Source organism: Chiloscyllium plagiosum, chromosome 22 (genome assembly GCF_004010195.1).
Source record: "Chiloscyllium plagiosum isolate BGI_BamShark_2017 chromosome 22, ASM401019v2, whole genome shotgun sequence".
Taxonomy (NCBI): Eukaryota; Metazoa; Chordata; class Chondrichthyes; order Orectolobiformes; family Hemiscylliidae; genus Chiloscyllium; species Chiloscyllium plagiosum.
The window spans coordinates 17,514,018-17,585,674 of NC_057731.1; the positions used below are offsets into that span (position 1 = coordinate 17,514,018).

The 71,657-nt window shown below is 39.9% G+C and overlaps 2 protein-coding genes across 3 annotated transcripts in view; one reads left to right on the forward strand and one right to left on the reverse strand.

Moving 5' to 3' along the window:
* The window catches only part of LOC122561384 (coiled-coil and C2 domain-containing protein 2A-like), a 268,528-nt gene extending 249,010 nt beyond the window's left edge, over nt 1–19,518 (forward strand). Inside the window, exons 41-44 of the mRNA XM_043713148.1 lie at nt 1,926–2,048; nt 2,579–2,637; nt 7,855–8,032; nt 19,324–19,518. Coding sequence (XP_043569083.1) covers nt 1,926–2,048; nt 2,579–2,637; nt 7,855–8,032; nt 19,324–19,518 — 555 coding nt within the window. The remainder of the gene's footprint in view (nt 1–1,925; nt 2,049–2,578; nt 2,638–7,854; nt 8,033–19,323) is intronic.
* A 13,175-nt stretch (nt 19,519–32,693) lies between these two features.
* ccnj (cyclin J) lies at nt 32,694–60,647 on the reverse strand. Of its 2 annotated transcripts, none has more exons than XM_043712199.1 (6): nt 60,634–60,647; nt 55,196–55,293; nt 51,955–52,165; nt 40,824–41,123; nt 34,315–34,474; nt 32,694–34,222 (listed from the first exon to the last, which is right to left on the reverse strand). In XM_043712199.1, exons 2-6 carry the CDS (start codon nt 55,262–55,264, stop codon nt 33,841–33,843), a joined length of 1,122 nt encoding a protein of 373 aa, XP_043568134.1. In that variant the 5' UTR covers nt 55,265–55,293; nt 60,634–60,647; the 3' UTR covers nt 32,694–33,840. The 2 variants fall into 2 exon arrangements, with proteins under 2 accessions (XP_043568134.1, XP_043568133.1); XM_043712198.1 differs by lacking the exon at nt 60,634–60,647 and adding an exon at nt 55,437–55,571.
* Nucleotides 60,648–71,657: the final 11,010 nt, after the last annotated feature.

Below are 71,657 nucleotides of genomic sequence, written 5' to 3' on the forward strand. Positions count from 1 at the left end.
GGGGCATGGATAGGGTGAATAGGCAAAGTCTTTTCCCTCGGGTAAAGGAGTCCAGAACTAGAGGGTATAGGTTTAGGGTGAGAGGGGAAAGATATAAAAGAGACTGCGGGGCAACTTTTTCACACAGAGAGTGGTATGTGTATGGAATGAGCTGCCAGAGAAAGTGGTGGAGGCTGGTACAATTGCAACATTTAAAAGGCATTTGGGTGTATATATGAATAGGAAGGGTTTGGAGGTATATGGGCCGGGTGTTGGCGGGTGGGACTAGATTGGGTTGGGATATCTGGTTGGCATGGATGGGTTGGACCGAAGGGTCTGTTTCCATGCTGTACATCTCTTTGACTCTATATATTTTGCCAAGAATTAGTTTCTTATATGTCTTGTCCATATAGGGAATATAGATCATCGGAAATAGTTTCTGCTAAGGTGGTAAAGGCTGCCATTGTTTCTGTAACCACAGGATTACAGTTCCACCTTTGTATTGCAGCTCTTCCTTTAAAGTGTCTCTATCTGAAGTTCCTTGACAACCTTGAGATGTGGTTTTCCATGCTCTCTTGGGACTGAGAAGATTCCACCCAGAAATGTTTTAGATAGTCACAGACTTACATCCTTATTTATATTTGAATTTAGAATCCAAGCCATTTTTAGTTTGCATGTCCTTTTTAATATTTTTTAAATTTAAAAAAAAACTGTCTTACTTAAATAGTTAACGTGTCCATAAATAATTTGGCACTATAATCAGTTATCATGACACTTGTCATAACTGTTTGTTTACTACAGACATCTGCCCACCTTTACAAATATCAGGTTCCAATGTCTCCTTTGATATTGTTTTGGTTTTTGATTCATAGCTAGCTTGGGGACAGAAAAGTGCTTCCTAATCCAGCTCTCCTTTTTTCTGGAAAATCTCTTGTTGTTGGTCCAGAGTGGTAGCTGGAGGCTTGGTCCCAATTGAAACTTGATTATTGTGATTCCACTACAAGCTGCATTGGCAAATATCCTAAAGTAAATTGCTTGTGATTGGTGCTTTCATGCAAAAGAACATTAGACAGTCAGCCATCTAAATGTTCCACACGTTCTCCTGACTTCTTCCTTTCAAGAACTAACACTTATTGGCCCAAAGTGTCCTTGTCCCAAAATGAATCTCTGTGGAAAGAAAACTGTATTCCTCCCCCTTACCCAGAGTATGTTTATGTGTTTTTTGAGTTATTTAAATGAGTAAACATTTATATTTTCATATGACAAAATGAGTAAGTTAACCAGTTTTGCATTATCTTTGAAAATGCTATATTTGGAATAAATAAATTATTTTGTGTGCATTAAAGACTGGTTGACGGATCTTTTTAAGTCTAATACAGAGCAAGTGTATGATTAGCCATTTTGGGAACAGGGATAAATCAATTCGATTCATGTTGTGGACTAGTAGAACTAGAGAAAGACAGTTTACTCCTCTCATCGTTGTCATAATAGTATATTTCGCTGTAAACTGAAGTAGTTCCCAAAAGTAAATATTGCAATAAAATATGGTGTTAATGATCTTTGGAGAAAACATTGTCTGCAATTTGATTTAGAAAAAATATTTCTTTGGAAATTTGAGAGATATTGACAAGATGAAACCTACTGAAAGCTAATCCAAAAGCAAAATACTGTGGATGCTGGAAATTTGATATAGAAACAGAAAATACTGGGAACACTCAGCAGGTCTGACAACATCTGTATAGAAAGGAACAGAGTTAATGGAGAACTGTGAAACAGAATGCCTGATGAAATATCATCACCTAACATTTACCTTTTCTCTTCACAACTGCTGTCAGATCTACCGAGTGTATTATAGTTATTGGTAATTTTTAAGGTATTAAAATTTTAATTTTTGTAGCATAATATTTTTAAAATTATGTACGAACTCTTGAAATATGTTCTCACAGGTCTGGGTTAATATTCAAAAGAACAGTCTCCCAATGAGTGTAAATTTTGATGTCACAAAGGAATATAATTGGCGGCCATTCTTCACCAAGGGTTCTCAGAATTATGTATTATCTTCTGTACAGGTAATTTATTCTAGGTTATCTGAAATATCAATGTCAACATTATGGCTTTTGTCTTTCCTGAGACCAAATGTACACAATTGCTTGTTTTGAAATCATTTTTAATAAAGAATATAGAACCATGAGACATAATCTCAGGGTAAAGGTTAGACCATTTAAGACTAAAAATTTCTTCACTCAAAAGTTAGTGAATCTTTGGAATTCTCTGCCACCGAGGTTTGTAGAAGCTCAATTACCAAATATGTTTCAGACAGAAATCAAAAGATTCCTGGTTTTGAATGACATCAAGGCATATGGGATAGCACAAGGAAGTGGCATTGAGTGAGATGATCAGTCATAAACTATTTGAATGTGAGAGCAGGGCTGAATGGCGTACTCATGCTTCTATATTCCTATATACCTTAAATTAAATAACTTTATCTGTTTGTTGCACATAGAATATTTTAATTTTATTGATTCAATAATATGAAGAAATTACTTTTATTAGATACTTAGATACATCTGTAACATACAATTCCAAAAATATTTTCTAGCCGCAAGAACTAATCTACTACTCTACAGAAAGAAGCCTTGTTGATAAATTACAGAGCAGGTAGAAGCTATATTTATTATTGTATTTGTTGAATACTTATTTCAATGTACAAAACCAGTACATTATCCTAAAAGGTAAAGGTTCTACCTCTGTAAGGCAACCAGATCAACTTAAGGTAGAGAATAAATCTAAAAGCAGAAGCTTACAAAAATGCAAATAAAAGTGAAAATTCAGTAGATTGGGAGAACTGTTAAAAGCAATATTTAGTTAAGGAAACATGGATCCATTAAAGACAAATACAAGTTATAGTGTAAATCAACATGAAATAGTTGGCAAACTTGTTAAACAAATTTGTTGCATTCAATTCATCATCATAGTACACTATGTACTCATTTAAAGTTGTGGCTATATTCCTGATGAATCCAACATTAACTGAATCAACTTTCAGTGAATTTGATTTTCTCATTAAAACAAACATAAAAACTGTAATTCAGAATGGAATTTTCCCAGTCCCGAATGCTGTGGGCAATAGTGAGACGGTTGGGAAAATACAAAGAAAGGAAAAATGAGATTCTCGATGTCAAGTAAAAGAAATATGATTTTTTGCTTAAGTTTTTAATGGCCAGGTGAGAATGTTGCCTGTGAGTGGCTAGGATCTATTTGCATCATTTATGTATGTAGGTTGCTATTTTCTCAGGTAGCAGCAAGATTGTTCAAAACACAAGGTGAGAGTCAGAGACGTTAGCTGGCAGCTGTGGCTTGCCAAGGTCTTCTCCAGTGAGGCTGATGCTTATGTCAATATCAATCTCCATGGATGGAGGTTTCAGGGTGTCAATACCCATGGAGTGTGCCCTGAAATGAAAATGAAAAATGGCTGCCAGCATACTTAATGTCAGTTGATTGTGTTTTTTTTTTGTCTGAGCAAGCAGGCTTCATTGGTAAGCAATATAGTCCCTTCGAGGGGCAAATGTGTTAACCAAGAACTCACATTACGGGTCAAAGACATTTGTCATCACAAATTTCTGCTTGTATATTTTATGCTTGTTGATTACAAATCCAGGACATAGCAGTCTTAATCATGAGATTGATCATTATGACTTAATCAGAATAATCTCTGTGAAGCAGAAGTAATCACAAGTGTCATGATCAAAGTTAAGAATCCTAATATACTATTGACATTTTAACTTGTAATTCCAAATTGTGTATGTTTTTTTAAAAAATAAGGTTGATATAGTCAAAAATGATAGCGATACAAATTAAGCAGCTGTCTGGGGAGAGACCCACGGAATGTACATTTGAGCTGTGAAAGGCACTTCAAACAGCAACCCTTCAAAGTGAGGACAGGACAAGTCAAAATAGACTGGACTACGATCTCTTGTGACTACAAAGATAACAAAGGGTTGACCTACTCCTGCTCAATAGTGAGCCACCCCCTGCCGATTACATCCCAAACTACAGATACATTTTGTGTTTTTCCATTTGAAATGAGCTGCTGGAGCTAAACATTGTTGTATATACCAGGCTGGGTTTGAATATTAAAGTAATGTGAAGGTCACTAATGAAGATCTATCTCCTAGTTACCTCTATATTTCAGGTAAACACTCTCTCCCATTCTGAGTGCTTCAAGTCAGTTAGCTGGCAGTCAAACAAAAATGAAAGTTGGACTACAAAAAGACTTGGTTTCATCAGGAACACTGGAATTCAATCATGGTTGAAAGGAATCAGAACCACAGAACCTCAAGCAATCTGCAAAATTAAAGATTATGAAACCACCAACTGTTCAACTGTCAATGGAATAGTGTCAGGAACTTCCAATGCAATGGCTGTAACTTTCAACTATCTACTATTCATTAACAATTCAGGGACTGATCTGTAAATCTTTTAAAAATAATTTGTTGAATTTGCTCCTGTTTTTCTAATCTATCTGCATGTATTTTGGGTTACTAATTTTTTCATCTTTTTGTAATGAAGAACCTCATTGTTTGTTAACTCAAGAAAGTTTTGTTAAACTTTAAAATATAACTTCATTCAGGTCTGGGGAAAAAGTATCCACAAGGGAAAGAATCTGTTTTTAAATTAATCTTGTTGTGGCCAACTGAGAGGGTAGGTGAGTAAAGAATGGGACCAAATACAACCTCCTTACCCTGGAGCTTAACAGTTTGGGGTACTCATCTGGAACCATAATAAATTTTGAAATCTCTCCTGGGGTCTAGGAATAAGACAGGTGACCTATGAAGCGTCATTTGTGGTTCACATTTATGGGCGGCACGGTGGTACAATGGTTAGCACTGCTGCCTCACAGCGCCTGAGACCCGGGTTCATTTCCCGCCTCAGGCGACTGACTGTGTGGAGTTTGCACGTTCTCCCCGTGTCTGCGTGGGTTTCCTCCGGGTGCTCCGGTTTCCTCCCACAGTCTAAAGATGTGCAGGTTAGGTGAATTGGCCATGCTAAATTGCCCGTAGTGTTAGGTAAGGGGTAAATGTAGGGGTATGGGTGGGTTGCGCTTCGGCGGGTCGGTGTGGACTTGTTGGGCCGAAGGGCCTGTTTCCACGCTGTATTGTAATGTAATCTAATCTAATCCACAAACACATTCCAAGGTCCCTCAGGCTGCACAAGGACCAGGAGTTGCTTCCCTAATACATTGCACTGTAAGTATTGTGTAGCATTCTCTATACACAATGCTGCCTTCCTTAGGTCATGTGCAGGGGCGTGAAGGGCGTAATCAGTTCCACCATATTTATAATCTCTACCTGCATGTGTGTGACATGATTTGTGCAACATTTCTCTGAATGAGATCTACTATGTTAGACTTCTAAGTAAGTTCTACTGTGTAGAGGTACCCATCCCCCTTCTTATTAGAAGTTTTCGTGTCCAAGTGTAAGGAGACCTATGGTAAACTGTCATTTATCTGTCTGCAAAAGCTGACTGATCATATTACTAAGAAGATGTTCAGTTTCTGATATTCCTGACATTGTTTCATTGGAACCATTATCAACTGACCCCACTGAAGCAACTGTTATCATTTCTGGCCATAGTGCAATGAATAGCCACGGAAAGTGATGAGAAACACATGCATCTACAATTCTAGTCTCCAATGCAGAATTTGCAGCAAAACATCACTCAAGATGCAGGGAAAGTACAGATAGCATATGGTCCTTTGTCTTCAATGGAATGTCCTTCAGATAAACAAGACACAGAGCTACCACACAACGAGAATGCCCTAGGACATTGTGGTAGAACTGTGTCATCAGCTAAAGCATTTCAGGTGCAAAGTGCTACATATTTTACACTCAGAACATTGAAAGCACAATATCATAAAACCACTAACTTAATAGGATGGGTTCCTTTTGGTCAATGTCTAATTCATCAGTGACCATTACAACCACATCTTGGAAGTCTGTGACAGGTACCCTGGAAGCTTCGATGATGTCTGTATCCTTGATGATTAGTGAGTTCGTTTCATTCCAAGGGACATACACCTTACAAGAATGGATGCTGGGACAGAGCCACTATGGCTAATCACTCTGTTACAGAATCCCTGAGGCTGAGTGTATAGACATTGCCATGCATTCTTCCACTGGGGCCACCAAGGACCACACAATGGGCTCCTCCAAATGAGGTTCCCATACTTGTCCAGTTCTGGGGGCTCCTTGCAGTATGCTACAGACTAGACAGCATAATCCTTGTCTGCTGTGCTCTGGACAAGTGGAGCAGCCAAACAGGAGTCTGACTGACAATGAGGTGTAAAAGCTGCAGGATTCTTCCAATGAGGAAAACTAGGGCTTTGATCAGGAGAAATATACACCTTCACCATGGCAGAGCGCAAAAGATAGTGTAATAATCCAGGAGGTATTTGACACTCAGTCCCAATGGAACTGAATTGGGTGAAGTTATCATACATTGACAGTAGATGTGTTGCTGCTGTTAAAGCAAGCAGCCAATGCTGAAATAAAATTGCAGCCTTTTTGTTTGCTCTCTCTTGGCTTCTCCTGTTGGCTAAAAACGTTAACTTTACAAACAGTTGTAAGACTTTACAAGATCTAATACTTATTCAAACACGACCAGAATTAATGCTACAATGGGTGTTAGAAAAAGAATAACACTCCTTCAGACAGGTTCTAATATCATGTAGCGCTAAGAAAGTGAAATATCCCTAAATTCATTTTTATCACTGTTGTTGAAAAGGCAGTTGATCAGAAAGATGGTGATGGGAATGAAAATGTATTTACAAATGTAGTTACAAATTTATTTGAACTGTGAAGGGCTATTACTAGCTTGTAGCACTTGAACTGGTGCACAGCTGAGCTTCAAATATGGTGCTAGTGGCATGAACACTGGAAGATGCCCACACCTGTGAGCATTTCTGCCATTTGGAGACAAGATAGTGCACAAACAGCACCACGGAAGACTGCTGTATACTTAATAAGGGGAAGGTGACACTGCGATTCTCCAGTACGGACCTCGAATTCCTGGTAGGGAGATGGTGCAGAGAAGGGCTAGCCTCTTCCTGGAGAAGCAGCGGAGGAGGCCACATCACCATACCCTAACTATCAATATAGCACTTAGTGTTGTGAATGTGGGTGAGTTTATAGATTATTTTGGCTAAATTGATGCTGTATAGATAATCTTTTCTGTTAAATGCTGGCCTTTTCGCTGAACTAAGCCAGAAAAAAGACATTTATCTGTATGGAGAAATCTGATGTTAAATATGTAATTATCACTTAAACAAATTAATTTATAAGTGTGATAACCCATCCTCGTGTTGAACATTTAAATTTTTTCCTGTGAACTTAAGGCTGTTTCCTGAGACCAAATGCCATTTGGAATGAACAGGTTGTCTAATGAATGATAGGTTGGACAGGCTGGACTTGTTTTCACTGGAGTTGAGATGAGCAAGAGATGACTTAATATAGGTTTATAAGATCCTGCATGGTCTTGACAAGGTGGATGTGGAAAGGATATTGACCAGTCCACAACTTGAGAGCAATGTTTTAACATTAGGTGTCACCCTTTTCAAACTGAAATGAGGTAAATTTGTTTCTTTCATAGAATTGTGCAACTTTGGAATCCTTTGTCTCAGAAAATGATTGAAGCTATTGAATACTTGGGGTTAGATGTGAATGTGGATTTTGAAACACAATCAGATCAGCAGAATGGTTATGGCGAATGGTGGAGCAGGCTCCAGGGCCTAAATGGCCTACTTCTGCTCCTATTTCATAAGTTTGTACAGCATGTTTTATCATATGCTTTATTCTTTATTTATTCATTGTGGTTTAGAATTGAATGGGCATTGAAGAACAAAATCATGGAATGGAGAGCTCACCACCCTACACGATGGAACCGTTACTGTACTGGAGTGTTTCAAAATTTTCTTCCACTACTTGAACAAAACCTTGGTCGCTCAGTAAGTGAAGAACAGAGCGCAGGATTAGAGAGTTTATTAAAAGAATTCAAGGTTTGTGTTACCTCTTAGAACATACTAGTTTTTCAATTAAAATCTTCACATCACTGACTTGTGAAATTGTCAATACAACCATTTATTCTTGTGTAGCAGTTTTAACCAAATGAAACATCCCAAGACATTTCATAGGAGCATTAAAAAGCAATGTATTACACCAAGCAGCATGTGGAGACAGCTGTCCAAATGACTTAAAGCTTGTTTAAGAAGGTCAGCAAACACCAGGGCTATAGGGAAATGGGACTTGGTATGAGTTAGGACATGGACAGAGTATTTTGGATGACTTTAAACCTATGAACAGTAGAATGTGGGAGATGTGCATTGGTATAGTCAATACTATAATTGACATAAGCATGAATGAGTGCAGCAGAAGATGAGCTGAGACAGGGGAAAATTTGATCAATATTACTAATATGGATATAGGTGGTGTTAGAAATGTCTTGAATTTAACATTGGACCTTTATCTCAGGATCAAATGAGACATCAAACCTGTGAACAGACTGGCTTGATCTCAAACTGTTGCCAAAGGGAGAGATAAAGTCAGTATTAGGGAATGGATATAGTAATTATATTCTAAATTGTAGAAAATTAACTGTAGGCAAATTGCTTTTGAAAATGAGTATGAATTTTGAGTTAATTAATCTGAAGATTTCTAACATGAGTTTGAAGCTGTTTCCTTTTAGTTACCTGATATTAGCATGATTGTACAAAATGGAATCTCTTTTCTGCTTCTTCAATTCATCTCAGGCTCCAGACTTTTAACAGCAACAACACTGCATCAATATGTTATTTTCCTATTAGTCATTTCCATACTGTAGGGAATCTAATCTAATCTAATCATTCTTCTGGCTTCCAAATGAGACTGTCAAGCAGATTTTAATAAAATTTTGCTGAGATTCATTGCTTACAGATTTTTATTTCAAAAAAATTGAAATGGGTAATTTATAACTATGGCTATGTTAGGAACATTCTTGTATCTGTTCTTTACTCTGCAAACTGTGAGTTGAAATGTCACTTCAGGAACGAGAGCACAACATCTAGGTTCACAAAAGAGCACAGTTATAAAGGTCTGTTCTACAGTTCTTGATGCTGTCTTTCAGATGAGCTGTTATACAAAGGCCCCATTTGCTCTCTCGGGTGGACGGTATGCTAGCTAATGCTTATACAACAATAAAATAACAATATAAAACAACAATATCTGGTTATTATCACACTGCTGTTTTTGGAAGCTTGTTGCATATAAGTTGGCTGCGTAGCTTCTTATATTACAACAGTGATTATACTTTAATATATGATGTAGGGAAATAGATTGAAAAATGTCCATATTACAAAGGAGGAAGTGCTGGATGTCTTGAAACGGGTAAAGTTGGAATAAATCCCCAGGACCTGATCAGGTGTACCCTAGAACTCTGTGTGAAGATAGAGAAGTGATTGCTGGGCCTCTTACATCATCGATAGTCACAGGTGAGGTGCCGGAAGACTGGAAGTTGGCTATCGTGGTGCCACTGTTTAAGAAAAGTGGTAAGGACAAGCCAGGAAACTATAGAACAGTGAGCCTGATGACGGTGGTGGGCAAGTTGTTGGAGGGAATCCTGAGGGACAAGATGTACATGTATTTGGAAAGGCAAGGACTGATTATGGATAGTCAACATAGCTTTGTGCGTGGGAAATCATGTCTCACAAACTCGATTGAGTTTTTTGAGGAAGTAACAAAGAGGTTTGATGAGGGCAGAGCAGCAGATGTGATCTATATGGATTTCAGTAAGGTGTTCAACAAGGTTCCCCATGGGAGACTGGTTAGCAAGGTTGGATCTCATGGAATACAGGGAGAACTAGCCATTTGGATACAGAACTGGCTCAAAGGTAGAAGACAGAGGGTGGAGTTGGAGAGTTTTTGCTCAGATTGGAGGCATGTGACTAGTAGGATCGGTGCTGGGTCCTCTACTTTTTGTCATTTATATCATGCGAGCATAAGAGGTATAGTTAGTAAGTTTGCTGATGACACCAAAATTGAAGGTGTAGTGGACAGCGAAGAAGGTTATCTCAGATTACAACAGGGTCTTGATCAGATGGGCCAATGGGCTGAGAAGTGGCAGCTGGAGTTTGTACAGGACATTGGTTAGGCCACTGTTGGAATATTGTGTGCAATTCTGGTCTCCTTCCTATCAGAAAGATGTGGAACTTGAAAGGGTTCAGAAAAGATTTACAAGGATGTTGCTAAGGTTGGAGGATTTGAGCTATAGGGAGAGGTTGAATAGGCTGGGCTGTTTTTCCTGGAACATTGGAGGCTGAGGAGTGACCTTATAGAGGTTTATAAAATCATGAGGGGAAGGGTTAGGATAAATAGACAAAGTTTTTTCCCTGGGGTGAAGGAGTCCAGAACTAGCGAGCATAGGTTTAGGATGAGAGGGTAGAGATATAAAAGAGACCCAAGAGGCAGCTTTTTCACTCAGAGGGGGTACGTGTATGGAATGAGCTGCCAAAGGAAGTGGTGCTGCCAGAGGAAGTGGTGGAGGCTAGTACAATTGCAACATTTAAAAGGCATCTGGATGGGTATTAAATAGGAAGAGTTTGGAGGGATATGGGCCAGGTGCTGGCAGATAAGACTAGACTGGGTTGGGATATCTGGTTGGCATGGACGATTTTGACCAGAGGGCCTGTTTCCGTGCTGTATATCTCAACGCCTCTATTACTCTATATGCATTTATCTGTAAAATAGTTTGGATGTCCAGATATCACGAAGGGTGTTTTATCTTTAATGTAAGTCTTTCCTTGAATTAATCAAGTCTCCAGAGGTGAAGGTCTGGGATCATTGCAAAATTACACACAAATCTTTTATTTTTTCAGTAAGAATGAAATTAACAATTTAATTGAGGAAGGGTTTTATTGAGTGCTCAGCTTCAAGTCAGCCCAAAAATACTGGACTTCAACAATCCAAACAGTAGTGTCCACCTTAATTTATTTGACAATAGTTCTGGTTACTGATGAGGAGAAGTCTGAGGGAGTGAAGGGTGTACGACAGGATATTGAGGGACTTGAAGAGCAAGGTAGTTAACAAGATAGGCAGTCCCTTTCTGCCAGACTGTATGTGATCAAACAATTCATGAGCAATAACACAAGTAACTTCACCACAGTTCCCGATTCACCACATTTGTATGCTCACTAATTTTCCTTAGTATCCTTTCATTAGCATCCTTTGTCTGAAAATACAAACTCAAAACTACTAGCTAATACCGTAGACTAATAATATAACCACTTTGAATTCTACTGTTCCTACAAGGTGCTTTCCACTAACTTCAGCAAAGGTGATAGAAGGCTCTAGATTGCCTTGATTGTGAACTCAAGCAGGTCTAAGCTGAGAAGCCTAGCTCCAAGTTTCAATTTCCATAGTGAGTACAGTAGGATCATGCTTCCTGGAGTCATTGTAAGTCTGCTACGGCCAATGTCTTAGAAATCCTGCTGATCTGAAGGAGAGCAGAGTGGTAGACTGTTATAGTATCAGAGCATCATAGAATAGTTACAGACTGGAAGCAGGCCATTTGGCCCATTGAGTCCACACTGCTTCTCAAAGAGGATCCCTCACAGAGCCACCCACTTATTTCACATGATTAATCCACCTTTCCTCCAGGTTCCTGGTCAGTATGGGCAATTTAGCATGGCCAATCCACCTAACCTGCAAAGCACGGTGGCACAGTGCTCCCACAGTCCAAAGATGTGCAGGTCAGGTAAATTGGCCATGCTAAATTTAATGTCTTAGAAATCCTGCTGATCTGAAGGAGAGCAGAGTGGTAGACTGTTATAGTATCAGAGCATCATAGAATAGTTACAGACTGGAAGCAGGCCATTAGTGGGCAGCACGGTGGCACAGTGGTTAGCACTGCTGCCTCACAGCGCCAGAGACCTGGGTTCAATTCCCGCCTCAGGCGACTGACTGTGTGGAGTTTGCACGTTCTCCCCGTGTCTGCGTGGGTTTCCTCTGGGTGCTCCGGTTTCCTCCCACCATCCAAAACGATGTGCAGGGTCAGGTGAATTGACCATACTAAATTGCCTGTAGTGTTAGGTAAGGGGTAAATGTAGGGGTATGGGTGGGTTTCGCTTCAGCCGGTCGGTGTGGACTTGTTGGGCCGAAGGGCCTGTTTCCACACTGTAATCTAATCTAAATTGCCCGTAGTGTTAGGTAAGGGGTAAATGTAGGGGTATGGGTGGGTTGTGCTTCGGCGGGTCGGTATGGACTTGTTGGCCTGTTTCCACACTGTAATGTAATCTAATCTAATGTAATCTAATCTAATCTTTGGACTGTGGGGAAAAATTGGAGCACCTGGAGGAAACCCAAGCAGACATGGGGAGAATGTGCAAACTCCACATAGACAGTCCCCCCAGAGTAGAATCAAACCTGGATCCCTCGTACTGTGAGGCAGCAGTGATACCCTGGAAGTCCCTTTGAATGGTAGTGTCCCAACTATGAAGGTGGCTGTTCTTCCATTGTAGCACCTTGTTTGTCTTGGAAATTGTTTGTCTTGCATTGGAAGTTATGGCCTTAACCATTGCAGGAGGTGATGAATGTGGTATGGTATCCTGACTACTGATATTTAGTGGTCAGCCAGTTAGCATGGCTGAGAATGTCTTTCCATCCTACTGCTAGAGGGAGGAGTACGGTTCACTGTAAATCATTGCGTAGTTTTTGAGGGACTTGAGAACTCTGGGCACACATATGTATTTCTGAGGCATTATTGATGTATTTAATTAATTAATTAATTCAACTTGACTGATGATATCTCATGGAGATACAAAGATTTACAGAAGCAGCTGCTCTTGGGAGTGGTGGTGAGCAAGAGGATTTTGTAGGAAATTGCTGAGTGGGGAGAAGCAGTGAGCGGGAGAGTTTGGATTGGTGGTAAGCAAAAGAATTCAGTATGAAAATAGTGTGTTGGGAGAAGTGGCAGTTTTAGCAAGGCAATGAGTTGGAAAGACTATAAATTGGGAAAGGTTGGAGATGTGAAACAATGAGCAAGAGATGAGTTTGTGGGCTGTTAAGAGCACTAAGTTATTAAATGCTAATAGGTTATTAAGAATTATTGCCAAGTCAAAATATATAATCTTTAATTTCAAGCAATGTTTGATTTCCTGCATCAAAACTAGTGAAAAATTATTTCATTTCCTCTGTCACAAAAATGGATATATTTGTTTATGCCTCAAAGGAATAGTTAAGTTTAAGACTCTAAAACACTGTTGAAGATGTTGCACTATATTTGTGAATGTGATCCTCATGATGGCAGGTTCATCTCATCCTACAGCATGGCAGATAATTCGATGACGGCTAACCCAAAGAGCCATGGACTCTATCAATACTGGTGCTTAGACATTTACAGATAGTTGAGACGAGTTATGAAAGCACTCTGCTGCACATAAGCCCTAATATAAGCAGCCGCTGTTGCTTCTCTGGTGGAGAATCATCAGTTTATTCAGTCAGCAATCGAAGCCCTCTGAACCTCTGTTGTTTAGTGCATATGTTTTCAATGACTGTATGTGCTAGACCCATGCCATCTGGTTTTCCCTAGTGATGACCCTTGACCTATATTATCTGCCCTATGCAAGTTAAATCCACTGAGCACATGCTTATGCTCCTATTGTGCCCATCCTTGCCATTATTGCGGCATTCCCCTCTGTGCTCAATCTTCCCACTCTTGGCATCAGCACAGCAATCCCTTTATGCCCACCACATTATCCTTGCAGCATCCCTTTGTGACAAACCCTGCTGCAAGACTATGACCCGCTCTGCGCTTTCCCTTCTCATCAGGACATCAGTACAACACTTCTGACTGCTACTGTTTACCAGGTTCCCCTTCTTGACTTCCTCCCAGCACTTTCTGTGACTGCCTTCCTGTAAGTGTTCAGACAGTTTACCTCAGTACCATCAGCTTTAACTAGGCAAGGATCTGAAAGTGCATGATCCCCGTTTGATTTATGTTAAACTCCCATAAAATTAAATGAGGTCTATTCAAATTCATGGTAAGTCCTTGCTCAGTAATTCAAATTGCAATGCTGCCGTATTATGCTAGTTATTGCCTTGCAATTTTTACAATGCTTATAAAATCCAGAACTGATGTCATCACAATGTCAGCTTTCCAGGTAAGCTCATCCCATCCCTATTTCTCCCCTCCTTGCCTTCCAACCTGTTTGCTGCAGCCATCACAAAATTCAATCCAGTATATCCAAGCCAGTTCTCTACTTACTGGAAAAGTTACAGTTAAAGAGAAATGAACAAAACATGTTAGAATACTAGAAGAATCTAAGAAATGAATGCTTACACAATTTGTGGCTTGTGAGTCAAGAGATTGAGAAAAGTAGGCTGAGAGTAGGGGCATTAGGTAGGCAGACACCCAAATAATTGATTGCACAACTTTAGAACTATCCCAAAGACCAAATGAAATAGGAAGAGGTGTGGACGGTTCATCCCCTTGAGCCTGCTCCATTCAATAGGATCTTGGCTGAACCTATATCCTCATGTCCACTTTCCTGTGTTTTCCCCATGACCGCTGATCTCCCTACTTATCAAGAATCTATCTACCTCAGCCTTAAATATACACAACCCTCTTGGAAAAAAAATCCTCTTCATCCCAGTGTTAAATTTGCACCCTTTTGTTGTGAGACTATGCCACCTGATCCTCGACTCTCCCACGAGGGGAAACATCCTCTCAGCATTTACTTATTAAGTCCTTAAGAATCCTGTTATGTCAATGAGATAGTTTCATTTTTCTAAATTCCAATGAGTAGTATGCCAACCTATTCAGCCTTTGCTCGTAAGATAATTCCTCTATTTTAGGATCATCCCAGTGAACCTTCTCTGAACTGCCGCCAATGGAATGATAGCTTTCTTTAAATAAAGGGACCAAATCTCCACACACTACTCCAGATGTGATCTCATCAGCACCATGTTCAGTTACAGGAAGACTTTTCTATTCTTGTACTCCAATACCCTTGAAATAAGGGATAATATTTCATTAGCCTTCCTGATTACTTGCAATACCTGGGTGGTAGCTTTCTGTGTTTCATACTTAAATATCCCTAAATCCTTATGTATTGCAAATTTCTGCGGTTATTCTCCATTTAAATAACACATTCCCCCTTCAAAACTAAAAATAACTCCACACTTTCACATATTGTACTCTATTTACCAACTATTTGCCCATTTAGAGTCAGAGTCATACAGCCCAGAAACAGACCCTTCAACTCAACTCATCCATACTGACCAGGTTCCCTAAACTGAACTAGTCTCACTTGTCTGCATTTGGCCCATATCCCTCTAAACCATTCCTGTACCTGTCCAAATGTCTTTTAAATGTTGCAATTGTATTCGCCTCCAACATTTCCTCTGGTAGCTTGTTCCATATGCATCACCCTCTGTGTGGAAAAAATATTGCCCCTCAGATCCCTTTGAAATATTTCCCCTCTCACCTTAAACCTATATCCTCTAGTTTTGGACTCCTCTACCCTGGGGAAAAGACCTTGCTATACACCTTATCAATGCCCCTCAAGAATTTATAAATCTCTATAAGGTCACCTCTCAGCCTTCCATGCTCCAGGAAACATATCTCTGCCTAACCTGTCTGTCCTTATAACTCAAACTCTGCAGTCTCAGTAACAACCTTGTAAATCTTTTTTGCATCTTTTTCATTTTGATAACATTTCTCATATAGCAGGGTTACCACAGTCGTATAGAGTACACCAAATGTTGCCTTACAAATGTGTATCAATATTCCTCAGAAACTGTTTATATTCCTCTCGCAACCTCCCTTTCCACCTACTTTTTTTGCGTCATCTGCAAATTTGGCTATAATACATCCATTTCCATCCTCCAAATTATTAATGTCCATTGTAAACATTTGTTGTCCCAGCACTGATCCCTTGGAGCTCCACTGGTTACAGATTGCCAACCTGAAAAAGAACCCCATATTCCTACTTTCTGTTGACTGTCCATTGTCAATGCTCTATCCACATGATATACTACCTCCAATATCATGAGCTTACCTTTTGACTTAACATCTTCTGAGGTACCTTGTTCTTCTGGTTCCTGCTGGTTCCCTTCTATCCACTCTGGTTGAAACTTCCTTGAAAAACTCTTAAATTTTTCAGATACAATTTCTCTTCATGAAGCCATGTGACTCGGCTTGATTAGGTTATGATTTTCCAAAAGTTCTGCTATTACTTCCTTAATCATTGATTCTGACATTTTTCAAACAATACATGCTAGGCTAATTGGCTATAGTTATCTATTCTTTGCCTCTGTCCATTTCTGAATAGGGATTGCCTATTGGCAACTTTCCAATTCTCCAGTACTTCCCCAGATTCCAAAGCGTTTTGGAAAATTACAACCAATACATCCACTATCTCTGTAGTTACTTCTTTTAGGATCCTAAGATGCAAGCCATTGGGACCAAGGGACTTATCTGCCTTTAGCCTCATTAGTTTGTCTAATGCTACTCCTCCAGTGATGGTACTCCTCCCCTGTATCCTTTAGTATTAATAGGATGTTTGAAGTATCTTTCACGATAAAACATCTGTTAACTCTCTGCCATTTCCTTGTTCTCTATTACTATCTTTTAAGATTCATTTTCCAAGAGGCTACTTTACCGCTTTTTATATAGTGTGGGGGTGCCGATGTTGGACTGGGATGGCAAAGTCAAAAATCACACAACACTAGGTTATAGTCTAAAAGGTTTATTTAAAATCACAAGCTTTCAGAGCAACACTCCTTCATCATGTGCATGGTTCCGAAAGATTGTGATTTCAAATAAACCTGTTGGACTATAACCTGATGTCATGTGATTTTTGACTTTCTTTTTATGTATTTAAAGAAGCCCTTACGGTCATTTTTTATATCCCTCTCATTTGCCCTCTCTCTCTTTGTTATCTTTTTAGCCCTTCTTTGCTGGGTTCTGATTTTATCCCAGTCATCAGGGCTAGCACTGGCTTTTGTCTTCTTAAACACTTTTCCTTTTAACTTTATACTCTCCTGACCTTCCTTGGTTAGCCCTAGTTGGTCTATCCTCTCTTACAATCTGGGAGTTATGAATTACCTCCTTAAATGTTTGCCAATACTTGGCTGTCTTTTCTGCTAATCTAACTGCCCAGTCCACTTTAGTCCTTCTTTAGGTTCAATTATTTCTAAATCAAGTTTCTCACACAAAAACTGAAAATGAAATTCTATCATGTTATGATCACTACTTCCTAGTAGATCATTTATTGACTCTGTCTTACCCATTACCAGATCCAGCACAGCCTGCTCCCTGGTTGGCTCCATGATATATTGCTCTAGGAAACTATGGTTAAAATTTTCTTTAGGATCCCGGCCAAAAAGCCATTGTAGTTGCTACTGGTGTGTGGACCAAAGACAGCAAAAGAGTTCCACTCAATCTAAACTGAGTAAGAGAACTCATAGGTCGGGTATCCAGGAGAGTGCACACCCTGGAAACTCCACCCACATCTGGTTTGGAGCAATTAAATTGCTGAACAACATCCAAATCAGAACCAATTCAAAATAAATGTCTGGTTAAATGGAGACCCGGTTATAAGATAGACCAATAAAGGGGGAGGCCATCGCAGAACCAGTTTTTAACAAAATTTTCTCTGGACTCCAACCCTTAGGTTTGTGCAATACCTTGGCCAGACTGAAAACCTACAATGGGGAACCATTACAGATAAAGGGTACGACTTCAATTCTGGTCTCGTATAAAAAGCAGCTGGTTCAGTTTTCACTGATTGTAATAAAAGGCTCAGGCCCAAGCCTGATGGGATAAAACTGGTTGAGTAAGATTCACCTTGATTAGCTCAACATTTTTCAATTAGAAAATGGCTGCCTGAATGAAGTCCTAATTAAATACCCGGAAGTTTTTCAGGAAGGTATAGGGACTATCAAAGGAGCCAAGGCCATCTAGCATGTTTACCAGAAAGCAATTTCACCATTCTGCAGGCCTGCCCAGTGCCATTTGCATTTCAGACAAAAGTAGAGATAGAAATCAAAAGGCTGGAAAGGGAAGGAATCATCAAACCAGCCCAGTTGACAGAATGGGCAGCAATGGTTGTACCAATTGTGAAGCCTGACAGGTTGGTTTGCCTTTGTAGAGATTTTTAACAAATGGTAAAACTCCTTTCTCGCAGCTGGATAAATATCCAATGCTTCACTTGGAGGATTTATACTAAAAATGGGAAGGGAGCTGTCCTTCACGATGCTGGGCATGAACCATGTATAATTACGGTTGCAATTAAATGAGGATTCCCAGAAGTATGCTACAACTAATACTACAATTAAGAGTTTGTACTAATATATGTGACTGCCATTTGGGGTATTGTCAGCTTGTGCAATTTTTGGATGATGGAGAACATTTCATGAGGTCTATCGTATGTCGCCGTTTGTCTAGATGATGTGCCAATATCAGGGAAGACCAATAATGGATACTCTGAGAGCTGGCTCAAAGGAGCTGGATCAGTGTCAAGGACCTTCCATGTGTAAATAAAGGGTGACTTGGTGACAGGATAAATGCCTCTGTGGAGATACTTCAAGAAACTCATAGAAAGACTTTTGGTTACTTTTTATTAGAACAATGAAATGTTAATTAATAAAACTTTTTTAAAATGGGAATGTGATAGCTGTATAGAAATAGATGTTTCCATGTTAGTAAGTAAAGAACAACAGACAGAAGTACAAGAGTAAATTCAATACATTTAGAACCAAGAAAAAGAAAAATATTTTTACAGAATGTTGCAAGACTATGGAATTCACTTCCAGGGTTGAGGACACAAGTAGATCAATAATCAGATTATATCAAATAGATGAATGAAGGAAAACTGGTTGAAGGGATATGACAGCAAGGTGGATAAGTGTGATCACACCTATTTGCTCGCATAATGTAAATATTAACATGAATCATTTTGTAACATACCTGTATTCTACTCACAACTTCAATTAACTACTTCAGTTTTCTTTAAGTACAGAGTGGTGTGACAACATTATATACTAACTTGACTAAATACAGCTTTGCATTATTTTATTCATCCGAGTTTTATAACAAAACTGCTGGGTTTCCATAAGCTAGCTGTACATGATGTGCAAAATATCAACCAATTGTTGCTAAGTCAAATGGTGTGTAGGTCACCCCCATATGAATCTTTCTGCATGTTTAAATTATTAAATTTAATTTATTGGGTAAGAAGAAATATTTTGATTCACAAAGCATCTAATTTAGACATCAACTATGGAAATTCATTATTTTTCTTCTGCTCCTCCACAGGTTTCTGGATTTCCTATGCACATGCGCTATTCAAATTTGCAGGCAATATTTGATAAAGTCTACAGTACTGGTATTCATAATATAGAAATCCCCAATGTGGAATTTGCTGTCGCAGTGTATGTTTATCCATATCCTAACAATGTATTATCAGTGTGGGTCTATGTAGCATCTTTGGTACATTTATCCATGTCCTAACAATGTATTAACAGTGTGGATCTATGAAGCATCTTTGGTACATGACACATAAAAGAAAACTCACTTTGCAATTTAGAAGATAAACTTGTGTTTAACTGTGCTTTCTTTTGCAGTCTTAATATTTTGTCCTGTCTTGTTAATATTTAATCCCTGTTAACTGAATATAGGGAGAAGGAAGGTCATTTGGTCCAACAGTTGCCGTGAGTTTTGATAAATTAAACCTCCATTCTCATGCACTATACTACCTGAATGGAATTTTACACGCTATTGTCTTTCCTTTATCTCCTTTAGCAGATTTACCAAACATTTGTTTACACCAAGTCCTGTGGTCAAAATCCCAGTTAACAAAGCATAGGCAGAATTTCACCTCACCCAATCTGGAGGCGGAGATAATGGAGGCTCATTTAAATGAGCAGGGAGAAGCAGAGTAGAGACATTTCTAATAATATCTGGGGATACAATCCATGTAGATAATTTTTCTGCTTGAAAGCCAGTTGAGTCCCTTATGTGGGCATCCTACTGTCACTGGTATTTTAACTAATGATGGGTGGAGGTCACATCATGTGTGCCACCAGCTCGGAAATGCATGCAGTCTTTATGATTGAGAGTGAGGTGGTCCCCTCCTACCATGAGCAGCTCATGCAAAATGGAGAGATCTGCTGGAGAAATGGACAACCAATGGGTGACCCTTGCCTGACTTAAAGACCAACACAAGTCCCTGAGTCCTTACCAGCTGGCCCCAGTGAGCCCACATTACCTAACCTATTTCTGCATTTCCATCGTCATCCTCTTTTTGTGGTACTGGGAGTGGCTAGTGCTCCAGTAAAAACAAAAGTTGCCATAGTCAGGTTAGAGAGACAAATGGTGATAGTTTAACTTGAAGATCACAATACCACAGTTCAGCTTTTCAGACACCTCACAGTCGACTCTAACCTCTAGCATCTGCAGTCCTCACTTTCACCTTGAGGGAAAGTATGGTCTATTGCTGTTCATATTTCGTATGATGTATGTTTGTATTTGTTGGTTCTTTTTTCAGAAAATATGTCATCACCTATCAAAGTCAACATGTTGGTTTAAAATTTAAACAAAACTTGGCTGACAATCAGTTTTAATGGATGTATTCTCTATGGTTACACCTCCACTGATCAAAATTCATTTGCCAACCAATTAACATTTTCCTCTTATGCAGTATAAATGTTGGTTTTTGCCCTTGATGTGGTATTCTAGGGAGCTAGGAAATAAATTAGAAAGCAGGATCTTGAAGGCTGTAATTCCAGGATTCCTCTCAGTGTCAGTGTCATGTGCTAGCGAGGTCAGGAATAGGTGGATAGATTGAATTAATGCATGGCTATAGGGAATGTGTATGAGGGAAGGATTTAGATTCTTGAGACAGTAATATTGATTCAGGAAAGGTAGTTATATAGATTGTATCCCAGGAGGATAAGGATCAATATCTTTGCCAGGGTTTACTAATATAGTGGGATAATGTTTAAACTAGACTAGTAAGGGGGCAGGAACCAGAGTGGGAGAGAAGAGTAGCATAGATGGAAATGAAAAATAGAAAAGTAGAAAGCAGAATTGAAAGGTAGAGGGCTGGCAGCAAATAGGACTGGAGTTCAAAAAAAAGTACAGAAATGTCAAAAAGTCTAAAGGTATAATGTCAAGGCATTGAACATTTACAATAAGGTAAAAATTAACAATGTTGTAAATTGTTGCATATGGGTACAATGGCTGCAGGATTATAAGGGTATGATGGCACATGGCTGCAGGGTGACCAAGACTGGAAATTGAACATCAAATGGCATTCAATCTTTAGGAAGGAAGGCAAAATGGAAAAGAAGGTGAGGTGATGTTATTATTGAAAAATGAAATTAGTGCAATAGTGAGAAAGGATATTGGCACATGAGACCTAGGTGTGGAATCATTCGAGGTAGAGCTATGAAGCAACAAGAGGCAGAAAACAATTTTAGGAAATACCTAGAGATCTCCAAACAGCAATAGGAAATTAGAGATTCATTCAACAAGGACATTTCTGTAAACATGGGTAATTTTAGTCCACCTTTAGACTTAGCAAACACCCACATATGCAATAATATTGTGGGAAATGAATTCCTGGATGATGTAGAAGATGGTTATTTTGATAAATATGTTGAAGAAACTACTCAAGGCAGGTTAGCCTAGATTTAATTTGTACAATGAAATGGGATTAATTCATAATCTTATTGTGAGAGTTCCTTTCAGAAAATAGACATTAAGAGGGTAGACTTCTTTATTGGGATAGAAAGTGAATTGTCCAATCAAAGCCAGGATTCTACATAAAACAAAGCACACTGCAAAGATATAAGGGGTCGGTTGTTGTGATAGACTAGGTGACTTCATTAAAAGGCATGAAGAGGTGACGGTTAGTATTTAAGAAATGAATGTATGCAATGCACCAATTATACATTCTTTCTAGCCAAAAGAACAAAACAGGAAAAATGGTCCAACCATGATTAATAAAAAGAATTAAGACTAGTAATATATCCAAAAAGGGGTTGGTCAATCAAATAGCAAGGCTGAAGCCTGGGATCAATTTAGAATTCAGCGAAAGAGGACCAAAAGGCTGATTAAGAGGGGAAGTTGAATTAATAAGTAAATAGATGGTAGATACTGTATAATATGTATAAACATAAAGTTGTCCACTTTTCTAGGAAAAAGAAAGTGGCAGAATATTATTTAAATTGTGATAGATTGGGAAAGGGTGATGGGGACCTCAGTTTCCTTGTGCATCAGTCACTGAAAGTAAGCATGCTGGCATAGCAGGCAGTTAAGAAGGCAAATGCAAGAGAGTATAAGAACAAGGAAGCCTTACACCAGATGTAGAAGGCCTTAGTGAGACCACACTTGAAGTAGATTTGACCTCCTTACTCAAGAAAATATATACTTGCCTTGGAGGGAATGCAGTGAAGATTGACCAGACTGATTCTGGATTAGGTTCCATGTCATAATCTGGTTAGCATATTGCAGATAGGATGGCACAGTGGCTTAGTGGTTAGCACTGCTGCCTCACAGGGACCCAGGTCTGATTCCAGCCTTGGGTGACTGTGTGAAGTTTTGCATGTTCTCCCTGAGTCTACGTGGGTTTCCTCCAGGTGCTCCAGTTTTCCCTCCTGCAGTCCAAAAAATGCACAGATTAGGGGAATTGGCAAGGGTAAATTTCCATAATGTCCAAGTATGTGTAGGCCAGATGGTCTCGCCATGGGAAATGTAGGGTTATGGGGATAGGGTGAGGGGGCTGGGAACCCTTTGAGGGTTGGTGTGGATTTGATGGGCCAAATGACCTCTTTTACACTCTAGAGATTCAATGATTCGAAGTGCCTGCAGAGGATGATATGTCAGGTATGGCTATAGATACATATTGGATATGCAGTGACAGGCAACAAACATCTGTTAGAGATGCGAGAATCTAGGCATGACTAAAATTAAAGATGGAGACATTCGGCTATGTTCTGTCTGATGCCTGGCTTCAGCATGTGATATTTGACTGCCTCCATGTAAAGGGCAATGACTGTTTTGGAGAATGAGGTTCAATAATATGTGTAGTGGCAGTTGGATAAGAGCTCAGTTCTTTATTTCATTACTCTAGTCCACACAATAATAACTGAGGTCTTGAGACACTTTGACTGCTCTCTCCAGAATGCCCCTCCTCTTAAAGGAGTCAGGGAAGTGTCATCGCATACTGACAGGGAGGAGGAGCTCCAGCAAAGCATCCCAGTCTTCATTCCAGGTACTCCACTTGTGCCCTGTTATTCCACCTTTCCTCTTTCAGTGACACCATCATGTTTAGCCAATCAAGCTGAAGAGACTTCAACTCTACCTTCCCAGGAAACCCTCAGCAGCCCACAACCCTCTAAGCCTAGAGGATGGACATCAACATCGTCACAGTCAATACGGCTCGATGGTCTTACCTCACCACAGCTATCAAAGTTATGCTGCACTGAGGGGCAGTGGGAGGAAAAGAAAAAAAAGTAGTTCTAGAGGGCATAAAGATGGCACAAATATTTCACTATTATATAGAAAAAACATAATTGCAAATATATGTTTAATTCCATTTTAAGCATATTTGTTACATTTTTGCTAGTTTCTATAGTAGTTGTGTGCATTCAAAGATTTTGGAGTCATCTCCAATCAGTTCTGGAAGATGTGAACCTATAAGGAACCTATAGGTGCAACATTTATGGTGTCACATGTCAGTCTGGTCTCTCTGATTAGTCTGATATTTGCAGAAATGTTAAGGAGTATCTGTGAATGGAGTTGGCAACCCAGCAGTATTCAACCAATTATCATTCCTCTGTTGAACAAATCTGTGGCTGAGTTGTTGCATGTTTTGCTGGTGACAGACACAGCAGGAAAATGTGTGAAATATGAGTGAGACATAAATATATCAGTGCCAAATAACAAGTGTATATCACATCAAATGTTGCAAGCAGATGGTCTTGCTTCAGTCAAGGGAGTGCAGCTATTTTATTTCCAGGTATCTAAGGTAACAGGAATGTGAAGTGTTATTCAGGTACCATATTGGTCCTGGTGGCACAGACATTGAACTGCTGCCTATGTGGAACATTTAATGCAAGTCAGATGTGTATTATTTTAGATTACACAATTACAGTACTAGCAATGTTAAGTTGAAAATATAAAATTTAGTGTAGACATTAGAACAACATAATGAAACAAAAATGTATAGGCCCACGACTCCGGATTAGGTTTTCCAGCCAACAAAGCATAATAAGTCATAGTGCATAGAAATGTTGCAGTGCTTCACTTGGCCTGGAAGCTTATGTTGATGATATTCTGATGGCCTCTCTTAATATCGTATCATGACCTTGGCATCTGCCACTGGAGCTTCACTATTTCCTTTTGCGTTACCAGCATCTTCCTCCTCATCATTAGAGAATACATGTGGCTTCTCCATCTCCCATTTTACAAATTCATTTCTACTTTATGGAGCGGTGTTGTGCAGGACAGCATCTTTCTAAGCTTGTTCTGGAGAATCCAGAAATACTTTGCCTCAACTGCCCTAGCAGTGGAAGCTCATCTTAAGTAGTCCAACAGTCTGCTTTACTGTTGCCCTTGTTGAGGAATGGCCTACATTGGATCTGTCCTCTGTGACACTTTTGTACTGGTACTATTAGCCAGGTCTTCTCTGGGTATTCCCTGTCATCAACGAGCTGTCATGTAGTTGATGGAGTGGAGCAAACAACGAGAAGCTCTCATACTGGTAAAACCTTGGCCTCAACCCATCCATCATGGTGAAGTTCATCCCTCAGGATTTCAGACGAATTCTTGGTTGAGAAATCCAAATGCACGAAGAATGGAGCACTAACCTGGGAAATGGAAGTCAAACCAAAACATTCTCCCTCAACTACTTTTGAGATTTTTTCCATCATCCTAAATACATTCAAGAGACCCTTACCTTGGCCCCAGAGGATTCCACCCTTTTCAGGCATGACAGTCTAATTGGGACCCTTAAAGTTCCACCCCTTATCATCTTTACTCCCTCTATTCACCCTAAGTTTTCAACAGTTATGCTTGAGTTACAAAACCTTGGCTACTTCCAGAACTCTTTAAAGTACGACCTTTGCTCTCCCCATAATCACATAGACTTATTGTAGATGCAAGTTATGGGTATCGTCCAATATTTTCCCATAGGCTACTCTCCTTGAAAGATCATGGAACTGTCAATTCCCTACCTCTATCACTTCCTGCCTAGGTCATCAGCAGATTCCCTTACTGCAGCACCTAACCCTGCTTGGACCTTACTTGACACAAAAGTCAGGGAACAATGTTGCTGTGACCAGACCAATGGTGACCAGAAAGAGAAACCCTGAGCATGATTGTCATCCAGTTGAATCATGATTATTAGGATTCCCTTGATTTGTCCCATTTAACATATCCAGTAACCCCTTCTACCTGAAATGACCCTTCATAGATATTCCAACACTTTCAATCCTCCCCATGTCCATCAACTTTACCCCAGCAGACTTGACTCACCGAATGTTACCATATGACTTTACTGTTACCCTTGAACTTTCTCAATACCCTTGACTTTATAAAACTCACATGCCTTACCTTGTCTGTAGGCCCATATTCAATTAATGTCTGCATGAACATCCTGACTCTTATCCCTCCCATTATTGAACACACCTGTTTTGTAAGATTCAATTAATTCCTCACAAAATCTGACCATGACTTTTCAACTCTCTCCTTTCTGCATTCTAGCCCTCTCTCACTGTCACTGTTCCACTGCCCAGAAGCCACCATTTAACCCCCTTGAGCCTGCTGTTGACAGCACTGACTCTGTCTTTATGACCAGCCCTGCTCAGAAACTCCAACTGCTCTCCCACCAGGAGGTGCACATTCAAGACATGGATACCCTTCCTCCCTTTACACCAGACACACTGTCTCCGTGAAACAGACTTCCTGTCATCATGGTATTCAGCCCACCTTTAAAAGTTCAGAGACTTAATTCTGAAGTTTCATCTTTTGACAGGAAACTGGTTGTTGGACTCACACGTGCTTAATTTTCCCTCCTACTTTGAAAGCAGCACAAGACTATGACCATTGATGCTGGAATAAAAGGTGAGTTTCAATTGGGCTGGAGGCCAGAGAGGGAAGTGGAATTGGAGGGAGAGGTGACATCCCTGTTTCTTCCAGCCAACTGAACTAGCACAAACAGCTCGGGAATATGTAGGAAAATGATGGATGAATCACTGGTTCTTTTTTTCTGTGCAGTCCTGCTTACAAATATACTGGTAGGTGGCAATAAAATTTCGCTCAAGATTTCAGTAATATATTCTCTGTAGATAGATCTGCATATACAAAAATCAAATAAAATTGCTATTGGTTCCTCATAGCCTAGAATTTCCGTCTAAACAGCATAATTTGACTGGAATCATGCAATGTAAAAGCTGTAGAATTTTAACCATTTAGTGCATTTCGTGAAACCTGAGTCTTCACAATTGGTTGAATGGAATGGAATTGAATTGAATTGATTTCAATTTATTGTCATGTGTACCAAGGCACAGTGAAAAGCTTTGTCTTGCGAGCAATACAGGCAGATCACAGTTAAGTAGCTTAGATAAGTAAAGAATAGGTTAACAGCAGCAAAAACAAAAACACAGGTACAGACGAATACTAAGAGTTTGTGAGTCCATTCAGTAGGGTAGAAACTGTTTTAAAACTGGCTGGTGAGTGTATTCAGGCTTCTGTACCTTCTCTCCAATGGTAGAGATTGTAAAAAAATTTCTTGGGTGGGCTGGATCTTTGAGAATGCCGGCGGCCTTTCCTTGGCAACGGGCCTGGTAGATGGATTCTAAAAGATGGGAGGTTGGCCTGTGAGATTGTCTGAGCAGAGTTCACTACTCTCTGCAACCGTCTCCGATCTTGACTGGTACAGTTGCCATACCAAGTAGTGATACAGCCAGACAGAATGCTTTTGATGGCACCTATAAAAGTTAGCAAGGGTATTCGTCGTCATGCCAAATTTCCTTAGCTGCCTGAGGAAGAAGAAATGTTGTTGGGCCTTTGTAACCAGTGTGTCCACGTGAAGAGTCTTAGAAAGTTTGTTGTGGATGACCAGTCCCAGAAGCTTGACATTCTCCACTCATTCCACATCTGTGCTGCTAATGTATAGGGGGGCATGAGTAACATCCTGCCAAAAGTCAATAATGAGTTCCTTGGTTTTGCCGGCATTAAGAGCTAGGTTGTTCTCAGTGCACCACTTTTCCAGGTCTTCCACCTCCCATCTGTAGTCTGTTTCGTCACCACTATGGTGGTGTTATCAGCGAACTTGTAACCGGCATTAGTCTGGTATTTGACGTCACAGTCATGGGTGTGCAGTGAGTATAGTAGGGGACTGAGTAAGCATCTCTGCGGGGCTCCAGTGTTAAGTTTCAGTGAGGATGAAATATTGTCCCCAATCTTCATTGATTGTGGCCTGTGAGTCAGGAAACTGAGGATCCAGTTGCGTAGCTGTTCTTAGTGTCAACATGTTCTAGGAAGGAGTGAAGGGCAAATGAAATGGCATCTGACATGGATCTGTTGGTCTGATAGACAAATTGGAGTGGGTCAAGAGTAGTGGGGAGGCTGGAGTTGATTACTGCTATGACTAGCCTTTAAAAGCACTTCATGACCACTGAAGTTAGGGCCACTGGGCGGTAGTCTGAGACATGCTGCATGAGCCTTCTTAGGCACAGGGCTGATGTTGGCCTTCTTGAAACAGGCAGGGACAGTGGCCTGCTGCAGGGAGAGGTTGAAGATGTCCGAGAAGACCTCTGCCAGTTGATCTGCGCATGCTATGAGTGCACAGCCTGGTACTCAGTCTATTCCCATCGCTTTCCTTGGATTCACACAAAGGAAAGCTGATCTGACCTCTCATGCAGTAACTGTTGAGATAGGTTCCACATTCTAATCACTCTCTGGATAATGAAATTCCATCTAAGATTCCTAATGAATTTGTTGGTTGACTTGCAGCTGATTACCTTGAACTTAACCAAGTGCCCTGTTATAATTTCTTTAATAACAGCTTCTGACAGTTTCCCTGTGACAGATATTAAGCTAACTCGCTTATAGTCTCCTGCTTTCTGCCTCTGTCCCTCTTTGAATAAAGGAGCTACAATAGCTATTTTCCAACATAAAGAAACTTTTGCCAAATCTAATGAGTTTTGTAAAGTTAAAACTTACTCATCAACTATCTTACTACCGACTTTTTTTAAGACCCTATGATAAAACTTGTTGGGACCTGAGAAAAGGTAATTTCCAAAACTGAGCTCTTCTGTATCATATGTTCTGAAGTTTTCCAACAATTAACCACGATTTTACCACAATGTTAAGCACTGAAAATGTGCATGGGTTGCTCCCTGCACATTCACGTCCACTCAACCTCAAAGAACAATGTCAAAGTAATACTTATTTTAAACTGAATTAAATACTTTATCTTAATGACCGTAAATGAAAGCTATTCGGCTCAACTTAAGCAAATTATGAAATAACATCAAAACAATGAATACAAAGTTGTCTTTAAACTCTTTTAATTGAAATTTTGACGGACAATGTACAAGTATCTCAATAAAAGCTCAAGAGAACTTTATCCAGTGCTGCAATATGAAGCAGGTAGCCAAGTGTTATAGACCAGGCCAGACACCTTCAAAATATTTTAAGAAGGTAACCTAGACCCTAACTTATTCTTATTTTAAAGGCATGTGTGAAGTGGATATTCCAGGTGTGATGCAGTTGGTCAAACCACTCAGCTTTGAGTAAAATGGAATTTATATAAACTCTACAGTGAAACATGAACAAAAGAAAATGGAATTTAGAATAACTTAATTATTGGATAATGTAACCAATCCGATTCAGAAATTATTACTAGTTAATATTCCAATACAGTAATATCCCACAAACACACCCCTTGGCAAAAAGGTAAATTCAAACAGATTCTTGTAGCTATAGTTACACTGACTGTCAATCAGATTATGGTGTAATATTGTGATACATTAAAGAATGTGAGCTTACATTTTCAAAGAAGAGTCACCTGTGCAATGTTTGTGCCCTCAAAAGTCTTTATCTTTTGTTTCCCTCCTATTATGTGCGTTGTGAAGGGCCATTTGTGACTGGTAGTGCTTGGCATGGTGTACAGCTGGGTTTTAAATATGGCATCTACATTGGAAGTCCCTGAAGGTCCTGGCAGTGGTGAATATTGCTCCTGCTAATGAGCACTTAATATTGTGAGCGAGGTGCCTGTGGGTTGTGGTGCATACATAATGAAGTGAGCAGCATAAAAGTGCATGAGAAAACTTTGTGAAACTCCTTGAAATTGACACTTAACCAATTTTTGCTATAATTTGGCATATAGATTAAGTAAAAAGCAATTAGATAGCTGAAGGCTAAGGGAAGGGGAAGGAACGACGAGTGAGGGAAAGAAAAGGAAGAATAGCAGTAAGCAGCCAGAGATCCACAATTAAGTGGGGAATGTTATAGGAAACAAACATTGAAGGTTTCGTGGAAAAGCAGTTTGCAAGCAAGACTCTACATGACCACAACAAGCTTAGAAGCTTATTAGAAAAAAAACGACCAATGAGAAGTGAAATCAAAGCACAAAATAAAACCCTATAACTCTGAGGAGACACATTGACAGCACAAAAAGCAACAGGCAGGCAAGAGTATATCCTGCTATTTCCTATGATCATTCTTCAGGAAATCCTCTACTTTTGAACTGGCTCAGATCTCTATTAAAAACAGCAGTCAAAGGAAGTTCAGACAGTTGCATTAAGGTGGTAATAAATTATGTTGTAAAGTATTATTTCAAATTGTTCATTAGCCATTCACAAAGTGTAAATTTTCCCCTGCTACACAGATCACTCCATTTTGATGTTTTGTGAAAGAAGGACATTACAAAACAGAGGTTGGAAATATGCAGGGAGTAATTTCATATTCAACGGGTTGAGACCTTGAAATACTGCAGGAACAGACCCACTAATTTTAATTTAAAGAGCTCCCCCAAACACTAATTCCAGTCTTTCCTTCTTTACCGATTCAGATAAAACAGTGAATTTCCATCCTTTACTTCTGTAATATCAGATTTCCTGTATATACTCTCCCTATGATCTTATTTTTGAAGTCTGTTCTGATTTGCTTTACATAACTATAAAAGCTTCTTAATATGAACAAATTAACTTTTAGATATGAAAGACAAATGTAGCAATGGCTAATGTATATTTTACTTGACTAACTAGCTTACATAGTACTCTGAAAGAAAATTCTAGACACAGCATATTTTCCTATACACCCTAAAAATGCAAGGACTTCACTGAAGATTTGTGCAGAAGTGAAATTTTTACATTTCCTGCTTTGTTGCCTTTTATTTTAGCTTTCAATTTCACATAAACAAATATGAAAAAGGGGTTAAACATTGTTGCAAATTCTTTCAAACTTTTCCAACTAAAGAAAATTACATATTCATTGTAACAAAATGATTCCTAGTCACCAAGTGATGTGAACATTTGAGTAAGTTGAAAAATTAGGGGGAGTTCAGCAAAAATTAGATTCTTGATATCAACAGCAAATAGTCCAATCCTCGAACCATGTGTTGAACAACAAGACAGAAAGTTTCACTAGTATCATGTCATTATTATCCAGTCTCACCTCATTAGGTAATCAGTTTCCTATTCTTCCATTTGTCAGCAAGAAACCAGATGGTGACAATTCCCAACATGAAAGTCAGAGTGTGTCACTGGTGATTCCAGCTCACTGCTTGCTTCTCTAGGTGTCCATCTTGGACAGCAGTCACCAACTTCTCAGAGCATGCTTCATGGGCAGCACATGCTAGCTAAGGATGCTTCCATTGAACACAAATCAGTCTCATGCATCCTCATTGCTTACCATTGATTCATTCACAAGATAGCCCTGCACTTCAATACTGTACTTTAGTAAAGTCACTAGTGTCCTACCAGGTTACAGGACTGCTCTCTCAGTACAGAGATGACTGGTGGGGAGTATAATCTGAGGGTCACCTGAGGGGACAGGTTGAGGAGGGTCCTGCATGGTAACCTCAACTGATCTATGAATTGAACCCACAGTTGCATTGGTTTTCAGCACATTGAGCCTTCAGTATTAACAATTGGGCTGCCAGCTTCTCAGACTTACATTGCCGTGTGGCTCAGAACAAATGGTCAAGCAAGTATTCATATTGCTATCCAGCACCAAGCTATGTCAGAGGCACATATACAGTATGCATTAGCAGCTTACACAGTAAACAGACAATATGTGTTTCAACGAAATGCCACATCGCAAAGTCAAAGGGGACCAGTCCTTATTGAAGGGGCACTACCTTTAATCGGGGAGTTCTGCCCCATTCAAATAAGGGGCTTGTCTGTTCTCGGTCCAGGGCTTTAGTCATGATCAGTGAGGTAGTTTGTCTGACCAGAGTCAAAGGACCAGTGTCTTTGCAGCACAGTAATTGGATACGTTGGTGGGAGAGCTGTGGAAGTATCCATCCATAGGCTGGGCTGTGCTCAGTTGGGGCTATCCTCCTAAATCAATCTGGCAGATGGAGCAGGGACCTGGAGTTTGGCTATTAATGGTCAGGAGACTCAAGAGACAGCACATGCATGAACTGTGATATCTGCTGAAGCAGAACCTGGCTCTGGACTGGGTGACCATCCAATTCCAGTGCCCATCATGGACATAATTGCCCTGAATTCTTACGCCAATGGCTCCTTCCAAGGAGCAACCTGTGTGGCCTCTTCCAATTGTTCATCCACAAATGCAACCAGCAAGTCAGATGTCATTTTCTTTGAGATTTGCAGCAATTTATAATCTTCCCCTGCAGACTGGGCAGCTGGATTTTTCCACAGTATGGCATTGTCAAGGTGAGGAATACTATTGATTGCATGCACATTGCTTTGAGAACACCTTAACACTACCCTCGGGAATTCATCAGCCAAAAAGGCTTCCACTCAAATTGAAGCCCATAGGCAACTTCTGGAAGCATGCACCAGATATCCTAGGAGCTGCCATGATGCATACACACTAGGGAATTCTCAGGTTAGGTGACTTTTTAAAAAGATCTCAGTCAGAATATGGCAAAGTGTTGTGTCATGTAGCCCCTCATGATAGGCAGCAGGTTGGGAGCAATTCTGAGGCATATCTTTTTCACAATCCCATCCACCAGCACCTCCATGGTGTCTGTTGGAATAGCAGGATGTCAGTTTCCTTTTCTGCACCATTCACTCAGTCCCAATGCCATATGATGAGTGTGAAGGGAATCTTGTGGTATGCAGTAACTGATGTACTTTGGAACCAAGCTTTAAAGCAGCCACAACCACACAATTGCATAAATTGGACACTATGGGGCTGGTTGTGTAATTAACGAGTTAAAAGTGGATACTTGAGGAAAAATGTTGATCCTAATCCTCCCAACCAAAAGAAAGGAAAATTCAGCTATGTCTGCAGGGCTCCTATTAAGTACTAATATAGATATTGGAGACTGAAAAAAAATTGTAGAATGATGATTCATCTGTTATGAATCATTGATCATTTAAAAGCTTCATTGTCAAACTTTAGAATATCATTCGATTCTAGCACAACTAAAATGTGAATTTTAAATACCTAATGAAGGAATACCAAACAAAATCTAGTGGAAACAATTTTATTTAAAATCACTGATTACTTCAGAAATGCACAGCACCCAGTAAGGAAGTTCTCCATTTTGGAACTGCTATTGTATACTTGTAAAAAATATTTATTCTAATGATACACTTGGGTCTGCAAAACAATGTTAGATTACACTTTGAGTAAAGGATCCCATTTGTGCCATTTATTCTTTTCCACAAGTGCAAGTGCTTACTCTTGAAAATCTCACAATACTTTAATTTATTTTTAAAAATTCATTTAAATCCAAAATGTATTCTTATTGCTCTTTTAGTAACATGAACATTCAGAACCATCTAGAGAAAACAGGCGTGAAGATTAAATGGACAATTAAATCTCAAGAGCAGACTTTTTAAATATAAGTGTTGTGTTGTGAAGCTTCTATTAATCCAAAAGGCATATCTATTTACTCTGAAAAGGTGACTTAAGCACCTGAACAAGAGATTGTTACTATAATCTTACTAGTGCAAACAAATGATGTTCTGTTCAAATAATTCAGTACATTTCAAAGGAGATAAAGTTCAGCTACTTATAAATAAACTGAACACAAATTGCTCTTGCAGTACATTGAATGGTCTCAATAATTATATGCAGATGCAATTAAAATGTAACTAAATGAGGTAGTTACCAATTGGTGGAAGTGGTTATCTTCTGTCAAGTGTTAAAAAAGATAATATTGCACAATGAGCAGCCAATTAACATTAGACTGGAGTCGGAGAAAAAGAAAAGAAAATGCTGCAATTTAAAATTGTAGTCATTAGTTACTGTTTGGCACTTAAGGCACACAGAGGAAGTAATTATCAGGATACTGACCAAAAATCAGGATCAATTTCTGATGTAAAGCATCAAACTTCCAAACTAGCATTTTATCCGGTTAATTTGTCAGATTTATTGTTCATCATATCAATTAACTTGTTGTTAAGTACATCTTCAAACATTTAGATAGGTTCTGTTATTTCTTTAACATTGGTGCCCAATAATCCCCAACACCTACAAAATAAATTTGTTTTGTTTCTCTTTAAGATGTAAAGAACAATTTCAAAATATAAAGTTATGATTAAAGCCATTCCCACATGTAATGTGTCTTTTGATGATTGGTTCATGTAATTGCCTTTCAAAGTATGGTGTTTTTCAGAGTTAATGGCCATTTACTTGGTACTTCTGATTAGAAGGAATATTAATACAAGATTTAACTTCCATATTTGTTGCTAATGACATAGTATTTGCTTGTCTGGGTCCATGAGTTACAAAATTAGCTTGAAGATTGGAAGGGCATGCTGATATTGTATATCTTGTTGCTTGACCAGTTGGAAGAGTAGATTGACAATTCTGCTGCAAGGGCTGTTGGTGATGATACTGCAATAGATTGGAGTGCTTTGGATGCAAGTATGGTGAAGTTTGTTGTGCAATCCGGGTTTGGGAAGAAGCTACAGGTTGACTCAAGAAAGTGCTTTGTCCAATCTGAACTGATTGTTCACGTTTCTGCTTGTTGGCTTCTTTTACATCATTGTCGTGAGCACTTCAAATTAACAATGAATAAGATGTTAACAGAGAGCTACCGAGGTCAGCAATCATATTTAAAAGTAATTACTTTAGATAGATCGCACTCACATTAACAGACGTTCAGTACAGGGTAACAGAGCATCCCAGGCATAAGCAGTAAGATGGTGCAGTCGAACAGGCCATAAAGGAGTGAGTTTAAGAACAGCTCGAGACGCTGCTATGCAAGCAGCTGCAACTACTGAAGGAAAATAATTTAAAAAGCCATGATCTGTAAAGATAAAAACAGACTAAATTGAAAGCCAATCAATTTAAGTTGTGCATTAACAAGTTATATCATTCTTCATCACTTCAATTAAGTAAATATTTATTTAGTTTATCTAGCAAAGCTAAACTGCTGAACTTGAATTGTTACAGTAAAAAAAAGCATAGTGCTGGAAAAGCACAACCAGTCAGGTAGCATCCAAGGAGCAGGACAGTTGACGTTTCGAGCATGAATTCTTCATTGGGAAAGAGAGAAGAAAGATGATGACGACGAGGAGGAAAGGGAAAAAGAGGAGGGGAGTGAGAGTGAGAGTGAGAGTGAGAGAATAGGTGGGAAGGAAGATGGACAGGACAGTTCAAGATGATGCCAAGTTGGAGATGAGGAAACTAGTGAAATCAGCATTGATCCTGTGTTGTTGGAAGGTCCCAAGACAGAAGATGAGGCATTCTTCCTTCATGTATTGGGTGGCTAGAACCTAGTGGTGGAGGAGGCCAGGACTTGCATGTCCTTGGCAGACTGGGTGGGGAAGTTGAAGTGTTCGGCCATAGGGTGATGGGGTTGCTTAGTGAGTGTGTCACAGAGATATTCTTTGAAACATTCTGCAAGTTGGCATCCTGTCTCCCCAGTGTAGAAGAGACCACATTGGAAGCAACGGACACAGTGGGTGACATGTGTGGAGGTGCAGGAAAATCTCTGCCAGATGTGGAAGAATCCTTTGGTGCCTTGGATGGAGGAATATCTCTGGTGATGGGGTCTGTTTATTGGTGACGGAAATGGCATATATAGACGGAAATGTCTCGAGCTTAACAGTACTTCAGGGCACAATCTACAGGCACCAACCAGATACATCCCTTGTCCACAGACATTGGCATCTGGCATGTGCCAACATCTCATGATGATAATGGCATCTCTCTGAATTGCTTGTTAGCACTCAGGAAGCACAGACTTGCATTGAAGGGTGCTCTAGCAACTAGGATCAAAAGGCTGCAGCAAGGACACTTTGCACACATGGATAGGCAGCCAGCTCACGGATTGGACCAAGCTACATCATAAGTCTGCTCCCTTGCTCTTTTAGCATCAACTTGGATGCTTGCACTCACTATGCAGTGTCAACTTAGTCACACAACCAAGAAACTTTTCTTGCTTTTCAGCAGTCCTCAGTAAAGGGGATGTATATCTTGCTGTATGGCAGTGTGCTTTATTCATCTATGCCTGCACCATGTGCCAGCGGCTTATCTGCAAACACGCAATGTGCAGCAAGCAAGTAGCCACAAAATCTGGGGGGGGCACTCCTCACTAAGGTCCATATCAGTCAGAATCTCCCAGCTCAGTAAGTCAAGGGCAGACTCAATAGTACACCATGATTTGGCCTTGGCCAGGCATCCATTTAGGGTGATCTTGGTCAAGAGATCTGCACCTCTGCACTATACTGTCTAGTCTAGGGTTTGGGCTTATGCCATTGGGGAGACGTATGGTCAGTCGGGATGCATCTGGATACACAAGGGGGTAGTTCATGGGCAGTACATTGCAGGAATGAGGCAGGTCACTGTTGTGGGAATGTGTTTTTTCCAAGGGGGATGAGGTGTGTGTGTGACCTGAGCCAGCATAGACATTTCATATGTCAGGGTTTGGGGATGAAAAGCGGGCAGGTGCAGGCTCATGCAGGCAAATATGCATTTTATGCGGTTTACAGGAAATAATCCCAGGAGGGAAAATTTGGATGTTCAGGGCCTCAGAGACAAATGCCAAGGCAGAAAGCCACTCACCCTCCTACCTCCTCTCATCATGCTGGAAATAAAAAAAAAGATGTGTAGATTAATGACCAAAGGGAGGGGTTACAGGATCTATTGATGTTAGAGCTTTCAAAATGGAAAAAAAAAGCATTGCATACAGATACATGCACTGTACAGGTCACAGGACTGTTGGATCACCATTACTCCCCATTCTAATGCATTGTCCCTTATGTCTGGGGCACATAGCTGTACCATAAATTGCAGAACAATCACCTTTGGAAGCAGAAGCCCAGAAAGAATAGGAACGTTGCAGCATAGAGGGTCAAAATTTAATGAGGATCCAGTGCACTGTACATGCATTGCTTCTTTTGCTTCCAGATGATGCTGCAGCTTCTAACTACAGAACTTGCTCCATGGTACATGTGTGACCATTAAATTATGACTCATGCTGGAACAATGACATTTGGGACTACTCAGACACAAACAACCAGACATATAGGAGTTAAAGGTCATGTTGTGGCTGTACAGGGCATTGGTTAGACCACTTTTGGAATATTGCGTGCATATTGCGTCTCCTTCATATCAGAAGGATGTTGTGAAACTTGAAAGGCTTCAGAAAAGATTTACAAGGATGCTGCCAGGATTGGAGGATTTGAGCTATAGGGAGAGGCTGAATAGGCTGGGGCTGTTTTCCTTGGAGCATTGGAAGCTGAGGGGTTACCCTAGAGGTTTATAAAATCATGAGGGGCATGGATAGGATAAATAAACAAAGTCTTTTCCCTGGGGTGGGGGAAATCCAGAATTAGAAGGCGTAGGTTCAATGTGAGAAGGGAAAGATAAAAGGGACCAAAGGGGCAATATTTCCATGCAGAGTGGTGGGTGTATGGAATGAGCTGCCAAAGGAAGTGGTGGAGGCAAGTACAATTGCAACATTTAAAGGGCATCTGGATGGGTATATGAATAAGAAGGGTTTAGAGGGATATGAGCCAAGGGCTGGCAAACGGGACTCGATTAGGTTAGGATATCTGGTCGGCATGGATGAGTTAGACTGAAGGATCTGTTTCTGTGCTGTAGGTCTCTAAAACTTTATGACTCTAAGGTTAAAGCAGTTTGCCTGTCCTGTCCTACTGTTGCCAAGCCTTCAATCCTGACAACCAATACTGTGCAGACATGTGCACATTTCCAATTTTTCTAAGGGTGCTGTACCTAGCTCTTAATGACAGCTACCAACCTGTCCACGGAGACAGATAGATAGTCACATGACCTGGTATACTGCTGAAGTTTCTGGGCTTTGGAGGACCATTTTGCCCCAGATACCTGTTTGCTGTTCCCGTTCCTCCTGTGCACATGTGGAATGGACACTGACTGCTGACCAAAGATTCCTCTCCTGTCTGGGGCTGAGCAGATTCCTCATCTTACGGAGTGCTCATACAGCCAGTGGTCTGAATATTTCTTCCTCGGTTAGCAACGGAGATGGCACAGTGAGATGCTCCCCAGACTGTGCTTGTGTTCCCACAGAGGTATCGGCATCTGTCAGTGTGGGAGATGCAGGAGGCAGCTTTGTCAATGCTTCCTCTGAGGCCTCAATATGCATGCCCTCAGAGATCATGGGGGAGCCAACCACTTCACTGCAGAGGTGGAGGAAATGCTGGCAGTGCCTGCAAGACAAGTGAGAAGGCATCATAGCCATCCATTTCAAATGGGATGCAACGACACTCCGGATGAGCCTAATGTCAAGCACCCCTCCATCTATTTGCATTATTCCTGCCCTATGGGCTATCTTATGTAAGAAGAGAAAAGAAGGAACTAAGCAAGATGAAAGTGTCTGTACCTCTTTTAGAGCCAGTGCAGGTGGACAAAAAGATGGCAAGATGTTCAGAGACAGTGAGGAGGCAGCACACAGGCAATGCAGAGTTTCTGGTGTTGGTGGTGGTGAGAGCACAAGAGAGAAGATGTTGCAGAGTGGCAGAGCATGACCTTGGTAGGATGTGGGTCAGTAGCAGAGATAGTGGGTCTGAGGTAGCAAAGAGAAATAAAGTGTGGTACTTACATTGGTGAGACAGAGAAGGTCATTGACGTGTTTATAGTAATGCTGGCTGTTCCTTTAGACTGTCAAAATGGTATGGAGCTTGGTGGCGACATTGGACCAGTTACCAGGTTCTGGTGACACTATCTCCACTACCGGTCCTCCAGAAAGGAGTATTCCTCTCCATTGCACCACCCCTCGATTGGGACATCCAGGTCCCTATTGAAGTGCGGCGCCATCTTCCTAATCTGAGGCTGCTTCACAAAATGCCCTTGACTGAGCTGGGCAGCTTTGGAATACCAATGCTACTCCAAAGTTTAGCACCCTTTTAAAGATGGTGTTGGTGGAAGGGATGCTAGCTCTTCAGCAGATTTCCATTGACTGGTGAGCTGTTTCTGGGAAAAACCCATGGTCAGGTGGGATAGAAATTGGATGTAGGGTTTGCCACACAGTGATGGGGTATGCAGTTAATGAGATGTATCCATTATGATATGGGAAGAAACCTCACAAGGCCCTATGGCAGCAACTCCTCAAGAAAGAAACTCAACATGACTTGCACTTCGCCCCCAAAAAAACTAACATTTTGCAATCGCTTTTTAACTCCAGATTGAGGAATTCAAATTTCATAATTTGCCAGGGTTGAATTTGAACCCATGCCCACTGAGCAAGAATTATTCTTTAAGGCAGACTCTTCTAATCATTTCCAATCCTAGCTACCTCTAGGGAGGAGAAAATTCCACCTGTTGTTTTCTATGAGAAAGGAACTTAGTAAAGTCTTGGAATAATTGAATGTATACTTTGTTTTTTAAAATATAAAATTACAAGAAGTCTTTTGATAATGGGTATTCCCATTAAAAAGGTTACAGATTTTGATTTTAAGAAATAACTATCACACATCATATTACACATTTTACTGAGAATGTGCCCCTAAATTTCTGGTCAAAATGAGAATTAACACTTTTATTGTAGTGTTTGCATAACTGGTCTACACATCCTTTATGGAGAAAATCTCCACCTAAAACATTTATAGTGCCCAAATTATATGGACTTGCATTTAAGTTTAAAGGTAAATTTATAATTTCAGTAATTATGTGAATTACAGTGCAGAAATGCTAGTTCCAGAATAAAGTTCTTGTGAGAAGGTAATTGTGTCTAAATTCTATTAGTGCAGTCCAATCTTGTTGGGGAAACCCACTTCCAGGAAAGTTTTATCCAAAGAAAGAAACATTTATGTTCAGTTGGTGCCTTTCACAAAATACAAGTGGATGTCACATGGCTGTGGTTAACAGCAATAAAGCATGCGTACATTTGCAGTCACTGGTATAATGTAGGATATAATATCAAACTGCAGCACAAACATCCCATAACTGAATAACTGGTGTTTAAATGATAAACTATGGATTAAATGATTTAGTACTGGGCTGCATATCAAATCTCCAGGACACTTGCACCAATCAACCCCACCACCCCACGGCCAAGCATTTCAACTCCCTCTCCCATTCTGCCGTGGACATGCAGGTCCTGTTCCTCCTCCATCGTCACTTCCTCACCTGACACCAAGAGGAAGAATACCTTATCTTCTGCCTTGGGACCCTTCAACCCCAGGACATCAATGTGGATTTCACCAGTTTCCTCATTTCCCCCTCCCCTCACCTTACCCCAGGTCCAATCATCCAGCTTAGCACTGCTGCCATGACCTGTCCCACCTGTTAATCCTCCTTCCCACCTATCTGCTCCACCCTCCTCTCTGACCTATCAACTTTACCCCCACTTCCATCCACCTATTGCACTCTCAGCTACCTTCTTCCCAGCCCCACCCTCTCCCATTTATCTCTCCACCCCCGTGGCTCTCAGCCTCATTGCTCATAAAGGGTTCCAGCCCGAAACGTCGATTTTCCTGCTCCCTGGATGCTGTCTGACCTGCTGTGCTTTTCCAGCAACACACTCTCAACTCTGCTCTCCAGCATCTGCAGACCTCATTGTCTCCTATCAGAAACAATTCCCCCGTTTTAAAAATAATGCCACGGTAGTGTTCATGCCCAGCTGAGAGCAAAGAATTTTTTGGTTTAGCATCACACCAAAAGATGCTTCTTGATAGTTCAGTACATCCTCAGTATTCCACTGGGACAAAGGCTTTGAATTTTGCACTCAGTGCGACTACAACCTTTTATCTCTCAAGGAGGTGATACCATTAACAACTAACTGACTTAGACAATTTCTCAATAGTATTTCAGTCTTTTTTGTTGTGGACAGCATATTATTAAAGGTCAATAGGCTTGTTATTAGCAACCTTAAGTGGTCTTTAATTATGCAAATATCACAAGCAGACATCCTATTTCTGCACTTGCTCACTTAACGTATTAAAGGAGGATCTTGACTATCGCTTGTTCAAACCTCTTGGAATCATTTTCAAAAGCATTTATTAAATGAATAGGACACTAAGGCTCTCCTGCAATATAGCAGAAAAGGAAGAGACACGTAGGGACAAATCTCCACCAGAATCAGAGCAGAATGGGTTGCAGGGGACGTGAACTATACAAAAAGGGAGTGAAAGAGGAAAAGATTATGAGGTGATATTTGGGTTGACTATAAATACCTTGTAAAGATACCTCTAGAAAGTAGGCAGAATATTTTTCTGTATATAACTTTGTCTTCTCCAAGTAAACCATAGGCCTTCCACCATGAAGATCAGTTTCATGTACAGCAATGGAAAGGTAGTAATCAATGAAGTGTGCTGCAGTAGGCAGGCAGAGGTTCCATTGAAAGGATTCTAGCAACAAGAGTTCCATGTGCAATAGGTCCTGTTTGTTTAGCACCAGGTTCATACTGCTCAGGCAAGTAAGGCTGTTGAGTTGTTCAAGTTTTGGTACACGATCTTCTTTCTCCTCAAATTTGCCTGATTTAATAAAATAAATGTTTGTTAGTAATATTCACAATAATGATTCTCTGAATAAAAGCAAACAGTGGATAAGTATTAGAACTTTAAAGTTGTAGGATTTCATTTTAGTTACACAAAATAATGCATTCACTTTAATATTATGGCTTTCAAAAAAGTAGTGAGCAGCTCATATTTCAATAAGCAGATGCGAATTTTATTGCAATCTATATTTCACCTTGTCAATGCAAAGTGATTTCAGCTGAGCTTGAAATTGTTATTTGAAGTCATTTAAGATGTTTGCATGTTGATTACCTTGTAAAGACACATCCAGAAAGGAGATAAAGCTTTTAGTTTACACAGTATGTTGCCTTTCTTTGGATTGGAAAGTAGAGTGCAGGAGGAAAGACTAGCTCTGCTTTAAGAGATGCATCCTGTGATAATTTAAGCAATCTGGAAGAAACAAGTGCCACAGCAGGCCTTCTTGCTAATATTTGCTTCAGCCTTATCCAACAAATGAGAGAGACACCTTTTGAATAGTCACTCGATATCATGAGTCAAATGAAACAGGGAAAATCAAATCCATTTGGAACTGGGAGCAAAATTAGACTGATCCCCCTGCAAAACCTGCAATTTTGAGGTAAGCAAGCAGTAAAGTAGAACTGTAGTATGGAACACAAGCATTAATAAGGGTTAATTTTGCTTTGTTTAGAGTATTAGTTGTTCACTAGGTACTGTTTGGTCAATCTTACTATCAGCTGGGAAGGTTACAGTAAATATCTTTAAACCTCAATCGTGGGCAATTCCTTTAAGTTGGACATTAGGGAAACCTCTTTCTTGTTTAAAGATATTAGTCTCTTAAAACAAATCTTGATAAAATGCTGCACAAATGTTTGCCAATATAGTTGAAACCATGGAATAAAAGGAATTCTGGCAGTATTGATATAGAGTTGACCAAGTGTATTGGAAACAGTATTAGTGAACAGATGTTTTTGAAAATGGACAAGGTACACAAGTGGGGTTGGCTTGGGGAACACTCTTTCTCTTCAGATAAATGATTTAGAACATAAACCTCAACTTCAATATGCAAATATTCCAAAACATAAGTAGTATTTTAAAGCTATGAGGATGATAACTATAGATTTCAAAAGGGCATGATGAAGCAAAATTAGTTGGTAGAACGGCCTAATTCTGCTCCTTCATCTTATGGTTATAGTCAGGCTATGAAAAGAATAGTCAGGAGGCAGATATATTAAAAAAAAATGCAGAGAAGATAAATGAGGGGAATACAAATGGGTGCAATTCTAAAGGGAAACTGCTCTAAAGAACACAAACCTGGGAATATATATGCACAATTAGAGTCATAGAGACGTATAGCATGGAGAGAGACCCTTCGGTCCAACTCGTCCATGCCGACCAGATAACCCAACCCATCTAGTCCCACTTGCCAGCAACTGGCCCATATCCCTTCAAACCCTTCCGATTCATATACCCATCCACCACTTCCTCTAGCAGCTCATTCCATACACATACCACCCTGTGTGTGAAAACATTGCCCAGGTCTCTTTTATATCTTTCCCTCTCACTCTAAACCTATGCCCTCTAGTTCAGGACTCCCCCCACCTCAGGGTAAAGGCTTTGTCTATTTATCCTATTCAAACCCCTCACTATTTTATAAACCTATATAAGGTCACCCCTCAGCCTCTGACGCTCTAGGGAAACCAGCCCCAGCCTATTCAACCTCTCCCTATAGCTCAAATCCTCCAACCTTAGCAACATTCTTGTAAATTTTTTCTGAATCCTTTCAAGTTTCACAACATTATTCCAATTGAAAGGTAGCAGAATTGCACGCAATATTCCAAAAGTGGCCTCACCAATGTCCTGTACAGCCACATGACCTCCCAACTTCTGTACTCAATATTCTGACCAATAAAGGCGATCATACCAAATGCCTTCTTCACGATGCTATCTGATATATGATTAGAATAGATTCTCCACAGTGTGGAAACAGGCCCTTCAGCCCAACAAGTCCACACCGACCTACCAAAGAGTAACCCACGCAGTCCCATTTCCCTCTGACTAATGCACTTAACATTGCGGTCAATTTACATGGCTAATTCATCTGACCTGCACATTTCTGGATTGTGGGAGAAAACTGGAGCACCCAGAGGAAACCCACGCAGACACGGGGAGAATGTGCAAACTCCACAGACAGTCGCCGGAGGCTGGAATCGAACCTGGGTCCCTGGTGCTGTGAGGCAGCAGTGCTAACCACTGAGCCACCATGCCACTATATATCTGCAACTCTACTTTCAAAGAGCTACGAACCTGCACTCCAACCTGCACTCTCTTTGTTCAGCAACACTAGGACCTTACCATTTCGTGTATAAGTCCTGCTAAGATTTGCTTTCCCAAAATGCAGCACCTTGCATTTGTCTAAATTACATTCCATCTGCCACTCCTCAGCCCACTGGCCCATCTGATCAAGATCTAATTGTAATCTGAGGTAACCTTCTTTGCTGTCCATTACATCTCCAATTTTGGTGTCACCTGCAAACTTACTAACTATGCCTCTTATGCTCACATCCAAATCATTAATATAAATGAAGAAAAGTAGTGGACCCAGCACCAACCCTTCTCACAGGCCTCCAGTCTGAAAAACAACCCTCCACCACCACTCTGTCTTCTACCTTTGAGCCAGTTCTGTTGGCTAGTTCTCCCTGTATTCCATGAGATCCAACCTTGCTAACCAGTCTCCCATGGGGAATCTTGTCCAACACCTTACTGAAATCCATATAGATCACGTCTACCGCTCTACCCTAAATTAATCCTCTTTGCTCCTTCAAAAATCTCAATCAAGTTTGTGAAACATGACTTACCACACAATGCCATGTTGACTATCCCTAATCAGTCCCTGCCTTTCCAAATACATGTACATCCTGTCCCTCAGGATTCCCTCCAACAACTTGCCCACCACTGACGTCAGGCTCACTGGTCTATAGTTCCCTGGTTCGTCCTTACTTAGTTGTCCTTACTTACGTTAGCCAATGTCCGGTCTTCCGGCATCTCACCTGTGACCATTGATGAAACAAATATCTCAGCAAGGGGCCCAGCAATCACTTCCCTAGTTTCCCCTCAGAGTTCTGGGGTACACCTGATCAGGTCCTGGGGATTTATCCACTTTTAAAGTGCTTCATGAGACAGCTTTGGCAAATAGAGTTAAGGAGAATCCAAAGGGTTTTTAAAAATACATTAAGGACAAAAGGATAACTAGGGAGAAAATAGGGCCCCTCAAAGATCAACAAGGTGGTCTTTGTGTGGAGCTGCAGGAAATGGGGGAGATACTAAACGAGTATTTTGCATCAGTGTTCACTATGGAGAAAACATGGAATATATAGAATGTAGGGAAATACATGGTGACATCTTGAAAAATGTCCATATTACAGAGGAGGAAGTGCTGGATGTCTTGTTGAAGATGGAAGGTAAATTGAGAATATTGTTGAAAAGGCATAGGGATCCTGTGCTTTATAAACAGGTATAGATTACAAAAGGAAGTAAGTTATAATGAACTAAAATGCACGGGATTGGCCACACAGTTTGTATTTAATTCTGTCAACCACATTATAACTTGTAATGAATATGAAGATTTTTATAGCGGGGGCAGAGGAAAGAAATTGAACAGTTCAAAAGACATAGTGGAGAGGCTGAAGGAATTGTCATTAGAGAATGTTGAGAAGAGATTGGTTAAACATAAATTCAAGTGGTTTTCAAGAAGGAATTAAATAAAGTGCCTGGAGAGAACAAAGTTTGCAAAACTTATTGGGTAAGATCAGCAGAGGACTGAGACCAGGCAAATTGTTCTTGTAAGGAGCTGGCATGTATTGAGTGGATTAAATGATCCCCTTCTGTGCAACAATCATTCTGTGACTTTGTAAATGCATTTACGGGAGGTGGGCATTGCTGACAGTCCTGCTCCCATTCCGAAAATCCCTTGAGAAGGGGGGTGTTAATCGGCAGTCCATTTGGCATAGTTAGAACTACAATGCCATTAGGGAGAGTGTTTCAGAGTTTTGAATGTGTAACAATATATATGAAAGTCAGGATAGTGGTTGGTTTGAGGAGAACCTGTGCATGGTAGTGTTCCCATTGTCCTTGGTAGTGGTTAGGGACTTGAAAAGTGCCATCTAAGGAGCTTTTAATTCAGAGGTTTGGTTCAGTTGGTCCAAAAGGGGGACATGCCCACCAAGTGAGTTACAAGTGAGGTGCCCAATGGTATTAAGTGCCTTTTATGCACTTAATGACAACTGCAGTACCTGCCCTGTGGATTCAGGGCCCTGGAGGTATACAAACCCCAGTCACAAAGACATGTCAGCCATTATCTTAATTTGATCTTAAATATCTGTATCTGTACCTAGGTATCTTTGTACTTAAGATGGTCCTGTAATGCAACAACTGTAAACACTTCACATGACAACAAAGCTAATTCAATAGAGCCCAGCTTCTCTGCATTACTCATCAACACCACTGAGAACAGAAGCATTTGTTGGCCACATACCCACAAGAGGTCCAGAACCAAAAAAAGAGGCAAAAAAAATGAAACATACAGATTATGAGAGAGAGAGGCAGCAATTGGAGATGAAGTCAGGTGTCGGGAAGGTCATTTGGCTCCCATTAAATTAGTAAGCCAACACGGAATTGCAGCAGGCTCACCGTTAGTGAATGGATCAGTAATCGTCTCTATTTACATTCCATGGCTAGAATTCTGGGAATCCATCTACAGCCTCTTTCACCCTTTGATTTAACAGGGAGAGGTTTTGCCACCAAAAACCCAACCTGAGACCTCTCACAACCAAATGGCTCTAGCCACCAGGTTTCCCCTTATGACATTAAATCTTTCCTTTGGTCATGGTTATAAGTTCAAATATTCCAATTACAAGGTTTATCAAAAGAATTAGGGAAATTAGTTGGGATAAGAGTAGCAGCTTTATGAACTGGAAGTATGTTATCAGAACACTAGTAAGAATGGATGTAGGCAAGGGAAATCAAAGACTTGGTTAGAATAAGGAATTAAGTCCCTTTAAACATTGATGTGGGCAATATTGGAAATAAAAAAATGAGGAAGTAAAACTTGAATAATTACTTTGTGCCAATCGTTAACAGAAAGAGTTGGAGAAAATACCAGATATTTTAGAAAAAAAATAAATGAATCAAAGCCTGGAACTTAAAATTAATTCAAACACTATAACATGGCTTCAAAAAGAAAACTAGCATTAGAAATTGAAAATTTCCAAAAACTGATTGATTGTTTCTACACTAGATTCCAATGGAAAGAGGTGAGAAATTTATCGATTCATAGGTTGTAATAAGACCATAAGACATAGGAGCGGAAGTAAGGCCTTTCGGCCCATCGATTCCACTCCGTCATTCAATCATGGCTAATGGGCATTTCAACTCCACTTACCCGCATTCTCCCCGTAGCCCTTAATTCCTTGTGACATCAAGAATTTATCAATTTCTGCCTTGAAGTCATTTAATGTCCCAGCCTCCACTGCACTCTGTGGCAATGAATTCCATAGGCCCATCACTCTCTGGCTGAAGAAATGTCTCTGCATTTCTGTTCTGAATTTACCCCCTCTAATTCTAAGGCTGTGTCCACGGGTCCCAGTCTCTTTGCCTAACGGAAACAATTTCCCAGCATCCACCCTCTCCAAGCCATGTATTATCTTGTAAGTTTCTATTAGAATAAAGTCTCAGTAGCAAAACAGTGCTTTTATATTCCAACCCTCTTGAGATAAATGACAACATTGCATTCGCTTTCTTAATCACGGACTCAACCTGCATGTTTACTGTTAGAGAATCCTCAAGTAGCACTCCTCGATCCCTCTGTACTTTGGCTTTACGAATTTTCTTACCGTTTAGAAACTAGTCCATGCTTCTATTCTTTTCCCAAAGTGCAAGACCTTGCATTTGCTCACATTGAATTCCATCAACCATTTCCTGGACCACTCCTCCAAACTGTCTAGATCCTTCTGCAGCCTCCCCACTTCCTCAGTAGTACCTGCCTGTCCACCTAACTTTGTATCATCGGCAAACTTCGCTAAAATGCCCCCAGTCACTTCATCCAGATCATTAATATATAATGTGAACAGCTGCGGCTCCAATACTGAACCCTGCGGGACACCGCTTGTCACCGGCTGCCATTCCGAAAAAGAACCTTTTATCCCAACTCTCTGCCTTCTGTCGGACAGTCAATCCTCAATCCATACCAGTAGCTCACCTCGAACACCATGGGCCCTCACCTTGCTCAGCAGCCTCCCGTGTGGCACCTTATCAAAGGCCTTTTGGAAGTCTAGGTAGATAACATCCACTGGGTTTCCCCGATCTAACTTACTTGTCACCTCTTCAAAGAACTCCAACAGGTTTGTCAGACACAACCTCCCCTTACTAAATTCATGTTGTTAATATTTGAAAGGACTTTTTAAAAACTCATTTGTGGGACTTGGGCATCACTGGCTGGCCAGCATTGATAGTCCATCCCTATTTGCCCTTGAAAAGGTGGTGCTGAGCTGCCTTTAATTGCTGTAGTCCACTTGCTGTGGGTTGACCCACAATGATGGTAGGAAGGTAATTCCAGGACTTTGACCCATCGACTGTGAAGATATGGCGATATATTTCCAAGTCAGCGTGGCAAGTGGCTTGGAGGGGAACTTGCAGGTGGCATTTTTTCCAAGTACCTGCTGCTCTTGTCCTTCTAGGTGGAAGTGGTCATGAGTTTGGAAGGTGCTGTCTAAGGATCTTTGGTGAATTTCTGCAGTGCACCTTGTAGATAGTACACACTACTGCTACTGCGTGCCGGTGGTGGAGGGTTTGAATGTTTGTAGATGTGGTGCCAATCAAGCATGTTGCTTTGTCTTGGATAGTGTTAAGTTTTTTTTTGAGTGTTGTTGGAGCTGCACCCATCCAGGTAAGTGTGCAGTATTCCATCACGCTCCTGACTTGTGCCTTATGGATGGTGGATGCACTTTGGGGTGTCAGGAGGTGAGTTACTTGCCGCAGTATCCCCAGCCTCTGACCTGCTCTTGCAGCTACTGTGTTTATATGGTGAATCCAGTTGAGTTTCTGATCAATGGTAACCCCAAGGATGTTGACAGTGGGGGATTCAGCGATGGCAATACCATTGAATGTCAGGGGCCGGTTGTTAGAGTGTCGCATATTGGTGATGGTCTAGCATTTGTGTGGCGTGAACGTTACTTGCCACTTGTTGGCCCAAGCCTGGATATTGTCCAGATCTTGTTGCATTTGAGCACAGACTGCTTCAGAAACTGAGTCGTCGCAAATGGTGCTGAACACTGCAAACACCGGCAAACATCCTCACTTCTGATCTTATGACAGAGGGAAGGTCATTGATGAAGCAACTGAAGATTGTTGCGCCTAGGACACTACCTGAGGGACTCCTGCAGAGATGCCCTGGAGCTGGAATGACTGACCCTCAACAACTATCTTCCTTTGTGCATGGTATTACTCTAACCAACGGAGTGTTTGTCCAATGACACCTATGATGCCATTTTTGCCAGGGGTCCTTGATGCCGCACTCAGTCAAATGCGGATTTGATGTCAAAGGCTATCACTTTCACCTCACCTCTGGAATTCAGGTACAATGTTCTCTCTAAGTTGTGCAGCAGTTGGGAAGACCTGCATGCGTTGATCATCATGCCACCACTGACTAACTCCAGAAGCCAAAACTCCAGTTTTCCATGCAAGACAAATAAAATGTTTAGGGAAATGCTTTTAGGAATTAGGAATTTACACCTTTTACACTAGTGATATGCATAGACCGTAGATTTAAATCCAATTTTCTGATTTTAATACCTGCGAGTTTCCTAGGCTGAAATGGTTATAAAGGGAACCACACTGATTTTTGAGACCAACCAAGGAGTTAAAAAGAAGTGACCCAATTCACTCCTCTTCATCTGGCATAATAAGTACAATTATAAATATAACTCTGTTACTTAAAAATGTGATGAAGAAGACTAAGAAAATTCTAGATCTGTTATTAACATTAATTTTCAAAATTATTTCATGAGATGGCAGTGTCAATAGCAAGATCAGCATTTGTTATCTATCCCTAATTTGCCCTTTACCTGTGTGACTTGTTCAGCCATTTCAGAGGACAGCTAAGAGTTAACAACATTGCTAATGGTCTACAGTCACATAGCTGAAAATGTGTTGCTGGAAAAGCGCAGGAGGTCAGGCAGCATCCAGGGAACTCTTGGCCCCTGGATGCTGCCTGACCTGCTGCGCTTTTCTAGCAACACATTTTCAGCTCTGATCTCCAGCATCTGCAGACCTCACTTTCTCCTTACAGTCACATAGGTCACACCATGTAAGGATGGCAGAATTTTCTTCTCTAAAATGGACATTAGTGAACTAGATGGCTTTTATGACAATTGACAATGGTTTCACAGTGACCATTACAAAGATTTGACAGAAAAATTCCATGCCATGACCATTAGTCTGGGCCCCTGGAATATTAGTCCAATGATATAAGCATTACATCATCCCTTCCTGAGCAAGTATTTTTGAATCTATATAATTCAGTACAGAACAACTGAATTTAGGTACTGTCAACTTGGGTACAAGACATAGTTTTGTTAAAAAACTTAATTGACCTGAAATGTTAGCTGTCAACAGATGTGGCCTGAACTGTTGAATATTTTCTATTTTTATTTCAGTATTTGCAGCAAACTGCTTTGGTATTCACTCAGATAATCACTTAATCAGAACAATTGGGAATTCTGAGAAATAGAACTAAAATGCATTTATACCAAATTACACCACAAGTCTGACATTTTCAATGTTTTTAAACTAGCATCACACTTGTCACTAGTCACATCTTGACATTCAAGACCAATGCTGAAGATTTGCTAATATATCTTTTTCAAAATTCTTAAATTTAGTTTTATTCAACTTAAGTATTTTAGAAATGAGTATTTATCATTTAACTCCCTTCAAGCTGTGTTTTATGAGATGCAATTAATGATGCTTAGGACAGCAAGCCATAAAAACCTACAAATGTATTATTAGGGTGATTGACCAGCATGTTGGGGGCCTGAATCTTGGTAGGATTGAAGAGATCTTGGAGTATGCTAGCATAAGATGCAGGGGTCAGTATTGTGACCACAACTATTCATGTTATACATTAACAATCTAGACAAATGAACTAATTGCATTGTTGCTAAGTTTGCAGATTATAAAAAGATACGTGGAGGGACAAGTAGTGTTGAGGAAGTGGAGAGGCTGCTGAAGGACTCAGCAGGCTAGGAGATTGGACAAAGAATTGGCAAATGGAATAGAATTTGGGCAAGTGTTAGGTTATACACTTTGGTAGGAAGAACAGAGGCACAGACATTTTCTAAATGGAAAAATGCTTTGGAAATCTGAAGCACAAAGTGATTTGGGAGTCCTAGTCCAAAAATCTCTAGGAAAGCAAAACCAATGTTAGTATTCATTTCAAGAGAGTTGGAGTAGGGATGTATTGCATAAGGCTGTATAATGCTCTGGTAAGACTTTGGAATATTGTGGGCAGTCAGAAGGATTTACTGACTGAGGGGTCCAGAGGAGATTTACAAGAATGATCCTACAGATGAAGGGCTTATCATAACAGGGGTAGTTAAGGTCTATACTTGATGGAGTTTAGAAAGAGGAGGGGAAATCCTGCAGAATACTGAGAGGCCTGAATAGACTGGATGCAGAGAAGATGTCTCCACTAGTAGGAGAGACCAGGACCTGAGAGACAGCTTCAGAGTGAAGGGACAATCCTTCAGAACTGAGGGGAGTAGGAGGAATTTCTTCAGTCAGAGGGTAGTGAATCTGTGGAACTCATTGCCATTGAAGACTGTGGAGTCCAAATCTTGGAGTGTATTTAATACTGAGATATGTAGGTTCTTCTTTTGTAAGGGGAATACGGGTTACAAGGAGAAGGCAGGAGAATGGGGTTGAGAAACATATTGGCTATGTCAAATGGCAAAGCAGTTTCAATGGGCTGAATGGCCAAATTCTGCTCCTAAATCTTATGGTCTTAAGTATTAGCATTGGAAAGGCATTTGCTTATGATCTACAACAGCAAACTGGAATGGTTTATAGATTACAACCACCAAAATTAAATTTCAGAGCATTAGATTCCAAAATGGTGAAAGGTACCTAAACTAACTACATAACAGCTATTTTCTTGATGTAACTTTTAAAATCTAGTTAGATTTTATAAATAACTTCACAAAAATTATAGAAACAATTCATCCTGGGTATAAGTTCCTGTATGGAAATCATCATAGCTGCTCAAAGTTCCATGCACCCCAGTGTAATTAATCTTCAAGCATAAAGTTTCAAAATGATTGGTGAAAAATAGACTGTATGGCCATGATGGCTAATCTATTCAATAGCTGCATGTACAAAATTGTAATAAAGGTTATTATGGAGCAATCAGGATCAGTACGCAGGCCTGTAGACTGTGGAGCCAATGACTAGCAAATTAAACCTTTTGGTAAACTGGCAAAGATCACCCTTTACACCACATAACAGTACTTGGTGTGTTTATCCACCTTGCAAGCCAATCTTGGCTACTCATAGCACATTCATGATCTTGGTAACATTTTTCTTCAGAAATCAATTAATACTTAACATAAAATTAGTTGTTGTATCTATGCAAGATAATCAAAGCTATTATTTGTCAAGTATGTTTTGAAGTTTAAAACAATAACATTTCAAAATATGGATCTTAAGGTTGTGTATCAAGATTTTTAAAAAAAGCATTGGAAAAATAAAGAATCACAATTCAAAAATACAACACACTTACTTGCCAGAAGTAAACAGGAGAGTGCCACTAGATGTAATTTCTGAACAGAAATATCATAGCGGTCCATAAATAGATCTAGAAGGTAAACAGCAAGGTGGCGAGCAGTAGGGCAAAGATGAAAATGATTGCTAATGATTGCAAGAAGATCCGCAAAGTAACGTCTAGTGTTCAGCTGAGGAGAATGGCTTTTGTAGAGTGGTAATCTCAGCTCCTGAACATAACAAAATGAGAGCATTTAAATAATAGTATTAAAGTAAACATTCTTATTAAAAAGAAAAAGACATACATTAACTTTTAAACTAAGATTACATATAGCATAAGAGGTTCATTTAACTTCTTTCAACTAGACAATCAGTGTTTGAATCTTATGTTCTAATTTTTCCTAATGATGATCACTTTCTAGTCACAATCAGCTGAGAATAGCAAGGGGGAAAAAAAAATCATTGAGTGAGGACAGGTAGTGAAAAAAGGAGGAGATTGGCTGGTAGACCAAGACTACCTTGTTAATAATGGGCATCCAAACAGAAACACCAAATGACTTTTGCAGTTTCATTCGATAGATGACAGGACATATTCAGATGATAAATTTGGGACATTGACATCAAAACTCTGTATTTCTTCCACTCATCAGCAAAGTTCATCTGCATGGTGTTTCTAAAAAAACTTCTCAGACAACACCAATGTGCCAAGAGGCACTGAGCCACTATAGACTAACAAAGTTCCTTGATCCATGATCTGTCCCAAATTTATGGTGATGGCTCTATAATTTATCTCAGAATCTCAAAGAAGAATAGGAGGGAAAAAAGGAAAAAAGGGGAACAGGAGTCCTAGCTGCTGTCTGGCCAAGACCACAGTTGGAAATTGTATGTGAACACTTAAGTAGGACTGGATTAAGTGTGACTATGATGTTGAGTATGATTAAGTAGCCTGCAGATATTAATTATTTAGAATCAGTGTTAAACAAAGCCAATGCAGCAAAACATAAATCCTCTCTTTTAAAAAGGGAGGCAGCAATTCTGACGTTTAAACACTTGAGCATAATAAAATGTGCACAAGCTGGATTTATACTCATTACTTTCAAAGTTACTCATTATTATAGCGGCTTGCAGCAAAAACAAAAAATTCAGTAACTCTAGAATAATCTGGAAATCATCTGCCAGTTACTGAATCAAATCTAAAACAGCTTTTTTGAAGGGCATCCAGTAAGTCTCAGTCCCTTGCTTTTGCCCTACCTCTGATTTCTTTTTTCCTTTAAACCTATTGAGTCTGCATTAAATTGGAATTCACATCAAAGTTTAAATTAAACATGCAGAGATGGGAGGACTAATTTTAAATTAACTTTTAAAGCTAGCTTAATTGTCACTATTCTCTTTGCAATAGCATCAGCTGCAAGCACTCCATTCAACAAAAGCAAATTTGCACATCAAAATGTAGACGGAGCTGGAGGGTAATCCCACTAAAATACAACTTTGCATGTGTTTCCAACTTGGAAGGACCCAGACCATAAGTGGTTTGTAAATAGGAAAAATTCCCAAAATTGGTCACAACTTAAACAAAACATCTTACTTTGATTAAGACAAATAGCATTACATGTTTTCTGCTATGAGCAAATTTGTACTGTTAGTACTACTATGACATATTTTTCTTAATGAAAATAAAGCATCAATAAAAAAAGGTAACCAACTCATATGATGTGTCTTACTTTACAAAACAGGTCAAATATTTTGCATTATAAATTATAGTTTTCACTTAGAGTGCATAGAATTTTTTTTATTGTTAATATAGTTATAATCTTGAAATGATCAGACTTTTAAAAAACAATACCTTTAGTAAAACTTTGCAATGCGACACTACCCAACCATGATTTAGTTAAGTGTTCAGATGTCTTATGAATATATTTCTTGGGGTGATGGGAGCTGTAATAGGAGTTGGATTATGGTGTGCAAAATACATATTCAGCTTAAAATGAAACAGACTCAAAGTGGACCACACTTTTTAAGGGATGTCTTTTTATGTTGCAATTCCCTTTTCACTAAATTATAGCAGTAGCAAAAAATATAACTTGCAATTAAAATCAGACTGGTTCTTAGAATATCATTTTTGCTTCAGAATAAACAAGGTTTGCTAGCCATTTATGTCAGACAAAATAATAGTTAGGCTTAATTTGATCCTCTCACTGAAGGAGAGCAGAGTACCAATGTATTTACACACAAATAAGTACAGTAAATATGATCAATTATAAAAACAGATGTTGCCTCTCTCAAAGAGATAGGAATCAATACAAAGGAGAGTCCAACTGCACAACTCTAACATTACTATATTATCAGAAAGGCTCAAGAATCAAATACCTAGTATCAATAAAAATCAGAAACTAATATTTTATTTTGTCATAATGCAGATCCCAGAACATCACAAACTAAATAGACATCTTTTGCAAAAAGGAGTACATTTATCAAAACCCTCATGTGTTTAAAACTAGATTCAATTTTCCAAAAACAGTCACCGAATGTATGCCAAATCTATCATGGTAAAAACTTGATTGCATGCTCTGATGATTAATGTGAAAAATTGTTTAGACATTCAGTAATTTTATTATTCTGATACCAGTACAAGTGTGTTCTTGATTTGTGGCCAAGCTTTGATCCACAGCTCAGAAGGATCCTTGACCAAATCTAGCTATCTGATTGATGATAGATCTGTTAGATTCCAGTGTACAAACTGTAACATTTGCAAACAAGCCCCAATCCAACCCAACTCTTCTTTGTCATCTTCATCTTAAATCAGTGAAGTGGTTCTCGATTTACTTTTAAAATCAGATGGTTACCATTCTTTGGTTACCAATCCTAAAGCGAGCTTCAAAGAAATAAAAAAAACCATGAAAGTTTACAAAATTAAAGATTTCAAAGCACGAGTATTAATATTATTTGCCGAACTATTTCACATGGCTCGTCTTATTTAAACTCTTAATATCGACGAGTCCTATTAAGAAAGTTTCTCAAATTTGAAAAACGAAGTACTACCTCGATCACAGTCGTGTACATTAAGGGAGAGGTCGATCGGGTATATTTAATAAAAACGCTTTCAAGTAAAGATATTTAGAAGTAAGCCTCCACACATCTCTAGCTTAATAGTTAAATGGAAAGAAAACTTTCTTTGTCCCGATTCTAACAAGGGAGAGGAGCCTGCGGAGATTCCGTTTGTAGTTTAACAGTTCTGTAACTCTTTATAATTAGAGATGTACCTTGATGCGAAGAGCCTGATGGATGTCGGCAACCACTTGTCCTTTCCACCACTGTTCTCCCAGCTCCATCGACTCATCAAATACTAAGTTAATTTTTTCTGCAAAAGAAGACAGCGTGCCTGTAACCAAAAGCACACAGTGCCGCCGTTCAGTATTTAGACTGAACAGATCACAAACCTATTTCGTCCTTATCAACCCAGCAAATTAACTCTAATCAATTGTTCGTATTCACCAAACAAACCTGACATTTACTGATGAATAAGGCTTGACCTCGCTAATGGCCAGTTTCAATTGCGATTGCAAAAACATTCTGCACATCACAGCTGAAAGTTATTTTGCGTGTGTGTTGACAGCAAAACTGATCTACGATCTGAAAACACACTTGAGAGTCTGAATGTAAATTACAAACATAAAACTGCACCAGGAAGTATTGAGTACAGAACAACGTGTATGTTCATCGTGGACACAAGCACTTCCGGGACCACATGGATTACCAACAGCCTGATTTGTAGTTCTGCATCTGTTTATTTAACAGACACGGGGACCAAAGCCAAAAAGTTATGTACTGTATCTCTGCAACCAATTGTACATGCATTCTTTAAAAAGTTGTTTTCCAGTTGTATGGTGTTCAGCTTAGTTGCTTCCCCACTCATTTCACGCCGTCTGTATGAGTTATAAAGTTATATTTCTCAGCTTGTGTTGTTTTCGAAAGCCTCAATCTCTTGAACATGCTCGGAAACCACCTCACTCACTTCAAATCCGACTGCAACCTGACTCACCATCAGCAAAGCTATATTTTTGTGTTTTCGGGGGGTGGTATTGGGTTGGTTGATTCGCGCTTGTATGGGGTTATGAATTCTGGTGTTCAGCTTGGCACTCGCTAGCGAGGTACAGTTTGTGGATGTCATTCCCGAAAACAACAGGGATGGAAATTTGAAAAATGATTTGGACACAGAGGGAATTCGCAGCCGAATGCGATTAAGAGAAACTGAACTGGGGAAAATAAACATGATAAACATTTGTCGTAATAGAACGAGAGAATGTAAAGTATTAAAACCACGAAATCAAAAAGTCAGTTAAAAGATGAATGTTTAAATTAAGTGTAACGGTGTGTAGAGCACTTTATTCAATAGCAAAATGGTAAAAAGAATTGGGGGAAATAAGTAGGTAGTTTGAAGGCTGCAATAAGCAGCAAGTTCCATTTAGAGTTCCAATGTCAAATCATAGAATGAGGATGGATTTAAATTCACAAAGCTAATCTTTCACTTTCGTTGGCACTGAGTAGGAATTGTGTGTGTGTCGGGGTAATTATTTTGCTTCGAATTTTAACCTTGTCATTCTGCAGTTCACTCTTCCCTTTCCTCTATTTGTCTTTGGGTCTTCTTTATCTTCATGACTATCTTATACTTTCAAACGGTTCCGTGTAAAAGTTTATTTGACAACCCTCCTATATTTTCAAATCGCTATATACATGCTGGCTGTTGCTTCATTTACATGTATTGCGCTCACGGCTTTTCTTCCATTCTTTATTAATGTGAGCGATTTGAGAATGGATGGGAGAGACAAAACTTAATGCACTTAAGGGATTGCAATACTGGTGGAGGTTACGTATTAAAGGGAGGCTAAATTTATGGAGGGGGTTGGAAGCCGAGAATATTAAATTTGAGCTTGAATACATTTGGGTGAACAGAGCTTCGTACAGGATGCATTCAAAACCGCTTCAGGTGAGCTGGAGTTTACAGACGATGGGGCGCTAATGCAGAGAGTATTTAAATAATCAAATCTACAGATTAAAGAGTCAGGCTGAATTTTTATGGTTTTCATACCCTATATGTGAGCACTGCTCTGTGTGCTGGTAGCTAGAACAATACATTTATGCCAGTTAATCAGGCCATTTCTTTCTTGCCCAAACAAATACGTATCTGGCTGACTAATAAAATGACAAGATCTATTTTTAATTATTTCATTTCACAGCTGCTAATCATATGTAGTGAAAAAACGTAAGAGAATTACACATGGCCACCTGCAATGAACTGGAGATGCTTGCTAATATACGTTAACCAGAGCCTTTGATGGTACACTGAATCATACAGACTTTCATTTTGCAGAAAGGTCTATTTATTTGGTGTACCTCAGGAGAACGTAGTTGTGGTTGTAGTCCACTGTCTTTCAAAGGAGTAACAGCATGTTGATGAGGCAAGAAAAAAATTCCCCCATCACCAATTCCCTTTGTAGAAAAACTGATTAGCTATTCCTTCTCTAGTTATTAAAGAAAGGCAAACCCACTGCAGTCAGTGAGTGTGACCACATCTTCATCTTCAACGACAGGTTCAAACTTCATATTGTCCTGTACACTAATAGAGTCTGCTAAAGTAAATTCCCTCTATTTGAGCCAACAGCAAAGGCAACTGGACATGTACAGTTAGATTCATTTCCAGCAATTCCTAACATCATGTTTCCTGTTCTTTGAGAATACTAATGATTTCATCTGGAAACCTGAATGTTGTCCTTAAGCCTAAATCAATACTCCTTTATGAGTTAGCCTGAGGCACGGGAGACTACGTTCCTTTTGTCTGAGTAGTCCTGTACATGTGTAGATACTTAAAAGTGGTTCACTAGAAGTGGTGCATATGCTTCTACCTGAGGGACAACTGATTCAAAATACCCTTCAATTTTGGTTTGTTGAACTCCTTATCAGTATCTTGTCATGAGTGGGGTAATTATGATATTCTATACAGTATTCTGTTTAAAAAAACTTACTTTAAAATGGAAACAACATTCCTCAAATGAAATTGTTTTCAAATGAGTTGCTTATGTCACATAACAATTTTATTGGTACTTAAGTTTTCTGTATTACTGAAAGTCCAAATATAGGAATTCCATGTGCTATTTGCAATATCTCCTTAAAACACTCCAGCAGTACCCTTTCTGATGAACAACTATTCACCCCTCATCTGATGGTTTGTCAGGATGTTCTTAATGGAATAGCACCATGGAACTCCATCAGACTCAGCTTAAGTGTGAGCTGCCTGTGCAAACTTGTTTAACTCAGAATCTGCTTTCTGAGACTCAATTAAAGAAGACACACCAAATCTTTCATAGAGTTACAGAGACAGGCCCTTTGGCCTATCCATGTCTATGTTGACCAACAAACACCAAACTACACTAATCTCATTTCCCTGCACTTGGTCCATAGCCCAGTATGTCCTGGCATTTTAAGTATTTATCCAGATGCTTCTTAAGTGTTGCGAGACCTAGCTGCCTCCTCCAGCCTCTCAGGCAGCACATTCCATATATCACCCACCCTCTGGGTCAAAAAACCTTCCTCAGATCTCCTCTAAATAACTTGCTCCTCACCTTAAACTTGTGCCCTCTGGTCTTAGACATGTTTGCTCTGGGGAAAAGATTCTCATGATCTCTGTCTATGCCTCATAATTTTGTACGAAGTTTAAAGTCACATAACACCAGGTTATAGTCCAACAGGTTTATTTGGAAGCACTAGCTTTCTTGCACTAGCAGCGCTCTGAAAGCTAGTGCTTCCAAACAAACCTGTTGGACTATAATCTGGTGTTGAATTATTTTTTAACTCTGTCCACCCCAGTCCAACATTGGTACCTCCAGTCATAATTTTGTACATCTCAATCAGATCCTGCCACCATACCCCCCACAACCTTCTCTGCTCCAAGCAAAACAAACCCAGCCTATCCAGCTTTGTGTCTCAATAACTGGGACCCACCATTCATTGCGCATATCCTTTCCCTAATAGTCCTCCATCTATTCCATCTGCCATTGCTCTGCCCAATCTACCAGCTGATCAATATCAGACTGTAGCCTGAGACCATCCTTTTCACTTTCATCACCACCACCAATTTTCATGTGATCTGCAAGCTTACTAATTATACCTTCTACATTCACATCCATGGCATTAATATTTTAGAAATACATTCACAGGATGTGGGTATCGCTGGCTAGGCCAGCATTTATTGCCCATCCCAGAGGGTAGTTGATCACGTTGCTATGGGTCTGGACTTGCATATAATTCACACCAGGTAAGGATTGCAGGCTCCTTCCCTAAAGAATATAACTAAAACCGGTAGGTTTTTCCCCCAGCAATTGACTATAGTTTCATGATCATCATTAAACTTTTAATTCTAAATTTGTATTGAATTCAAGTTCCACTGTCTGCCATTATGGGGTTCAAACCTGGCTCCTCAGAACATTATCTGTGTCTCTGGATTAACAGTCTAGTGATAATACCACTAGGCCATTGACTCCTCATATAATATGGAAAAATGTGTGGTTATCCACTTTGGTAGGAGGAACAAATGCTAAGAGGTTTGAAAATGTAGATGTACAACAGGACCAAGATATCTTCGTTAATAAGCCTCTAAGGGCTAACATGAAGGTACAGCAAGCTATTTGAAAGGCTAATGGAATGCTGGCCTTTAATGCAATAGAGTAAATTAATATAAAGTATTAGTTAGACTGCACCTGGGGTACTGTATCAGTTTTAGTCTCCTTATCCCACGAAAAATATTATTGCTATTAAATCCAGAGGTTCACTGGACTAGTTCCTGGAATAACATGACAGTCCTACAAAGAAAGATTGGGCAAACTGGACTTGTATTCTCTAGAGTTTCAGGGGTGATCTTATTGAAACTTACAAAACACGAAGGGATAGATAAATTGGTAGATGCATGTAAGATGTTTCCCTTGGTTGGGAAGTCAAGAACCAGTAGGCACAATTTAGAAGTAAGAGGGTGTCACTTCGGTTGAAGATTAGAAGAATTTCTTTTATTCAGAGGGTTGTGAACCTTTGGAATTCTCTAATAGAGGAGATGTGAAAGCCCAGTTTTTGAGTACGTTTGAAGTAGAGATTACAAGATTTATGATTACCTGTGTTGTAAAGAGTTGAATAAAAGGCATTGAAGAGTTCAATCACCCCTAACTGGAATGGCAGGTAGGCTTGATTGGTTGAATAGCTTTCTAAGTTCCTATTACAATGTAAACACTTAGCATTTTGATTGTCACCTTCACCCTCAGCATTTTCCTCTCTGATCTGAGCGAGGAGATAGTGGATCATTCCCACTTGTCTCTTTGCCCTGGCTACTTGCCTTGCCTTCCTTTCATTTTCCCATTCTGTATCTTTCTCTAGCTTGAGGGTGACAGATAAAAGGTTTAATTTTATGCATCATCTCACAATTATCAGCTATTACTGCTGCCTGAATAGCAATTGAAACCCTTAGCTCTTCAACATGAGTTCATAATACAAAACGTTCTTTCCCCATGCTCATTCAATATGAACCGATTCTGATATCTCATTACTTGGATTACCTTGGTTTCTCCTGTATTTATATTAAGCTCAAATTCTGTGCTTGTTTTTCAATTAGTTCTCCCTTCTCTTATTCAACAAGCAATTCCACTTCAGATCTACTTACCAACTCAATCAACCTGGCTTCTTGTGTTTTGTTTAAATTCATCAGGGACATCTCTTCCACCTGCAGGAAGGCTTTAGTAGTTTCTAGTGCCATCTTATTTTTGATAGTATACAACCCTTTATTTAACCCTTTAGTTTCCTTTTATTCCTTATTCACCAACTGCATATCTAATCTTATGTTATTTTTGTTTCAAAAGATCCTGACTACAAACATCTAAATTTAGCCATGATTCACTAAGCTAGTGTGCTGGAAATCAATCCCCACTATTCCAGAAGTCATTACAAACATGAACAAATTTCATGAAACTGTCCAAAGTCCCAAGTGTACCTGACTGATGAGCTCAGGTTGCAGGCCACAGATCTCAGCTGAACTAACTGAGCAACATATGAGAGGGAGGTTTCTCTGAAGCATGAGGAATTACAGAGGAAGGTGCCCAGAAATCATTGCTGTTCTACTGAAAATGTCACGTTGGCAGAATCTGTAAGAAAAAGAGACCACTCCCTCTGACTATTCCAGTCGTCATTACAAATGTGAAAAGATTTAGTTAAATTATCCAACTTACCTGACAGATGAACATATGTTAAAAGAAAATGCTCACCAGATTTCCGTTCTTAACAAGAAAAACACTTTTTTATTACAAACAAACTGTCTTTAATCAATGGTAATTGGGAAATATGCATTGTTAACTTATAACTCTCTATCGTTTAAACTCTACCCCTTTTAAATTACCCCTTCTCATATAGACAGACAAAGCATGTATAATAAGGATGGAACAATAAGAAAAATAATGGAAAACTCAATTCGATAGCAACGTTTTGGACCACAGGAGTTGTGGAGTTGTTTCTTTTAGTTTCTTTCAGTTCCTTTTGGTTCTTCCTTATTGAGAAGTTTGTTTGCACACTGAACTCTTTTTCATTCACTGTTTGAGGATTTGGCCTTTCAATATCTTTTGAAAGTGTTTTATTCCTTTGACAACAGACAATTTGTAGATAAAATGATTGAGTCACTATGACTGGAGATTTTCAGGACCAGCAGCAACCTCCAGCAGCTGCCAAACAGCCTCCACATGAAGAGATTGCAGCAGAAGGTCCCCTCAGGATGTCTAGAAGGCCAGAACCTTTTGCCTATAATGCCATTTCCACTAGAGGAGTGAGACACAGTGTCACAACAGACCAAGGATATCTTTGAAGGCTGTCATAGAACAGTGTGCACTGCTGGAATGGGACCAGTCATCTGAAGGAAATGGGTGGCCATCCTATCCTGATGACCGCTGTGCAACAGTTTCATAGGGGACTTGTGTGGCATCTCTCAATCTAAATCTACAAATATATCAAGGTTGTTAATGTGCAATTTATCCAAGATCACACAGTTTCATCTCATTTCCCCATGATGAGATTGGTGCTGCAACCTAGGCAGTAAGCTGGTAACCAGGTGCAGGGTATGACAGACTACACACACATTGTGTTAACAGGGATATATGATACCACACAGTTTATTTCATTGAGAAATATATGTGTTCCATTCTCTCATTGTGCAAGTCACCTTTGATCATCTGTACCACATCTCGGAACACTGCACCTGCTGCCCTTGGATAATGCATATATTTTCGAGAATGCTCATCTTCCTGATTCTTTTCAAGGGTTAGCTGCCTTTACAGAGATGGTTACTGGGAGGCTAAACACTGCTCTCTATGACAGTAACTGATGACTCCTTTGTGCACCCCTGAATCAGGACAGGTGTAGTTACAATGCAGCCCATTCTTTGACCAGGGCCCTGTACAGGGAGAAAGTGAGGACTGCAGATGCTGGAGATCAGTGTTGAAAAATGTGTTACTGGAAAAGCGCAGCAGGTCTGGCAGCATCCAAGGAGCAGGAGAATCAATGTTTCGGGCATAAGCCCTTCTTCAGGAACCTTCAGGGCCCTGTACAGCAGACAATAAGCCTCCTGAAGCTGAGGCTCTGATACTTGGATTGGTCTTGGGAAGCCTTATAATACACTCTGGGCAGTTTATCCTAGCATGCTATGCTCTGTACAACTACAGCAGGCAAAGAGGGGATGTGATGTATGTGGAAGAGCAACAGTCTTTCGAGGAGGAAGATAAGGACATTGAGAACATACATCATTTTAAGCATGATTGAGCAGTGCAGTGTTGGGAGGTCCAGTAGTTGAGAACTGGGAACAGTGATTATTCAATGACTGTAGATTTTTCGTTGCTTTAACTGTTGCTTAAAGTAGCTTATTTCTGTTTAAAAACAAATGCTAATGTGATTTATTTGTTTATTGTTTACTTCTGTTGTTGCTGAATGAAAGTGAATGTTTTGAACTGTCTGAAAACTTTTTTGTATGTGATGGTTTTAAGATGGGATGGGCTAAGGATGTGTAAGCTATGTGACTTGGATGTTAAACAACAATTGACATGAGATTGTGCATTTTACCGTGCAATGCAGTGTTAGTCATGCCATTCACGTGTCCCAGAAAACTCCCATTATGTGCATCATGAATTGACAATTCTGGACTATCAATGCTTGAGCTGGTTCATGGCTGGCACTGCCACCAAGTATCCCAGATATTTCAGCGGTGGTGAGTACTTCCGTCTACAGTGAGAGGAGATTACGACAAATAGTGTGCGATAAGGTTGTGGTGCATACGTACAGAGGTGAGTTACGATGACCCCGTGTGAGAAAACTCACTCCGCCCCATGCACAGAATCCCTCCATAAAACTCAACAAAAGTTATGCTAAGCTGATATCTGGTAAGATTAAGCCCTTAGGCAAATTTGCTGATGAGACAAAAAAAAGTAGGAAGGCATTTTGTAAAGAGACTGTAAAGTGATACCAATATATTACTTGGACAAACAAATTATCAAATCAAGTATAATATGGGAGAAAATGTGAGGATGTTCATTTTGGCAGAAAGACCAGAACAGTGGAATACTATTTAAGTGGAGAGAGACTTGTATAATGCTTTGGTACAGAGGGATCTGGGTTTTCTTGTAATGAATTATGAAAAGTTATCATGCAGGTAAAGCGATGCATTGCGAAACTAGGGAAGTCTTGCTAAAATTATATGGAGCATTGGTGAGACTACATTATGGTATTGTAAGCAGGATATACTTGCAATTCAGAGGAGGTTCATTAGACTGATTCCTGAAAGAAGAGTTGTCTTATGTGAAAAGATTGAATAGTTTGGTCTATACTCATGGGATTTTACAAGAATCGTGATCCTATTGAAATACATAAAATTCTGAGGGGCCTGAAATGGGGAGATGCGAGGAAGATGCTTCCCTGTGTGGAAGATCCTTACTGAAGAACTATAATTTATTTTCATTCTGCCTCCCATTACACTATAACTTGTTCTTTTTTTTTTGCATGCTAATATGTATGAATGCGTATGTGTCATTAAGTTGGGCAGGTTTTGCCCTTTAAGTTTTATGTTTCATTTGAGCAAACTTCAATAAAATAAATCCTCAATTTTGATGAACTCAAAGATCTCTCTGGTGTGTTCTTCATAGTTTTATTTGTGTTTCATATTTGTTAGATCAAAATTGCTGTTAAAGATAGTTAATTATTGAATGAAATCTGTTGGATAGAAAAAATACTTCCAATAAATTACTTTTGTGGTATGATGTCCAGCTTTAATAACTATCTTATTCAGACCATTTGCCTATAAGGTGAATATCTAGGCTATCATAAAACATCTTCTTTAACTTATTTTTGTAAATCTTATTTTTAACTTTCTTTTATTTTCGAATTCTAGGGTGAGTTTGTTTGTTTGTTTAATTCAATGGTATTCAAAAGAAAAGTCACTTACTTACTGGCTTTGAAGTTTCTGGGCAAAGATTATTACCCTTTCATTAATATATTATTTGTTATTAGGCTTATTTCATAATACAGTCTAAGCATACCTCCTTTAATCTATAATTCTGTGTAACTATGATGGCTAATTTAATTTAATTTGCAGAGACAATGTTCAGCTATAGTATTGGCATTTGAATTTTGAGGTTTTTTTTGAATTTTAGGCATCAATAAATATATAATTCAAATTAAATGTTTTGTACAAAGATTCACATAAATCCATTTACTATAACTTTGGCCAATTTTTGGTTTTCAGTTTCCTCTGTTTTACTGACTTTTAGGAAATAATCCTCAAGTCAATCTCAAAAGTGTGGCCCTGCCAATATAAAATATCACAGATAAATTGATTTAACTGACATGTGAAATGCTTTGTTTTTAACATCTCCAAATTCTTACTTGGCAATTCTGATAAGGTAGTTTTGACAGCTTAGGTTTCAACAACCACTTTGATGCAACAATTAGTTCTGAAATGTTAAATTGTTGAAGATTTTGTGTTCACCTGCATATTTATTTATTGCATATTGTAGAAGTTGTTCTCAGCTGTTCTTACATTGTACATGGTGAGACACCACAGGTAATGCTATGCAGTGAAATAACCAATGTATTTAATTGTCATTGGGTATTTTTGAGAAAAAAATGATATGAGGAGAAATTGTTCACTTTAAAGTGTGGTGTTGAGCATGTAAAATGGCATAATATTCACCAGTGCTTAGGGCATGTCATCTCATGTGATTACGTGGTTTTCAATTCATTTCGATGGAAGAATGGCAAGCAGTGCAGGAGAAAAGTACACAATCTTCTACACTCTCAAGAATACATGGTACCACCTTATCTCTGCTACTTCGCACTCACAGTCAATTAGTCTAACTCTGCTGCTGCATGCATTGCCTAAAGGAGGAAAGACTGAAAGCTCCAGTATTACATGCATCCTGTGTTCTCAAAGTCCCACACCAGCTTCATCTTCTCAAACTACTAAGCCTTTTCTGCCTATTGCACATCTTATTCGCTCACTGGAATGTCTCATCATCTAGTATGCCCACATGGTGCTCTTGTACCCATTCCCATTACACTCATTCCTCTTTAGCTCAGGATATTGCAGGAATAACTGGCCCAAAACCAGGCTGAGAGGGTCAAGAGAGAGAGAAGGGCTATGCGGGATGTCATATTCATCATAACATTTGAAGAGAAGACTATAGGGCTGGCTGGGAAAGATGAGCACCATTCTGGCAGTGACAAGGAGCCATCAATGGACCAGCAATCCAGTACATAATATTGAACCCTGCTCTTCTCAGACAGACAGAAAGGCAAACTGTATAAACTACTCAGCATTTTTACTAACTAATGCACTAGTCCCACTAGGTATAGTTGATGTAGTAAATACATAGTAGATCACTAAGGCATGATCCCATTAGAATATGCACTAGAACCTACAGTTTATTACTTGAGACATGTCTGCTCAGCATCAAAAGCAAGGCATCAGGTAGACAGCACCTCAACTTCACTCCAAGTACATCATTGTCTCAAGGACACTGCACCAGTAGGCACCCACAGGAAGAAGGAATGACACACAAATTCACAGCTTTATTCAGGACAAAGAGCTGCCATGTAACTCTCTCTCCCCTCTGCCTGTGACCCATTGCCTCCAGCAGTTGAAGCCTCCACCTGAGAAGGAAACTCTCAGCACGCCAGGGGCCTCGAAGCCCAAAGTCTCCCAATGTAAACCATTGAAATCTTCAGAATCATCAGGGTCTACCTCTACTCAGTTGCAGAGGTTGAGCCTGCACCTAGATGTAGTGGGAGGGATAGAACAAAGGTACTTTCTAAGGGCACTTCACTAGATTGGAACCCTAAACATTGTACATAATGTGCATTTTGGAAATACATATTCACTTTGTGCTATTCTAATGTCTGCTGTAGTCTTATTATTCCAACATTACTGATCAAAATTACCCAATGTCAAAGTTGCCAAGCATCATCAACCAGCAGAAATAAGTGCTGCATTGCAATCACCTTGCTACCTACCTTATAATCAGCCAAAGTGAGTGACTAGAAATTGCCTCATCCATCAGGGAATCACACATCAATAAGTTGGGGATTACAGTCAAATCTTTGTAGATATTTCTCAGGTGCACTGAGTGTATCATCAAGGTCTCAGGAAAAAACAAGGCTGGCAATGTCCAGTTGGTAGATCCTGTACACACTCTGAGAGTGATGACAGAATCTGTCATATTTCTACAGGCTCCAGAAGAGAAAGATCTGTCCTATAACTGGGATTCTCAAGGACATGGTACAATACTTAAGAGTGCAAATGTACATGTCAAATTACTATTATTGTGAAGTGCAAATGAGGGAACTAATTGACAATTTGCAGCCCTCAGAAGTGGGAGTGGTGTCCAAGAGAGTGCTCAGGCATGGCAAGGATACAGTGAGAGCTCATTTCATTAGAAAGACTGAAGGAATAGTGAGGATTAAAAACAGAAGGACGGATCTAAGGATGTGGCACAACTTGGTGGTTATTATCAGGGAGTGGATTCCTTGATATGTCTCCCACTTTTTTGGCACAAGGACAATTTTAGTATTGACATCTAGAATCATAGGAAAGTATAATTACCCACTGTAACACAACTACTTTAGCACTAATGTTGTCCAGGGCAAGGTTTGTACATATACCCATGCCCCGAGTAATGAATTTCAGGTTCTAGTACATATCCTACAGTTGTTGAGAATTCTGCTGAACCTGGATCTTCATTGAGGCTACCACCATGGAGACAATCAGGTGCTCACATACTGTAGCCATAACAGTCATTAGAACATTGATAAACTCCTCAAATATCATTCCATCCTCCTGAGGCATTTAACACATCTGCCTGATGTTCCCCTGCCTCTTTGCAGGGGAAAGAGTACAGGGGCACATCTTCTGCACAGACCTGGGCAGGAAGCTGGTTTTTGGCAATCCTTTGAGTGTCAGAGACTGTAGATATTTCTTCCCCTACTGACTGTAGACACATTTCACAGACGTGAGGAGATCAGAACCACAATGAAAAGTAAAGATCAACATTTTGTTGCATTGATAATCAAATAGAAAAACAGTTCAATGCTAGAGGAATGTGAAATTCAGCAAGCAGAGGGCTGACAGCCAATTATGCAAATGAAATTGTAACTAAAACAGAACATTCTTATCCCAGGAGAAAGTGAGGACTGCAGATGCTGGAGACCAGTGTTGAAAAGTGTGATGCTGGAAAAGTGCAGCAGGTCAGGCAGCATCCGAGGAGCAGGAGAATCATGTCATTCTTATCCCAGCCAAGTCATCCTGGAAGCCAGTAGTTATCAGGTCTTCTCTGGACCATGGCCATCTTCTTGTCTTTGACAGTCTACCTGGCTCATCTCAGTATCCTCACCATCATCTTTTTCCTCAGAGATTTCCCTCACTTATGCATCTTCTAATCCAATATTTTTCCTCTTTGACAACTGATATTGCAGATGGCATAGCAAACCATTGTGATGTGGGGCAGCCTCTCAGGGGTATACTAATGGCACTGTCTGATCTATGTATCAGAACCTCATCTGCAAGCAGCTTATGATCTGTTCTACAATGGCCCTGATCAAAACATGGATAACTAGTAGTTCTTCTGGATATCAGTCTAAAGATTTCACAGCCATCGGCTCTGTGGGATCAGGATATCTCTGGTCAACCATCAACCATCCTTGAATGGATCAAGGGCCTTGAAAAAGAGTGGCACGTCAGTGACCCCATATGTATGAATTGTGGCAGCTCTTGGGATATCTATCATGAACATGTAATATCTGGCTGTTAGATTTGCAAATGATTTGAACAATAAAGGAGTGCTAGATCTAACTGCCACTCTGGTGCAAATTGATTGCATCCTGAACTTTGAGAAACCAGCAATAGCTGAGAATCCAAATTCCTTATCACCTGACTCCCTGGATCAAGGGCAAATAGATTTATTGGTGGGCTGTTGTGAAGAAAGCATCATGACATCCTGGATGCAGTTATAAGTTGAACACTGTGAAATTGCACAGAGGATCACCAATAGCTTTGAAAACAATCTGCTAACAAAGAAATAAAGAGCAGTTGTAATTTCAGGATGGGAGTGCCACCCAGTCTTTTGACCACGTGTCCTAGTCTAGTAACTGGTACAGTGTGACACGATTGTTTGGGACATACTTGCTCTGTACTGGGACTCAGACATTTGCAGGTAGCTGCACCTAAGCCTGCAGATTCTGTTCTATCACAGACCTACTCTAGAATGGATTTTATCCCACTGTTTCTCTCTATATAGGGGCTGCTGTTGTGCTGCAGATAGATTCATTTCTGCCTCCTTCTGCACTTGTGTCTTTGCTGTAGTAGGACTACAAGAAGAACTGTTGACATCTACAATTCTTTCTTATCTTTTCAGCAGATTTGAGAACAGTGAGTAAAAGTACAGAGTCTTAGAAAAGGAATGTTTCACTGCTGATATCTTTCCCCATGAAACTCCAGGAAAAGCCCAGTAGTGTCCACATGGGCATAGCCACATACAGAATGATTGACTGATTCTTCATTGTTGTATATCATGAAGACACTATCCTCACAGAGCCTTGAAAGCATGTACTTTTGTAGAATTTCCTTCAGGCCTGACAACATGATTGGTGCTGGGTCCACTGTTTTTCATCATTTATATAAATGATTTGGATGTGAATATAGAAGGTATAGTTAGTTAATTTGCAGATGACACCAAAATTGGAGGTGGAGTGGACAGCGAAGAAGGTTACCTCAGAGTACAACAGGATCTTGATCAGATGGGCCAATGGGCTAAGAAGTGGCAGATGGAGTTTAATTTAGATAAATGTGAGGTGCTGCATGTTGGAAAGGCAAATCAGGGCAGCACTTATACATTTAATGGTAAAGTCGTGGGGAGTGTTGATGAACAAAGAGACCTTGGAATGCAGGTTCATAGTTGCTTGAAAGTAGCGTCTTAGGTAGATAGAATAGTGAAGAAATTTAGTATGCTTTTCTTTATTGGTCAGAGCATTGAGTATAGGAGTTGGGAGATCATGTGGCTGTACAGGACCTTGGTTAGGCCACTTTTAGAATATTGTATGCAATTCTGATCTCCCTCAGATAGGAAAGATGTTGTAAGACTTGAAAGGGTTCAGAAAAGATTGACAAGGATGTTGCCAGAGTTGGAGGGTTTGAGCAACAGGAATATGCTAACTAGGTTGGAGCTGTTTTCCCTGGAGTGTTGGAGGCTGAGGGATGACCTTCTAGAGATTGATAAAATCATGAGGGGTATGGATAGATGAAATAGATAAGGTCCTTTCCCTGGGTTGGGAGAGTCCAGAACTAGACGGTATAGGTTTAGGGTGAGGGGAAAGATTTAAAAGGGACAACGTTTTCACGCAAAAGGTGGTGGGTGTATGGAATGAGCTGCCACAGGAAGCAGTGGAGGCTGGTACCATTACACCATTTAAAAAGGCATCTGGATGGGTACATGAATAGGAAGGGTTTAGAGGGATGTGGGCCAAGTGATGGCAAATGAGACTAGATTAATTTAGAATATCTGTTTGACATGGATGATTTGGACCAAAAGGTCTGTTTCCATGCTGCACCCCTTTATGACCTCCGAGATCACTAGTTGAATTTCAGTCCACAATGTACACTCAATCATTCATTCACATAGGAAGCCACTGGGGCTGGACAGTGGTATGGATTGACATGTGTAGTGTTGAGAAGTGATTGGTGGATGAAGGGTCCATTGCAGACCTTGTTCCTACTTTTTCCCCAGATCCTTTGATTCCTTTAGTTCCAAGAACTACATGTAACACCTTCTTGAAAACATGCAATCTTTGGTTTTAGCTGCCTTCTGTGACAGAGAGTTCCACAGGTTCACTACTCTCTGGATGATAACATTTCTCTTCACCTCAGTCTTAAATGGCCTACACCATTCTCATAAACTGTGACCCCTAATTCTCTATCTTCCAGTCATTGGGACACATCTTTGTTATTATAGGGTCGGACAGTTATTTGGATTTGTGGTCTTAAAATTCTTGATTGTGGTATTGGACTGTTTAAGAAGGGTGGTAAGGACAAGCCAGGGAACTATAGACCAGTGAGTCTGACATCAGTGGTGGGCAAGTTGTTGGAGGGAATCCTGAGGGACAGGATGTACATGTATTTGGAAAGGCAAGGACTGATTAGGGATAGTCAACTGATTAGAGATTGTGCGTGGGAAATCATGTCCCACAAATTTGTTTGAGTTTTTTGAAGAAGTAACAAAGAGGATTGATGATGGCAGAGCAGTAGACATGATCTATATAGTCTTCAGTAAGGCATTGGACAAGGTTCCCCACGTGAGACTGGTGAGCAAGGTTAGATCTCATGGAATACAGGGAGAAATAGCCATTTGGATACAGAACTGACTCAAAGGTAGAAGACAGAGGGTGGTGTTGGAGGGTTGTTTTTCAGACTGGAGGCCTGTGACCAGTGGAGTGCCACAAGGATCGGTGATGGGTCCTCTACTTCTTGTCATTTATATAAATGATTTGGATGCAAGCATAAGAGGTATAGTTAATAAGTTTGCAGATGACACCAAAATTGGAGGTGTGGTGGACAGTGAAGAAGATTACCTCAGATTACAACAGGATCTTGATCAGATGGGTCAGTGGGCTGAGAAGTGGCAGATGGAGTTTAATTCAGATAAATGCGAGGTGCTGCATTTTGGGAAAGCATATCTGAGCAGAACTTATACACTTAATGGTAAGGTCCTAGGGAGTGTTGCTGAACAAAGCGACCTTGGAGTGCAGGTTCATAGCTCCTTGAAAGTGGAGTCACAGGTAGATAGGATAGCGAAGAAGGCGTTTGGTATACTTTCCTTTATTGGTCAGAGTACTGAGTACATGGGAAGTCATGTTGCGGCTGTACAGGACATTGGTTAGGCCACTGTTGGAATATTGCATGCAATTCTGGACTCCTACCTATTGGAAAGATGTTGTGAAACTTGAAAGGGTTCAGAAAAGGTTTACAAGGATGCTGCCATGGTTGGAGGATTTGAGCTATAAGGAGAGGCTGAACAGGCTGGGGATGTTTTCCTTGGAGCATCGGAGGCTGAGGGTGGCCTTATAGAGGTTTACAAAATCATGAGGGGCATGGTTAGGATAAATAGACAAAGT

Excerpts from the sequence above, each read along its gene's own strand:
- ccnj (XM_043712198.1), bottom strand. Across the intron at positions 52,166-55,195 it reads ATCAGGCTCTTCGCATCAAG|GAGCTGAGATTACCACTCTA; the intron begins GTACATCTCTAA and ends TGTTATGTTCAG. Across the intron at positions 34,475-40,823 it reads TCTAGAGGTATCTTTACAAG|ATCATGGCTTTTTAAATTAT; the intron begins GTATTTATAGTC and ends TTATCTTTACAG.